Here is a 72,089-nt window from a genome sequence, read left to right on the forward strand (position 1 = left end):
GTCACTGGTTGTATACCAAGGAGTAGACAAATTTCTGCGATATAATGTTCTCCCCCATCTCTGTTTACCCCTTAAGAGACAGCTTATTAGAAAAATGCATTTATTTTTTTGCCAGGACCATGTTGACAAAAACCAAGTCTGTTGCTCTCTAATAACCGTGCTTGTGGATGTCTCACTCTTGCTAAGTAGGTTGCAATGCATTGAGAACTAAATTGTGAGTTAAGCAGGTGTGGGATGCTTTAATAGAAGTACTTTTCTTTTCCAACCTTCTCAAATGTCACATTAGTCTATGACAAGAAGCAAGCTGTAACCTTCCTCATCTTGGCTGTTACCAGCAGAAAAAAGTATTAGAAAAATTCAATGGATTTTTCATAAGAGATGTGATGACAAAGAATAACATGTTTTGGACTTTCTAGAGTACAGTCTGTGTCCTTAGATGCACTGTACCAATTTAAGAATAACCCTGTGCTTCGTTCCTTGCTGTCTCCTCCAGTCACAGATGTTCCACCTTTCTTGATCTGACTTATTGACAAGCAGCAATCATGTACTCGGTTCAGTCATTTGACTCAAATGTTTCCTTTGTCATGAAAAGGAACTTGCCTGAACTGGTTCTTAGGAAGCCTTGACAACACAGGATGGATCCTATTATATTAGAGACCAAGCAGTCCATTTGGCCCTCGAGTAAATGAAGTAGTAATCCCACTTAGACTCCTTTTTTCTTTTATTAATCCACAGAATGTTCTAGGTTTAATACTTCATCATATGGTCCAATGGTGGTTTCAGACATCATATTATCTACTGTTCTGCTCCACACTTGCCAAATAAATAAATGGAGACTACCCAAACAAATGTTGGAAATGTGCAAAGGGAAGGAGAGGAAGAAGTCCTGTTGTGCAAGTGGATGCCTGCTTATGCTATTTTGGATCTCACCCAGGACTTTTTTTTCCAGCTGGAGCTCACAGGAGCTCAGTTTTGGTACCTCTCAAGTAGGCGCCACTGCCATTCTAAGAGAACAAGGGAGAAGTTTGTGGTCACCTCTGGCACCCCTTTTTCTAGAAAAACAGCACTAATCTCACCCAGTGATTTTTGGTTCCAGCAGAAAATTTAAACACATTCTTTGAATTTGTCAGAACCATGCTGGGAGGAATTGTTTAGCTCAAGAGAGAATACAATTGATTTTGTATTTTCTGAGTGCTGGGCAAAAGGGACAGAAGGAAAAGCTTCATTATTGCTAGAAAAATGATGTGCAGATGACAATGGACTTGAAATTTGCAGGGGATTTGGCAACTTCTTCTATGCTGGTATCTGTTTCTTCTTTACTTTTTAAGTACTCAGTATTGTATATGGGAATTATGTTTGATTTCCTTGTGTGGAAAATACACGTTTGGATTTCAGAAGAGGCTGGGTTTGGAGAAGCAGTGGGTCCTGGTCAATTAATAGCCACCCCCTGCTGAGGTGATGCAGGCCGGTGTGCTTCAGGTGCAGAGGGGCAGCTCATTCTGAAGTAACAACTTGGCATTTCTATAAAGGAGCACAGGAGGAAACAAAGCAAAGCTTTTGGCTTGTGGTTCTCATTTGCATTTGCAACCTGCTACCTGGGGCAGCAGATTGCGAGGTTTGGAGAGACAGAAATCTATTTGCCAGGAACACCTTTAGACAGCTACTCCTCCCATTCCTTCTCCTCACGGTCGGAGCCAACTCATTGTTCACGCTTGCCATATGTGGGTGTAATGAGGATGCCAAACCTATATAGAATTCCCTCCCATTAAATATTTGACAGGCACTGTCTTTGTTGTCTTTTGGGCACCTACCAAAGACTGTCTTCTTCTAGTTAGCCTTTTAAGCAGAGTCTCCATCTGCACTGGAATTGTTTTTAGATGTTTCAGTTGTTTTTTTCATTTGTGTGTTTGCTGCCCTGGGCTCCTTTGAGAGCAAGGGTGTTATATAATCTTAGCAAACAAAATAGCAACAATAGAAAGCTGCCGCAGGAGAGGGATGTGAACAACAGCATGGCAGGGGCATTTCTAGGACTTAGGTGAAACTGTGAAGCACCCTCATTACCGTATTTTTGCTATTGGTTGCTGCATGTTGTTTGAGTAGTCTTGTTATATTTATAGCATGAAAACTGAATTGCATGTTATATTTGCCATTGTTTACTGTGTTCTTATGAAATTGTTACTAATGTGATTGTCTTGCTGTTATTATGAAACTGTTATATATTGTTTTACTATGTTTTTATGAAATGGTTTTTATTTAAAAGGTATTCCAGTGTCGTTGTTGTTGTTGTTACTATTTATTAAGCTACATTAATGTTTTAATGTTGTATTTTAATCTTGTTTTTAAGTTGTATTCATTCAACTTGTTTTTATTATTGGTTGTTAGCCGCCCTGAGCCTGGCCTTGGCTGGGGAGGGCGGGGTATAAATAAAATTCATTATTATTATTATTATTATTATTATTATTATTATTATTATACTATCCTTTATCTGAAATTCTCAGGGCAGTTCACAGCTGCTTCATTGATGTCCTGACTGACCCAGTGTACTGAACCAGTTCATCAGACTGGTTTTCAACACATGCTTTGGTATTGCTGCAAAAACATCAGGGTTGTCAACTATTCAGCATGCAAAAGTACATGGGTGGGTACATGGGTGGGTGGTTGCATTTGGTTTGGGGGGTTGTAGTTGTGCAGGCTTGTCCAATAGAAGCAAAACTGCCCCTATCATGACTTGGCAACATTATAAGCAAGTGTTAATTTACTCTCCCCAAATTCATTCCTAAAGTATTTAACTGAACACAGAGACTCCTTAGAGACTCAGAAATCCTGCAGTTCTAAAATAAAAAGAATGCCATACAAGCAGAAGCTCAGACAAAATCCAGTCAAATGGGGTTTCAGGCAGCTGTTCTCACTGTTCTACACAATTGTCAAATCAAATCAAAAATTCCTGCAGGCAGAAACACCAAACAAAGAACACGCAATTTATAGTTCAATAAATAATGGATCTGCAGAACAATGGAAGAGTTCTTGCCTTCTTTTCCATTTTGTAAATATGCACATGTCTTTGTGGCAGCAATGCCTTTGTTATGCCGCCCTCTTTTACACTCTTCAATAGGCTACATCTCAACTTTCTTTTTAAATACTCTGCTGAACATGTAAAGCAACAGCAGCTAAGTGATGATAACTCAGAATATTCACAACCACACAAGAGGCTCCAAGCTTCAGGCCAATAGCTGTAAAAACAAAGCTGCTCATTGAAAAAATAGTCGGAAGTCATTCCTCAGAATGCTCCCAAAGGTCTTACCGTATTTTTCGCCCTATAGGACGCACTTTTTCCCCTCCAAAAATGAAGGGGAAATGTGTGTGCGTCCTATGGGGCGAATGCAGGCTTTTGCGGAAGCCTGGAGAGCGAGAGGCGTCGGTGCGCACCAACACCTCTTGCTCTCCAGGCTCCAGAAAGCTATCCGCAAGCCTTGCGCACCCGGGGGGGAGTTCCCCTGGGCGCGCAAGGCTTGGGGGCGGCAGCCTGCAGCGCGGAGCACGGGGCGCCCTTCGGAGGACTCCCCGTGCTTCGCGCAGGTGTCCGCAGCCTGCCGCCCGGCGCATGGGGCGCCCTGAAGCAGAGCGCCCCTTGCGCCGGGCAGACATCGGCCAGCCCCACAAGCTCCGGGGACAGTGGGGAGGCGCAGCGCCGCGATCCCACTGTTCCCCAACCTGGTTTTGGGGGGGGGGGAAATAAAGGAAAAAAGTAGGTGCGTCCTATGGGACGGAGCGTCCTATGGGACGAAAAATACTGTATTTTTTTTCTTTTTCCTTTCTAATGCTGCATGTATTTATCAGTATTTTATTCCGGAGTTGGCTAAATTACATTTACTCTCAGTCTCCTCTCTTGTACTTAAAGTTTCCCCAGTGCCTCTTTCAACCTGTGTAATGTGAGGAAGAAATGTGGTAATGAAGGCCTAGGCCTCCACAGGACTCAGGGAGCTTGCTAAGGTGGCTTTGGCTGCGAGGGGGAAGGGCGTGTCCCAGCAGAGCTCTGCCTTTGTAGTGGCATCTGTGACCATGGCCACAAGAACTAGCAAAAGGAATTGGGTAAAAAGTTTTTGATAAAACCCAAATGCACACATATTTCTCTGATTTGGCCAGATAGACACTGGGTATAAAACACTGCATAAATCTGAAGCCCCAAAGAGGTAATGTTATATATATATTTAAGAAAACGTGCAGGACAATGTCACAATCTTTTTATTTAAATATTATTTCTCTCTGTCATGCTGCCTCTTACATCACCCGATTCCTTTAGTCATATTTCTAACATGACTAAGAGAACACAAACCGCAAATCAAAGGTTTGAAGTGAAGCATGAAGACCTGTTTGATTTTGAACACTGGCTCCATTAGTCATTGGCTATCATTAGATATAGACAGTAACAAGCTTGATTCGGTAGAACTGGATTTATTACTTGGCCAGCTCAGATTGGGTTTGGGTCATTAAAAGGAATATGTATGGTCTGAAGAAGAAAGCATTTCAAATTAGATCTATGCTAGCAGCTTCCTATCTATAGAGGAAGTTATAAAAAAAATTCAGGTTACTAACACATGACATTACAAATCTCTCTGAAGCTTCAGAAGGAGACAATGCTATTTATTTATTTAGAAATCTCTAAGTGGGAAAGTAATCAATGGACAGATATAAACCAAGAATTAGTCTTCAGCTATATTCCCACTAGCTGAAACTGCCTGGCATTGCCCAAAATCAAAACAAATCAAAACAAAACAAAACAAGGGGTTAGGTCTCCTCTACTTACCTTGGGACCACTGCCATCTCAGCTGCTTCCTTTCCAATACTGCTTAAATCTGCTTCACCAACACATTCCTTGTGTGCAGCTAGTAGGACTATGCCCTCTGCTTTCCACCTGGTGAGTAGAGAGTTCAGCTCCACACAGTTTGGCTATGCACATTTGCAGTCCCTTGCTGGGAGCAGGCACATACAAAGTGCAGTGGGTGCTGTTTAAAAGCCCTCTTGCAAACAGTCTTGGGCTGCTCTTTGCAGAGGCTGATTGCCTCTCCTTCATCCTGCACACCCTCTGACAGCCCTGGAGATGCTCCAGGTGGCCCAAACCAGAGTGAGCTGGGGTTGTCTTGACTTGACTCGGATTGGCTTGATTTGGTTTGGGCTTTGGTTGATTTGGTGCACAGCACTATTACTTTCATGCCAGATTTGGTGAAAAACGCTGCAGTTTTGAAAAGCTCTGCTCACAGTCTTGATTCAGAAGGGCATCTGATAGTATCCGAATATAGAGCAAAGCCCAGTCCTCCATTTCAGAGACCACTGTACAAAATTGGGCAATGTTCTCTTCAGAGGTGTGCAAATCAGTCCAGTTTTAAACAGTTCAGTGCACCATCTTGATTCAAAATGGCATCCAATGGTATCCAAACATAAACCAAAACGGTCTCCTTGCTTTTGGGAACCATCACACCATATTGGGCAGCCATATCTTCAGAGGCTTCCAAATCGGTGCAGTTTGGTATGGTTCGATCAGTTATCTTGTTTCAAAATGGTGTCCATATGATTCCATGTGTAAGTCAAACCCTGCTCCTCGATCTCAGGAACTATAATGCCAAATAGAGCAATAGTATCTTCAGAGGCATTCAAATTGGCACAGTTTGAAATGGTACAGCCTGCCACTGGGATTCAAAACATCATCCAACAGTGTCCAAATATAAGCCAGAACTTGCTCATTGATCTTGGGAACTGTCGCCCCAATTTGGATGACAATATGTCCAGAGGCATCCTAATAAGCAGTTTGATGCATTTTATCCCACCATCTTGAATTAAAAATGGTATCCAAAGGCATCCAAATATAGACCAAAACAAACTCCACCTCGGGAAGCATCATGCCAGATTGGTAGATGATAGCTCAGAAGGCATCCAAAAACATAGAGAACAGGCAAGCAGACAGATAAACCGCTCTCCAAAATATGTAGTAGATAATCATGATCTAAAAAGCTGGAAATACCATCGACTAGTGAGTTTAATTTCTTCAGGACTCTAGAGCTGTGCTGATCCCAAATGGCGCGGCACAACACCCTTGAATGCATTAGGATATCACCAGCATAATCTGCAAAATCTCCAATATTTTCAAGGCATTGTTATATCAGTGAAATTAGAATTCCAGGGAGTTTTTGGAATAGTAACATACCAGCTCCAGGCCATCAGATAATGTAAATCACTGTGGTGTTTTTTTTTGCTTCAAATAGTTTTTCTGCTATCGCCTTATCTTTGTTTTCAGCTCTGCTGGGAAGATATTTATAATAGCTTCTTCCTAGGTACAGATGTGAGATTGTATGAAAGAGCAACAGAAGCTCCATCCAGCTTGGTTAACGACTGAGAACTCCTGTTAATTAAATATACCATGTTTTGACTTTATGGTGGCTCAAATTTCTTGTCTTCTTTCCAGTTCACTGATTCCAGCTTTTTCTTCTTTTATGCTGCTCTGCTAAAGGCTAAAGTAAAAGTCATGATACAATCTGCAACATCCAATTTATGTTTCCAGCTAACCCTCTGCCTTGGGCATAATAAGATATTGAAAACAGCTGAAGAGCCTTGGTAAACATATTTTTTACTAATCAAAAGATACGTGTGCATCCTTGTGGGTGTAAATTTCACATCCCCTCTTCGATTGCTTTGGATTCAACAGAGAATAAATATACAATGATGTGAATTATGTGTACAAGAACAAACAGCTAGATAAACCCTTCTTCTCCAAATGAATATTGGCTATTTTTTGCAGCAGTAGCTACATATAAAATAACCAAGCAAAACATTTCAGCGTTTGTTGTAAGCCTTCACGTCCTGCCTTTCAATTAAAAATGTCCATGGGAGCTTAAAAGAAAAGACTGCATTTTATTGTTTTATGAATCAATAAAGCAGAAGCATGACGAAGCCCAACGTTCTAAAACACGAAGGAACTAAAAACTCGATTCATTAAAAGCCTGGGCATTTTTTTATTTTTATTTTTTAAAAAACTCTGAACCTGGTAGCTACATGCCAACTGGTTTCTGTAAATCACTCTGGAAGCTTCACTGAAAGGTAGAGCATAACTCTCTTAAATAATAGTAATAATAGTAAATAACTACCTCATTGATGATGGTGCCTGGTGAGCATCCCTAGGAAGGTTATTCTAAAATTGGAGTGCCGCCGCTGAAAACACTTTGGATTCTAATGGCTGCCCTTTGTGCAGGGCCTCCAATGATAACCTTAAGAAGTGGGAAGGCTCTTTGGACATGGTATTTTAGACCAAGGATGGGGAACCTATGGTCAGCTGCCAGACTACAGCTCCCATCATCCCTGACCATTGCCTACACTGGCCAGGGCTAATGGGAGTTGGAGTATCTGGAGGGAAGGGGGATATTTATTGATTTACTTTATTAACAAAGCCCAACTTCCACTCAAATGGTTTTCAGACCCGTAATGCTGCTACCAGAGCAAATGGGGCTCATCAACCTGGGAAGGTAGCCCATCTAGGAGAAGGAAAACTTTGAACCTAAACTTCTGGACATCTTTGGGAGGAGTAAACCCTACACAACTCTCAGGAGTGTAGTCTCTAAGATGGTTGAATGGGGTCTTGTACATCTTCTTTTGGCAACTCCTGCAGCCAAGGTGGTGTCGAACATATTACTCTGCTTTCCTTTGGACCACATCAGTGAGGCCAAGGGGGTGTGTGCTTTTTATCTGGGCAGCCCAGGGCCTCCATGCATACTGCCCAGGCTTGTACTCCAATGAGGTCACTTCAGTGCTGCCAATGTAGCAAAACAATGCAGGAGGCAGTAGTTACAAGTTACTGGTCTCTGCAGCCACAGCAGGCGCTGTGATTCTCTGGCCTTTACCGCCAGAGATACATTCCATTGTCTCTCAATACAGACGGATGCCAACAACTACTGCAACCATTTAATATAATTTATACCCTTTGCACTCTTCACTTACCAATAATCCTAGTGGCAACTGTGGGCTATAGGTGTAGTACAAAGGCAGTCAGATATAGTCACCACATTCAGCAAATATAATAATGCCTTCCTATATACATAAAAATGTAAGACTGTCATTTCACAGTCCCCATTGGAGGATTTGTATTCTCCCATTACAATCCTGCTCACTGGAAGGACAGATCCTGAAGCTGAGGCTCCAATACTTTGGCCACCTCATGAGAAGAGAAGACTCCCTGGAAAAGACCCTGATGTTGGGAAAGATGGAGGGCACAAGGAGAAGGGGATGACAGAGGATGAGATGGTTCGATAGTGTTCTTGAAGCTACCAGCATGAGTTTGACCAAACTGCGGGAGGCAGTGGAAGACAGGAGTGCCTGGTGTGCTCTGGTCCACGGGGTCACGAAGAGTCGGACACGACTAAACAACTAAACAACAACAAATTACAATCCTGGATTTGCATGAAATCATGGTGGGGTCAGGGGAGCAAAAGAGAAGGTAGGTTGCACAACACTGGTGGCTGTGGCATGAGAGCAAGGAGGACAGGACAATGACATGTGGAAAGAGGTGGTATAAAACCACAGAAGTTTGAATAAAGCAGGAATGGATAGACATAGAGGAAAATGGTGGTTTGAAACAACAGCAGTGGTTTGAGTAAAGCAGGGACATTTTCTCACTTCTTATGGTTTTCAACAGCTGCCCTAGATAAAAATCTTATTTTTGCTCATCCCATCTGAAATAATCTGATGTGGATTGTAGGGACTTTGGGTATCATTTGATTCATCATCTCATGCAGCCAACAGGAAACTATCTTTATCCAAACTGTGCATTGCAAGGCTCTGTGTAATTTAAATTTTGATTTGATGTTTCAAGCACTCCAAGAGTTTGATGTGATTTTTAAAAGAGGGTGGGGGAAGGAATTGCAAGCACAAAGTCAGATTTGCAATTGTTTTCAGGACAGATGGAAATATTATTCTCTGCTCTCTGCACTGCAAGAGCTTTCTCAGAGGAGTCGTTTTCCCATAGAATAAATTCTGTTTAATTTTACTTATTTTGTGGTCACACAGCTGAGCGATGTGATACCACCGGAAAAGAACAACTTTTAAAAGGATACAAGAGACTCTGTGTGCCGAAGCTTGGAAAGTTAGGATTCAATTTTCAATCTACAACAGATGTTTAATATGAAGAGAGACACTGAACATTGTATTAAAATTAAAACAGTGATTAGAAAAACACCCATATCGAGTTCTCTCACTATAGCGTATAACACAATTGGTTCATTAAAAAAACACACCACTAAATGTGATTTTAACAAACTTGGACTTTCTTTTTTTCTCTGAGTGCAAGCTGGTATGAACAAAAATTATTTTCCTCCTTCTTTCTTCCCCAAATGGAATGGGTTTCCCAATGTATATAATGGCAGATACACCATCTGATTGTCACAACTTCCAAAGGTGAGTTGCCTAATTGCTTTTATGAACTTGGCAGTGCCCTTCAGATGACCAAGTACAACAGCTGCTTTGTGTGAAACCTTCATTGGAGGCTGAACAAGGAACTGAGCAGAGGAGGAGTTCACAGCTAGAAGGAGTTCTATTTAGATGATTGCTGCTTTGGGGAGTGCATGACCAAGGGCATTTGTGAGGGTGTTTTGAGGCTAAGGCCCGAAATGCTGTCTTAAGGTGTATGTAGGACATGGTTTAAATAAGGCACACACACACACACACACACACACACACACACAGAGAGAGAGAGAGAGAGAGAGAGAGAGAGAGAGACCTCTGCCCTGCTTTTCTACTTACATTTGCTTCTTTCCTCACTGTCCCTTTTACAGATTCTTAACCATCTCTTCCTTCTTCTCATCTTGACTAAAAAAAGCAAACCCTCTTGGCAGCTGTGCCAGATCAACAATATGGAAGGAAAATATATCTGATGGGAATGTAATGCATGTTAACGAGTTGCTATATGCATGACTTTCTCAAAGTTCAAAGAAATTATCTCCAGACCTTCCTCAGGTCAGAAATGCTACCTAGACTCCACAAGACTCCACTGAAGATTTCACTGTCAAGAAAATGGAACATGGAACAGTGGCTGGGAAAGCATATGGAGAGATATTGTTAATTATGAGGGAATACTGTGTATTTTTAGCATGTAGTCTCCTCCGCCAAGTATAAAGTATGCATCACCAAGCTCAAGCACATTTAATGGCTCTCCAAAAATGTGATTTTACTTGACAGCGCTGCTTTTTTCTTTTAAAAAAAACTTCTCAGAACAGCTCCCTCTAGACTAAGAAGAAAATAAGCAGGTATGAGTACCGTCATCTTTAAGATTCAAAGCAAACCTGTGCATGTCTACTCAAAGGCAAGTCTCAATGAGTCCAAAGGGGGTTGCTCCCAGGTAAGTGTGTATAGGATTGCAAGCTTAATGTTGAAAGGAAATCATGAGGAAATCTAGTGATCTATATACAGTGGTACCTCGTGTTACATACGCTTCAGGTTACAGACTCCGCTAACCCAGAAATAGTGTTTCAGGTTAAGAACTTTGCTTCAAGATGAGAACAGAAATTGTGCTCTGGCAGCAGCAGGGGGCCCATTAGCTAAAGTGGTGCTTCAGGTTAAGAACAGTTTCAGGTTAAGTACGGACCTCCGGAACGAATTAAGTACTTAACCCGAGGTACCACTGTATTATTATTTTTCTTAAAAACTTTTTTTTAAGCATGTAAATGTTTGGCTCTGGGACATGAAATAACACCCGTCCATTGGCCTGCTCAATGGTTGGGGATGTTGAGAGTCCAACAGCAACTGGTGAGATTCTGAATTATCCCTGAATTAGGCAAATGATAACGGGGTATTTTGAACACAACACATTCATTTTCCTTTGCATTCCTAAGGGATTGCACTGCATATTTTGGGGGCAAGGCTGCCATTATACAAAAGAACTGGAATGGAGACCCAACAGTTAACGTAGGCTCTACTTTTTGAAAAATGAAATAGGATTGACTTTGCAATTTTATTCATTTATGTGATTTAAATCCTGCCCTTTCTCCCGAAGGAGCCCAGGGTGGCAAACTACAAAGTGATAAAACAATAAAAAACACATTTAAAAGCAGTGCTATTTTTCTAGAAAAAGAATTGCTCTGGCCTTGTTGGAAGTAGTAAGAGCTACAGGTTCATTCTTTCTACCAGGAAGAGGGGTTTACTGTTGATTTCCAGCCCCTCAGAATTCTCATTCGCCAAGGGGTATCTTTTCTCTGCAGACTTTTACGACATACTTTATAGCTTATTGACATTATCAAAGTACACAGAAGCTGATCCAGTACAGAAAATTCCCTAAGATATTGCTGTTGGTGGGCAGTAGTGTGTGTCTGTTCCCTGCCTCCCTCCCATCCAGAAACCTTTAAAATGCTCCAAGAATGTGAGAACAGCAACCAGCACATGCAGTAATTGGCGCTGGCATCTGAAGAGAAATAAAAGTTGAACTGATGCCTCAAAAGCTATTTGGTTTTGACATTACAGATTCAAAACACAAGACTGTCCCTTTCCCCTTTCCAACCTCGTGTGGCATGGGGCTTGGCTCCTATCTGTTGCAAAGTTACCAACTGCTGTTTGCTTGGTATTACTTGCACATAGCTTCATTCTTTGAAATGCTAGGTGCCATGCAGGTGATTTTCAATACCTGCATCCAGGTGGAAATATTTTTAGCATAGTGATCCTCCCAAGCCTGGTATCTGACTTAAGGCTTGTTTGATTTCCATTATCCACATTTTAATCACTGGAGGCAGATACTGAACATGAGGCATCACTTTCTGCTGCTCTGCCAAGCAGGTTATGTCTAATACCTGGCCATTTGCAGAGAACACCTCTTTGCATAAGAGCTTTGATCAGCTTGGTTCATGGGAGATGCAAAGCATTAGTCACAGGGAAGGTTACCTTTCCTTTTCTTTTCCAACAGCCCGTAAGGCTGTAGTCTTAGGCTTACTTACTCGGGCACAAAACAGCAAGCTGTTCATGGTAGGCTGGGAAGTCTCACTGGAGGAACCTGCATGAGAACACCTTGTCTGGGACCAAGAATACTGTGTGCTGGAAACATTCACAACATAGGCTCCTTGAGCACGATATGGGAGACGTATCCCCCAGGACTGCTGGAACTCACAATGTTCCACGCAGCAGGGAATAAGGGAGCTGTTTGTGTTAGGATATTTCCGTTCCACCTTAAAAGGGAGCAGGCTTTGTGAGTCACAGAGTCTGTGTATTTCCTGTTCACAGGAAGTTTATGTTTTGTCTATTGCTTTTGTTTCTCTCTCTGTTCCTGAGACACCGAAGCAGGCAGTCATGTTTTCTTTGTTCTGACCAACGCTGAATAAACTTGTAAATAATGCTCTCCTGCGTGCATCTTTCGCTGTGTGAATTCTGCTGATAGAGCGTGCATCAGCTCTGGAATGTGGCAAGCTATTTCTGGAGCTCGTGTCGCTAATTGCTGATACTGTATCTACAGGAGATCGATGTGGAGATGACGTGGAGTCATGATGGACTTTGTCTCCCTGGAAGTATCTCAACAGTTTGGGCCTCTAGATCTCCTGCCCTGCTTCTGCTAAAAAAAAACCACCTGCCAGTCGAGGGGCTATTGATAAAAGCATGGCAAAGGATGCCCAGGGAATTAATTTACACCTCTTATTAGAATCCAAAATGAACCTGCAGTGATGGTGCCCGGTTAAGGATTTGACCGAGCGTTATGAACTGGTCAAAATTCACACCCTGAACCACTACAACACCAATTGGTATTAATGCTGAAATCAACCATGGAATAATTCATTTTTGCATATGATCCATATGGACAGATATGGTTATGTAGTTTAAAGGGAGTCTCGTGTCATATCCAGAATATAAGCATTTGTTGGACTTTTGCTAGTTTCACTAGCTGAGGTTCTCTCCAAAGAATCGTGTCCACTGGTGTTTGATGAGCTGGGAGTTCTACCCTCACCTTCAGCCTCCCAGTGGGAGAAGGAATGACAGGTAAACCGGTTTAGATCGTAGTATCGACATGCATTTTGGGTTTTGCTTAATGTGAACTCTGCTTAAAAGGAATCTGAGGGTTGGTGCCATCTGGAATAGGGTTGTAATGCAAAAATAGGAAGTGGTATTCAACTAGGTTTTATTGAGAGGAGACCTACTGAAATCAATTAACCTGACTAAGTTAATTTCAGTTGGTCCACAGTAATACTGAGCTGAATTATCACCCTAAGGGTTTGCAGTGTCAGTGGACAAATATTGTTGGAGGAATGGTTAGGGATTATGGGAATTGGGTGGTATCTGCAGGGATTCTGGTTGAATAGAAAGATCTTCACTGTGCTTCATTCTTCCAAGGGCTAAATAAAACCATAATCCAAATAGGAGAATAGAGTTTATTATATATATAAAAATATTCAAAATGTGCAATATAGCGACAGCATCTGCTTACGAGGGGAAAAACATGTTTTGTAGAAATAAATAAAATATACCACACAAGTTTCTTTAAAAAACAAATAAATCAGTGCACAGTAATCATACACAGCCAGTTTCACAAAATAACATATATTTTAACTTGCCTATAATTTTGCTTCCCATCTTAAAAAAAGAGAAAACATGCCCCAGAGGCAGCGTGTCATCTCCACCATCCTTTTTCTCAACCATTATCTTCTAGCTGCTGAGGACTGGAATTTGCTGTTGTTTAATATGCCACATTCAGGCATACGTTGTTATCTCTTCTGAGTCACCAGCTACAATAATTTCCTGAATAAATACAACCTTTAAAAGTACCTTTCTAATTTTCTAGATCCTAATCAAAACGGGAAGCTGAGAAATACAACTTTAGATGAAATAGCTACGAGGTAGCCAAAGGAGGCAAATTGGTACTTCAGAAAAAGGACTTGCCTTGTGTGCAGGTTAGTATCATAGTTCCCCAAAATGTGAGTGAAGCCTCAGACAGTTGCTAAGAGAATAACCATGAAAGAAGTGGAGGAAACAGAAGGAAAGAAAAAAATTTAAAGGGAAGAAAGAAACAAATCTAATATACAGGGTGGGTGGGGTGGGGGAAGAGACAGATGATAAAGGTGAAAGATGGGGGATAGCTCAGCTGGTAGAGCACAAGACTTTTAATCTCTGGGTTGTGGGTTTGAGCCTCTCATTCGGCAAAACATTCCTGCGTGGCCCTCGGGGTCCCTTCCAACTCTAAAATTCTATGATACTGCAACTTATATTCCTTGAGCGGAGAAAAATTGCATTAGAATAATGAATTCTGGTATCTGGATAGGATACAGGGGTGTACCCAGAAGTGGATCCTGCATGCACTGGAGGGAAAACAAATGGAAAACTGGAAATAACAACTTCCACGCAGAGCAAGTAGGTTTAAAACACGTTGTCCTGCCAAATCACATGCATGTATCAAGGGATTTAGAATGTAGAAACTTCCTACCCTTTGTATAGGAGGAAACATTCTCAAGGATGATCGTTGCAATCATGGTCTGGAGTTGACAGGTGGTCGCATGGGCAAGAGGCAAGTCATGAGGAAGCGTTGCTTCCCCAGCTGAGCTGACTGTCTAGCTCAGTGGCTTGCACCTATCAAGAGGAGTGGAGGTAGTGGCAGGACACACTTACCAGTGACTGGTGGATGTGCAGAGTACTAAAGAGTGATTGTGACCAAGCAGGCTCCCTATCGGTTTCGATGCCTAGGCCAGTGGTTTACAACCAGTGTGCTGTGGCACCCTGGGGTGCTTTGAATGATGGTCAGGGGTGCCAATGGCAACATTGGCCTCTATCCTTCTTTCCTTCCCTCTCCTGATGCCCTCCTGCATCTCTGCCTCCCAAAGGCTTGCACAGCTGTTTGTTGCAGCAGCCCTGGCTACAAGCTCCCAAGGAGAGGGGAAAGGAGAAAGGAGGTTGAGGGAACACTCCACAAAGGAGGGTGTTTGAAAAAGGGTGAGAGGCTGCCAAGGGGTTACATAACTGGGCTCCTGAGTCCCAAAGGGGTGCCGCAGAAAGAATGTAGCTGGTCAAGGGAGCTGTGGGCTCAAAAGGTTGAAAACCTCTGGTTGAGGCCAAGCAATTAATTTTATGATTTCAGAGTGCCAGAGAAATAGAGGCTACCCAGAGAACAAATATCTTTTTGCACACTGGAACATTTTAACACACAATACAGTGGTACCTCAGGTTACATACGCTTCAGGTTACAGACTCCGCTAACCCAGAAATAGTGCTTCAGGTTAAAAACTTTGCTTCAGGATGAGAACAGAAATTGTGCTCCGGTGGCGCGGTGGCAGCAGGAGGCCCCATTAGCTAAAGTGGTGCTTCAGGTTAAGAACAGTTTCAGGTTAAGAACAGACCTCCGGAACAAATTAAGTACTTAACCCAAAGTACCACTGTATAAAGGATAAAGGATAAAGAAAGGCAATTTTTCTGAACTAACACAGACCTACCTTTTTCTGTCGTTTTTATATTGTGTCTTCCTTGTACCACTTAATCCGTTTACCCACTGCTGTGTATCAAAATTGACATTAAAGTTGACAGTTGCTTCTTTCCCCTCAGTTTTGACCAACTTTTCTTAAACAGAAAACCCTCTGGGCAAAAAAGCACATCATTTTTTCTGTTCTGCATAGCATATTACAAGTTGAACACTGACAGATTGTTTGTAACTATAATGGCGGCACATTCATTGCTTAGCATAAACAGTGGCACTTATTTCCTCCAGATGGAAAGTAAAGTAACAGCAGCAGTTGTGACTTTTCCTAAGTATTGCATTACAGCCTCTTTCTGGGCAAAACCAGTCCCATCTAGAACCACTTTTAAATGCAGTATGTCACACACGGAAGTAACTCTGATGTATGGAAGAGAATGCAGATTGTATGCAGACAGCGATGGAAACTTATGTTTAATTTCACTGTGTCCAAATTTGAAAGAATTATGTGGGGTTATGGGACAGACTACCCCATCACTATGTGCTTTCCAGGCAGAGAATTGGTCTCATTTGAAGGAGCCTTTCATTTGAGCTAAATAACATTTTGCATAGCTAATCTGTTTATCTCATGCTCGGCAGCACAGGCTGACAGCCTAACAGGATGCATACAAATGATTGTAGCATTAATGTGATGGAAAAGTTTCTTAAAGATCTAAAAAAGAAAAAGGGTAGCACACCTAATTGCGTTAAGTAGGGTGTTTAAAGTATATTACCTCTGCAAAAAGTTTTGCCATCATTTGTTAAACCAGCAACAGGGATCTAAAAAGTAGAAGGCAGGAGCCATGGCAGCCCCTTCAAAACACTGCTGTTTTACCTCAGAATTGTTTTAAAAGCTGAGGAAAGTAAGCCAAAATAAAAGCAGGAGTGGTTTTAATAGCTTACTATTGTAACTAACTGTCAGAAGTGTTATGATGAAATGAGTTTCACACAATTTCTATTTTGATTCTGGCAAAACAACCTAAAAAACAAACTTTTTTTTTTTTTGTAAAGCCCCTCAAATAGTTTCTGAAGTCCAAAGAGAATTTAGCTCTTTACAGAATGTTAAAACCACATGCCATTGTCTGCCAGGGTCTTGAAACAAGATTGTTACTTATTGCAAAGTCTGGCGTAACAAAGCAAACTTCTGAGGTGCCTGCCTCTGCTAAAAGACAGAAAACAACCCACAAACAGTTTAGTAGAGATGATTTGCCCTATCTATTTTTACTGGTTCCTTTTCATTTTTATAGATAGTCATAATCCTGTGTGCCAAGATCAACAAAATAAAAGCATTGCTGGTCTTTGTAACTGGTAGGAGAACAAGTGGAGACCTTTGAATTTATTTATTTTTTGCAGTTTAGGGATAAGGAAGGAAACTGTTCTTTCCACTTGCTTTCCTGACAAAAAGTACCCAGAGGAGCAGTTGCCTGCCAATCCAGTTGATTTCAGATCTCTTTAGGCTGACAGACTAAAGAGCAAGGTGACAACTGTTCCCTGTGCTTTGCCCCTACAATGAGAGGGGCGCGCACAGAGATTTCGGGTTGCACTGTGAAGGGTGCAGGTGGCCTAATCCGCTCCCAATGCCAGGATCGGTCTGGGGCCAGATTCAAAAGCGAGTGGGGCAATGAATGGAAGCACTACCCTTGTGCAGTGGGTTTATTTCTACATCCTCTCACACACCCCTCTCTATCATCCTTCCTCAAGGAGGATGCAAAGCAGGGCCATTGAGGAGTGAGGCATGTGGGGGGCTGTATTTGGACCCCGGGCCTCCGTTTCCCAAGCCTTGCCCAAGAGGCAACCCCCAAGGACTATGCTCTGCTATGACTCTGACGTCCACACCCCAACACAGCTAAATGAACTAGCAGTGCTGGTTCAACAATATTTTCTCCATAAGAGAGAATGAACGCAATACATTTTAATTCAGACAACCAGAGCAGGAGAGACAATTCTCATCTGTGAGTCAGAGATCACAAATATTTCACCATTCCCTCTTGAGGTCAGCAGGAGCTTCCGTGTGATTAAGAGTACCCTGACAGAGATTCTGAAATAACTGCAGACAGAAGGGCATGGCTAATGGCGCAGGTGCCACAACTCTATGCCAAACTGCCAATTAAATAGGTTTTGTGATTAAAACCAAAAGACAAGGCTATGGCTCTTGAACTGCTTCAGTCGTGATTCAGCAATTTCATGAAATCTACGTTAAGTATGAATGTTCATTCTGTCAGAAAACAATGTTGGTAAAGGGACTGTTTGTGTGAAAGCATCTGATAGCAGGATTTAGGTCTGTTAGAAATAGCCTGTGTCTAAAATGAAATCTCTCTCTCTTTTTTGGATCAAGCTTTTAGATCCACACAGGCCTGAAAAGAACATATTAAATTATGGATTTCATGTAAAAAAAGACATTTTTAAAAAGTATCACAGTAAATGCACATGCCTGGTTCATCTAGCCACTTAAGGTGGATAAAACCTGGAAGTCATTTGCTACAGATTGCAGCTGAAGGTCTGTTCACACATGCAAGCATCTATTTTTAATTTTATAGCATTGTGTATAGGGAAATACAGTGAGCAATGTGAAAAATCCTTTTGTGCAACAGTATTTCCCCAGCAGCAAGTATCCAGAAGTGATACTGCCTCTAATACTGGAAGTAAAATAGGAATCATGACTAGCAGCCACTGATAGCCTTATCCTCCGTGCATCTGTCCAATTCCCTTTTAAAACCGTCCAAGTTGGTATCATGATATCTCGTGGTACCGAATTCCACAGTATACTTATGGGCTGTCTGCAAGAGGAGTTCCCTGTCTCTCCCACCACTCAGCTTCATTGGATGACCTGGGGTCCTAGTCCCAATCAATCCATCTTCTCCACACTGTGCAATCTTGCACACCTCTATCAAGTCCTTTCCCCTTCTTGCCTTTCTTCTAAACTCAAAAGCCCCAAATCTTGTCACCTTTCCTATTGAGGGAGTTGCTCCAGCCCACTGATCATTTGGGTCGCCCTTTCTACACCCTTATCCAGGTCTACACTGTGAATTTTGAGGTGTGCTGACAACAACTGTACACAGTATTCCAAGTGTGGCTGCAAACAGGTTTGTATTAAAACATTATGATACTGGCTGCTTTGTTTTCAACTCCTTTTCTGATCTGCGACACATGGCTCATCCTTCTCACAGCAGCCACACATTGGGCCCCTGTCACTGCCAATCCTTCTCTTCATTCATTTGGACGAACCCAAATTCTAGGCAGGCAGTCAATATGTCTTTCTTTTGTTAGGTTTTATGAGTTTTAGCCGTATGTTAACTTTTCTGGCTACTGCTTTTCTTTTGCATATTTTTATAGTGGTTCTGCTGTTCTCTAATATTTATCCTATTAGGATTATGTTTTTATTGTCGGGAACCACCTCAAGAGCCCTTATGATGGTATATAATAAAATAAAATCTTACATCACAAAGGATTAGAGGAGCTCGCTGTAATTTAAGAAGATCTTCTAAGGCTTTAAGAAGCACTTTCGGGACAAATCACAGCTCCTTAAACTGCTCCCCTCTAATTGAAAATTATTGCCCTCTCGGTATTCCAAATATCTTTTCCATCAACAACGGTGTGCTACAGCAGCTTCTGTTTACTACTGCACTCAGTATTTTTTAATCTGCTGATCGCTTTGATGCAAAAAAATACCCTGACCTACTTAGCATAGTGCTATAAACCGTGCAGCTTGCATTCTGGGAAATGGTGTGCTACACACAGAGCACCACGTCTTTAGGACAGATGGCGTTCCCATACCAAAGAGCCAAATCACCACCTACACCGAAAGAATGAAAGAGCCAATTTCAATTCATGTTAAAATCAGATGTTGTGCAATAACGGTGATTAGACAATGGCAGAAGGTTGGAACTTTCCCTCATGGCCCTGGGCATCTCAGTAGCTTCTTGAAGAAATAACTTTGCCAGGTGGGCTCCATGGAGGTGGAGTTTCATCTTCAAGGATGACCTGGAGTTTCTTTTGCTTTGTCTGTATCATCTGGTTCATTTCTTTCTTCTCCTGTTTACAATCAAGCGCATTGAGATAGTTAGCAGCACACTGCCTGGATAAATGCTAGATTAGTTTGCAATTTGTTCTCCACAAGACAACGTTAGCTTCCTTTACAAAATTACAGATGCACCAGATGCCTGTTTCTATGTGCTTGTCTCTTAATTATTATTTAGCTTGGCAGAGCTGCATGTTTATTTACAGTGCCATACATTGTTATGAAAGTGGACTTCAATAATTAAGTTAAAATAAATCAGTCATCCCCATTTCATGCTAACAGTTCCATGCAGTCTTAATGGCTTTGTTATAGCTTCCAATATAGCACCAGGCAGCTAAAACAACCTTTTTTTTCAATAGTTCACTCATTTAACCAAAGTATCTAGTCTGTTCTGGTTATAAATATTTTCAATTTTTGGTGGAGTACGTTTATAAATTCCTGTAACTTAATGAACACCAGCAGTTGCTATGACGCTCTTTATAAAGATAGCTGCCTTTACAGCACAATCAAAAATATTTCAAATACATCCATTTAAAACCAGCACAACAATCTATTCAATGTGGCATAACAGATGCTCACAAAGCATATAATTTGGAGGGCAATTTTAGCTTATTCTTCGATTTCACTCTTTGGCTATATGCTAGTTGTACATAAACATAACTTTCTTATACAATAGGAGCACGATCAGTACTTTTGAGAGGACTCAAGGGACCCTTTAAAGTTATATATAAAGCTATGATGTACAGATTTAAAACATGCACAATGCTGAAATAACACTTAGCAGATGTACCGTTGACCTATCGACCCTAGAGATGTTAATCTTAATACATGTATTTTCAGATCACCAAGCTGATGTTTGTGCGTAGGATAAAGTCATCACTAACAAACCAAGCTTTAAATAGCCTGGAACAAACTAAAGAGATTTTTTAAAAAAATGATGTATCATTGGTACTTATCTCCTGAGAATGTATAAAGGAGTTTCAAATGTTTGCTGGAAATGCCAAGAACACGAAGGGACATTTTACCATGCTTAGTGGACATGTAAAAAGGTTAAAAAATATTGGATACAAATACAAATATTGATACAACAGATTTTAAAGGTTAATATTCAGTTGAAGCCAGGGAACTCTTTGTTTTAGGGTTAATGGACATACAACTGGAAATGGACTAAGGAAGATTATGCCAATATATTATTACAGCTGCAAGACTGCTATTTGCACAAAGATGGAAAGATATAGCCCTACCCACTATAGAGGAATTGCCGATAAAACTATTGGACTTGGCTGAGATAGCAAAGTTAATGTGCTTAATTAAAAAAAAAATCATTATTGACATTTATTTAGGACTGGAACCTTCTTATGGACTTTTTGCATGAAAGAGAAAATGAACTTGTAATATTGAGATTTGAAGATTTTATTTTATCTTGTTTTATTTGTCAATTTACAAACCACCCTTCTTCAATTATAATCCCAGAGTGGTTTACTACAATTACATTAAAACAATACGGTGTCTCATATTGAAATCCCAAGCAACAACAGTACAGCAAAGAGATTACATCATTGAGAGCTGGCATTGACACCAGGCCTGGGTAGAGGAAGATGTTTTGTTAAGTGGTGTTGGAAGCCTGATAGTGCCATTGCTTCAGAATTCCACAAACAAGGTGCCACGACAGAGGAGGCCCTGTCCTGCAGGCTACATCAACTGGGCGAACACGAAGGGCTTTCCCTGCAGACCTGAGAGCCCAGGCAGACTCTTAAGTTTAGACAAGGAGAGAGAGAGACTGGCACAAGATTACACAGAGAGCACCATGGCCAAATGGGGAGTTGAACTTGGGTCTCTGCAGTTGTACCCTAACATTGTAGCTGCTATACCATGCTAGTTCCCCTTCACTGTGCGATCCAGATTACTCATGCTAGCCACTCAACTAACTTGTATCTGGCAGAGGCAGGACTAGGCTTGTTTAGATTAAGGCAGATGCTGCAGCTCCATTCCAGACATTTTCTGCCTGCATCTCTCTTTGTCTGCCTCTTTCCTTCCTTCTGAAGTCAAGGGAGCTGGGATGTCCTCTTCCTCTGCCTGCCTGCCTGCCTCCCTCTTCCCTTAGTCTCTTCTCCCTTTTCTCTGCTGCAACAGCCATTGGAAAGACCACTGCCAGAGCCAAGCACATGTAACTGAATTAACACAAGTTAATGCATGTTTGATGTGACCACACTGTGTAACACTGACCATACTTTTCTTTTCCTGTTCCAAGAACGTGGCTCACATGATATACGCCACTGCTTCTCTTTGCATGCCAGTATTGGACGTGTTGGCTCCTGTCCACTGTGAAACTTCTTAGAGCGGTTTTTGTGCATCTGGTGCCCACCAGGTGTTCAGGCCCAGCCAGCATCTGGAGGCACCAGGTAGGTGAAGGCTGGCTCAGAGTGAAGCGACTTCTAATAGCTAAACCCCCCCATCTCCACACACATTTATGCCACAACGTCTATTTATAAGTATAAAGCATAAGTCATCACTATTCTATCAACTCTGAATAATGGAAATCCTCATCTATGAAACCATTTCCTTGCATCTACAGTCACTCACTTGGGCAGCTGCTGCTGCTGCTAGACTTTGCTGGTTCTTTGCTGGGCTGACATGGCTTTGCAGAAGCAGCGGCTCTTCCTGACAGTGAACAGGAGAAGAGAAGACTCTACTGTCACCGACTATAGCATTGGGACAAGAAACTGCTAGTAAGGCAGTGGTATACATACCAAAATCTTTGTGAGGCAGCCATCATGTTCTACAGAAACAGAAGTGTCTGGAGGGCCACAAATTAGCCATCCCAGCCATCCTTAGATTATGATATCTAAAATAAACCTTGTTACATATTCTTAATGTCAAAGGGTCACCGGACCCTGCATTGTTGAGCAGGTGTCCTCTTAAATTTAGTAGCTGCCCTCTGCACTCCACTCTCCAAGTCCCTCAAGACAAAAGCATGTCTACTGGGAAATTCAAACACGCTTCCAGGAAATCCCGCAAAGCATGCAAAATAACACTTTTCCTCTACATCATCTATGCAGCATCTTACTTTAAAGGCAGAAATCTAATGCATGTCTGCAGAATGCTAGGTATTGCACATACATCTGAGGGTTGTTTTCTAAGTTCTAGATCCAACAATCGTAGGAAGAAAGATTACACTGCCACCATCTGGCGATCTTAAAACAATGAAAGTTCAGTCCCCAAAATTTCTATACAGTGTGTCAAATCTTGGGTATTATCACAAGTGCACTTACCAGCCATTTTTCATATTCTTCTATCGCTCTTTTATCCTTTTCTTCCTTCTCAACTTCTTGTTCTATTTGTTTTCTTCTTTCTTGGGTTTTTTCTTTTTTCTTTTGCTTCAGGAATTCCTCTTTTTTCTCGTTCCTAAAGGAGAAAATATGTTAATACATAAAGGAAATGTATGCATCCTACTCAAATAACACAAAAACAACACTGTAACACAGAGACATTTACTTAGCATTGTTAGATTCAGGTGCTTGCCTGCATCATTATAATGTTGTAGAAAAACCAAATGGAGGCATATGCAGGCCTTTGCCACCAGCCAGGGTATCAAGGGCCGTGGGGAAGCTGCACCTCCTGCCTTCCAGGGAGACCATGGATGTTTTAGCTGAGATTCCTGCATTGCAGGGGGTTGGACTAGATGACCCTCAGGGTCCCTTCCAACTCTACAATTCTGTGACCTGGCCCCATACATCCACTGGTCAGAGAAGGAGAAATGACTCCAATGCTTGTTTTTTACTCCACATTCCTTTTCCCTTTTGTGTCGTGTCTATTAGACTGTGAGCCTGTGGGAAAGGACTGCTTTATCTTTTAATATATGCAGTGTTTAGAAAATGTCAGGTACTTTTAAAGTATTATATACTACTACTGCTGCTGCTGCTACCAACAATAAGTATAACAACTGTACCATTTTTCAACAGCGGATGTGCTGTCTTTCTTCTTCTCTGCAACAACCTCCTCTTCTTTCTTCTTCTTTAATCTTTCAACTCTTTTCTTCCTTTCTATTTGTTGTTTTAAATATTCAGCTTTCTTTTCTTTCCATTTCTCAAAAGCCTAAAGAAAGCAACAAGTCCATCAGGGATGTGCACCGAGGAGATCTTATCAGGGTTGTCAAGCAATTTAATACGTTCTAGTTAATTAATAATCTGCTCTAAACCAGTCAATTGATTGCTTAAATGTGCACAGTGCAAAATTAGTAGACAAGCAAACCTAACATTAAAAGAAGGAAAAGGCACCTGTGCTTTATGTATTTAATCTGAACAGTTTATTGGCTGCTTTTCAGCATGGCTCCGCGCAGTTTGCAAGATAAAATTATTAAAATACGATTAAACAAATTGCACCAATCCGGTTTCTGATCATGCCTATGAGTCAATGGCTGTTGCTCTTCATAGCCCTCTGGGGGCTGCGAAGTTCAGGCAAGGGGAAAGGGAGAGAATGAGGCACAAAGGCTCCCAATGCTTTCCAGTGGGGTCTGGGAAGTTCACTGAATCCCACAGTGTCGAACAATCCTGGGTCTGCCAATTTGGAAGGCAGAATGGGAGTGACCTGGGAGTGTGCCCCTGCCATGGACGAGCCTCTGTTACTGGCGTGATTTGTGGAAGGTTCCTCCTCAATCTGGATAATTGGCATTAATCAAGAGGTGCGCCCAAAGAATCATATGCAAATAGGCTGCAATGAATCAGCTGCCGAAAGAACTGGGACTGGGTTTTAGAAAGTATTTAAATGGTTTTCTGAAGCTTGAGAATCCTTAAAACAGCTGTGAAAGGAAAGGGAGAGGACAGGGCCTTCTCGGTAGTGGCACCTGCCCTGTGGAACGCCCTCCCATTAGATGCCAAGGAGATAAAGAACTATCTGACTTTTAAAAGACATCTGAAGGCAGTCCTGTTTAGGGAAGTTTTTAATGTTTGATGTTTTATCGTGTTTTTAATATTCTGTTGGGAGCCACCCAGAGTGACTGGGGAGGCCCGGCCAGATGGGCGGGGTATAAGTAATAAATAATTATAATTATTATTTTCAAGTAGTCTTTTTTTCCTCCTAATAAAAAAAATGTGTGTAGTTGCTACTCTGATACTTCGAAAAAGAGGGGAGGCTTTTGATTTATGCTTTACAAAGAATTTGATTAGGTTTTGCCATGCTCCCCCCCCCCACCAAAGGAGAATGGATTTTATTACCGACTGCTTCTGGATGGGGGTGTTGTTGGAGGAATGCAGTGGGGAAAAGAAAAAAATGACCTGCTGCTGGACAGTTGCTGAAGAGAGGCTGAATCTGAGAACAGGGTGCATGGGGCACATCATCCTTATTTAGTGTTTTATAGGTTAAAGCAAGCACTTTAATTATGCCTGGAAATGTATTGACAGCCAGTGTAGTAGTTCCAAAATGGCACAATATACTCTATTTGTCCATTGACCAGGCTGCTGTATTCTGCACTAACGTGCTCCCATACAGTTTTCAGGCTATCCCATGTCCTCAATGTTTTCTTTTATTCTGTATTATGGCAACGCACCAGAATCAAACCAGGTTAGAAATGAGCAAGTCCTTAATTCTCAGCATCACCCATGAGAATTGGCCCTTGCCAATTAACTCACTGAAGCTTTATCGATTAGTGTACTGATTAAAGCTTGCAGCCGGGTTTTATAGATTTTGTCCCATTACTTGGCCTCACAGATAACAAGATCCACTTGCAAAATTGTTTTGTTCATGCATATGTTGATGTCAAGAGTAAAGAAAAGGAAGGTATCCTACTGCAGGTAATTGGTTTATGTATGCAATTCATTTGCAGAATTCGACACTTATTAAGATGAATTGTAAATGTGTGGAAGTATCGTGAACATTAGCTGCAGAATCCATTTGTCTACATTAGTCCTCTCTCCTCAATCTAATGTTTGCAATATGAAATTGTCTCACTGCCTTTTGGGCCTCTTCCTTCTTCTTCTCATTCAGTTCTGCTTCCATCTTTTTCTTGGCCTCTTCTTGTCTTTTCTTCTCAGCTAGTTTCTTTGCTTCTTTTTCTTTCATGGCCTTCCAGGCTTCAAAGGATGCAAGTGCTTCTTCTTTCTTAGCAGCCGCTTCCTATGTGGGAGGCAACATTGGCAGTTAAAAAAAAGAGAGCTCATTATTATTATGTCTGGACTTAATTGGGAAAAGGTCAAGCAAACATGTGTACCACAGTAATTTGTGTGCCCTGCTAGTTACTGTTCTAGTAAGACTATATCTGCCTCGTAATGGAGGAAATTTACTACTTAGCATCCTATCGACTGGCTATGCCTTGGTTTTGTTTAAACAGAAAACCATCTTGAGGTTAATTAAAGTTATTTCAAAACTATTTGCCTCAAATGTGCAGGCGTTTACATAGATGTGTCGCTATTGTGAGAAGGGTCTGCGCCCCTCTTAATTTGCTACTGTCCACCTTGAAGAAAACTTTCCAGGGAATGTTCTTCTAGTTTCTCACAAGCCACAACCACTGTTATGCTACCTTTGTTCAATCTCATTGTCCTTTCAGATCAGCCTATGGCCCTCCAGATGTTTTGGATTACAAGAGGGGCGGATTTTGGGCTGCGTGAGCAGGGTGCACGCACTAGGCACTAAGTCGAGGAGGGAGTCTTCTCAAAGCCCTGTAAGTGAGGTGCTCACTAAATATTTCCCACAAAGACATTAGTGCTGCTGCTAGAAACAACGGGTGTGTGAGGGGCTGTGGATAGGAACAGAGAAAGCAGTAGCTCTGCTGCATCAGTGGATGCGTGGTCAAACAATGTTGAATCTCAATGTTACCATTTAGCATGTGGAAAACTATATGCTATAGCAAGTCCCTTTAAGACGAACTATTTTCAGAACAAACCTTTTCATTCTTTTCTCTCAAGTTCTCAGCTTTGTTTCTTTTTATTCTTTGTAGTTCCAAAAGAAATATTCTTTTCTTTTCCAACCAGTCCTATGGAAGGAACGAAAAAAGCAGAAAGCTGTAATAGGCAATTTTCAGACCTAACAGGATGAAATTACCTTTTAACAGAGGGATAATCTGTTTTTCTTACACAGGATATCCCAGCTGCTCTCATAATTTGATATATGCAAGAGCAGGACTTTTGTGCGGAGATTAAAAAGAATGTCCTAGGCATGCACAAGTCTTTCTTATCAGGCAATCTCCTTTCCAAATCATAACTCCTCATGCAGTGTTAAAGGCTGCTCCTTTAAGTTTCACCAATTTTCAGGAATGACTGATTAAGGCAGGAAGTGGGGTGTGTGAGATTTACATATAAATAAATGTTAATCTTGCCTCTTTTTATCTATAATGAGAGGTGGGGAAAGGAGAACAAGCTCCAGAGCCACTCCCAATCCTAGTAGAAGCCCAGGGATAATATAACATCTGAACTGGCTGCTTCAAGAAAACTTAGCAGCCAGCCCTCCTCTGTAACTTAGACCATCTGAAATACAGCATGAAATTATTCTTCAAACAACTTTTAAAAGGGCAAAACCTTTTTAAAAACTACAAATGTCTATAACTGATTTTCAGCAAGGTGAAATGCAGACTATTACATTCACATCTTTTCTGAATAAATGACACATAAATCTACAAAGGTTCCTGCCTCCCTTAAAGCAAACTGGGAAATATTCTTAATGACACAGTATTAAAACGCTCTAAAGGCTTACCTGGTAGACAGCTGCCCGTAAACTATCTGCTTTGTCAAGTTCGGCACTGAATTTTTGCAAATGCTTATTGTCCAAGACCTTTAATGTTCCCAAATATTGAGATGATGTACTGATTGGGATGGGGGAGTGCTTCCCAGTTTTCTTCAAGTAGGTAGAGCTGAAAGATCTGTAAAATAAAAATGACATACCAAATTTTGTATACAACATGTAAAAGCAGATACGTGTCCCCATTTACTGAGAAGCTATACACATTCTCAGGTGTATAATAGTCTCAAAAAGCACTTGACTGGGTCAAGTCTGAGTGCAAGACTCAGATATCCAAAGCATTATGTGCAGAGCCAATTGTGCCTTGTAGAGAGAAACTTGCTCATGAAATTATTTGGAATAATAGAAATGGCCCCCAAGTTTGTAGGGACAAAGAACTGTGACCTAACTCTGTGAGCTGGAGATTGACATTAGAATCCCTTGGCCTACACAGATGAGGGTGTTTGTTGTTTTTTAGCTAATAAGCTTTTGGTCTGGGGCTGAACTACAGGAGTCTCAAAGTTTCCTCCTTGTCTTTTATGAGGATTGGTGTAGGTGTTCTTTAAACCCACTCTTGATGTTTGGACCTTTCCCTTCAACAAACAATTTGAGCGTGTTTGTTAATGAGTCAAGAATTTCAGAAAAGGTGAAATATAAAATATCATTAGATGCGTTAAATCCTTTTAAGGAAAACTATGCTTGCTATACAAAGAATCAGAAGTTTGAAAAAACTGACTCTGATATTTGGAATGATGCTTCAGGGCCAAAAAAAGGAAAAATCAATCTGGAGGAATTTAAATGGAAAATAATCAGCACTTAAACATTCATGCCAGATAAACTTAAAAAAAATTGAGGCCATTCACATGACCTTTTAAAACACACACACACACGTGTGTGTGTGTGTGTATAAAAGTAACAAGAACAATGTGGTTTGGGGCAAAGCACTACTTAACACCTTATTTCTGTGATGGTACATTGTTTTAAACTGTTTTTACCATTGGGTCTTAATTGTTGTAACCTGTCCTGGAACCTTAGCATGAAGGGTGGGAAAATAATAATAGTAATAATAATATTTCAGAATGTGGGTTCAGAGAACCAATACTACCTCATACAGAGAATTAAGCTGGTGAAATTTGCCATTTGTGACTTAGAAAACTGGAAACATTTATGTCACCTTCCAGTGTGATCGTGTCCAATATGTAATGAAGAAAACAACCAGGCTTCTGAAGAATGTACCAAATTTCCTACCTGCTTATTGGAGATTTTGCTTTTTGTGGACCTGTCTCTTTTTCTTCACCTTCCTCCTAATAAAACCAGAAAAAGAAAACTGGTTGTACAGCCTGGAAAGTAATAGTACTACAGTGGTACCTCGGGTTACATACACTTCAGGTTGCATACGCTTCAGGTTACAGACTCCGCTAACCCAGAAATAGTGCTTCAGGTTAAGAACAGTTTCAGGTTAAGTACGGACCTCCGGAACGAATTACTTGACCAGAGGTACCACTGTACTTACGCAGCACCTATTTTGAGATATTGGGCGTGCCAAATCAAAAGCCTCTGAATACTCAGAAGGCTCACAATATAAAATTGTGGAATTCTGCCTTCATGAAATATAAACCAAATAACAAGGACTAAGAATTTCTGCATGATCCACATTTTCCTTCTATTTATAGCTTCCAAATGGCTCTAGAAATTTGGAGAACACCCCAGAGCATCTTTTGCACGTGAAGGAAGAGAGTTCAGGGACTACTAACCATGTTTGGGTGTGAGCCAATCAGCGACCTCCCTCTGAACAAGCAGAAATGTCTTCTACTTGTGCAGCAGGATCTTTGAAGCCAAGCCTGTCTGCTGGCAATATTACCATGGGGTCTTTACCCACGAGCATTGATTTTGTTTTATCAAATGTCTTTTTTGAATGGAGCAAGAGGAAACATAAGTCAACCACAACTGAAATAGACACGAAATGTCTAATACTAGAGCACAGTTTAGTTGACCACCGGTAGAAGAACATCGTTCCATAGTCATAAGCGGGTAGCAGCCAAACAGGTTTTTAAAATGTGAATATGTGTGCATATACGTATCAATTTAAGGCTACATGACAATAGTCCATGAAACACACCTTTAACGAATCCTTTGAAGTACCCAGCACAGCCTTTGAAGTACTTAGTGCTACCTTTTGTTCAAATTTATCCTCCTTCGTTGCCTCATTTGATCCATCCTCAACGGCACTGTGTTCTAATGTCTGCAGCTTTTCTTCCAGATAATCCTCAGTTGACTTGTGAAGTTTCTTATTTTTCTCATAAACTGTTGTCATCATTAGTTCTATCACAGAAGGGGATTCTCTGCCACTTTCCAGCAATTTCAGATCATTGCAGTTATCAGTTTCTTTCTGTTCATCTTCTAACATGGAACGAAAAGAAGCCTCACATGGGGTTAATGATCAGACACTGGGCAGGGCCAGGGAACGAAAGAGATAAGAGAATGTATCTGGTGTTTTGCAAGCTTTTCTCAGAATTAATTTTATATGAGACAAATGTATTTTAAAGACTAACTTGAGAGAAAGTGCTCTTTCTCTATTTCAGCATGTTAGCAATACCCCCCCCCCCAATTCCCTTTATGGTGATGGAAGATCAAGGGACAACTAAAGTAGATCATTATTAACTGTGCCTTTCAAACTTTCCCCATTAACAATAAGAAATTACTTCAAGGCAACTTGATTTGAGTTCTTGAAGGTGACTTAAGTTATAAGGAGAACTCTCTGAATTGTAATTTTCTAAAAAATATTGTGTAGTCATATTATTTACCTTTTGAAGAAGATTCTTCTGCAGATATTGCCAAATTGGAATCTCCAGTTCTCTCATCCGCTGATGAAAAATGAATAGGGAATGGGGATGAGGAGCTTGCAATCCAGGGGCCCTAAAATGCAAAATGAAAGTCGAGGCAAGCCTATCATTACTTGCGATTAATCCATATCAGATTAAAAAGATTTCTAAAAAAGAAAATCCCCCAAATGTATCTCCCAAAATAAAGACTAAAAACAATGTAAGATTTAGCCTACCTCAGGTCTACAGATATTCAGCTGCTAGAATTGAAAAACAAGTTCTTTATCGCCCCCCCCACCTGTTTCTTAGGCTGTTCTATTGAATTCAATGGGAGTTACTCTTAGGAAAGTGGAGTCACTGCCTGCACACACCACACATTTAAAGCACTCCCACACTTCTTCAAACTGTAATTTACCCCCATAGAGCTACAGTGCCTAGCACTCCTAACAAACTACAGTTACCACGATTATTTGGGGTCAGGGGATATGCTTTAAGTGTATGGTGTGTATGCAGCCTCTATGTGTAAACAGCCTTTTCTCAGAGCTGGTTTTAATATTATTTCACTGTATTCAGATCCTGAATTCTAACCTCTTGGCTGCTGAAGAATCATATACATCAGAACATCATTTTGTTGCACACTGGAGCACATTTCCACCCTGAAAATATATATGTAACCATTCCTAGCTTGTTCTTGTCAAAGTTAACATTTTCTCACTGGTGAAAAGCTATGGAATGATTGTAGAACACAAAGGGTAAAATTATCCGTATATGTTGGAACAAAATATAAACTTGTTAACTTTAGGCAGGATCCAGCCACCTATCTCAGTGATTTCAGAAGAAGAGAGTTAAATATGTGTTTAGCTCTCCATGGATAGAAATGGGACTTGTGAGAGCTTCACTCAGACTGCCTTCCACCCTTTATTCATATACAATAGATCAGAATTATTTTCTGACCTCAGGACCAGGACTTTCAGAAAGTGCTCTATTTTCAGATTTCTTCACTTGATCATTTAGCCTTGTTTCAGAAGATGGTGCAGACAGTGAAAATCTGTGGCTGTGAGATGTCCTATCCTCTGCCTTAGTTCCTTCGTAATCCTCCACATGGCTGCTTTTTCTCAAAACACTCCTAGGTTGAGAAGATGGCTTTGCATAATCATATCGCGCGGGAATGCTAATATTCTCAGCTGAGAAAAATACAAAGAAAGAAATTGTAAATTGTCATTTTAACTGGAGGGGGGGGGGGTAAATTCAAACTATGGAAGTCCCTGAACTGTAGTTTCCACTGAGTCAACTAAGGTTACCCACAGAATCCCTCATTCTCTTAAGTCGTCCCTGTAGCTCATGCGGGTACAGAAAGAACAAGGGGTAGGGCTTTTACCAGTGACACGCCCTGGCAAAATGAGGTTACAGGTATATCTATAAAGGGACTCTATCTAAGCTTCATTTTAGTCAGGTCAGGGAGCTTCCCCTAATTTGATCAGACAAGCGAGCACAGGGAATAAACAGCTGCCTTGCTCCAAAAGCTCAAGAGCTTTCCTGAGCTGTGCCCCTGGACTTGCACAAGGAATGCAGTTCCCTGTGCCATTAAAAACCAGCCTACAGGAATTCTTGTAAAGCCTTGATAGAACTACTGTATGATTATGACTTCCATAAAAACAGCAAAACACTTTCCCTTCGAATGCAACTTGCTTAGCTGCTGAAAACGTTCTGACACACAAAAAAGAAAGTTGGCTTTTAATATCCAAGCATTAAAAAATAATAATATTTGAAGCAGAATCACATGTAGGGGTGATCAATGGGGCAGGGCACGACCTTGAAGTGGCATCTCTGGTGCTTACTGGGACAGAGTGACATCAAGGTTGGGGCAGAATGGGTGCAACAGTGAAAGCTATCTGGTGCTCCCACTTGTGTGCCTGCAGTGCCCCTCCCCCTGGGGTAACAGTGATACCACTGCCTAAAGTCTGGCTCCATGGTGCTGCCCTGCCCCACTACTCATTTTGGCACCACATTAAGCCATAGTTAAGGTGTGAATGAGCAGTGTGTGAGTGGGCACTGTCCCAAAGTGCCCAATACGCCTGTCCTACATTCCTGGCTTTGCTGTGAGCTTGTCGTGCCATTTGAACCCAGGCTTGTAGTTTGCTTGCCCCCAATGAACCAAAAGCACGGGTTTGGTTCACACCACAAGCCAAAGCTTGTGGTTTGTTGCTGCTGGCATGGTGCAAAGTGGAACTTTTGAACGTTGTGCACCAGAGCAGTGCTCACTTGCATTCAACAAATAAAGCACTGGCTATGGTTTAATGTGGAGTGAGCTAATAAGGGCCTTAGAGATGCTGTGGACCATGACTCCTATCAGCTTCAGCCAGTATTGCCAACATCCAGGGATAATGGGAGTTGTAGTTCAAAACACCTGGAGGGGCAAAATATTCCTGCATTGGACTAGATGATCCTCATGCTCCTTTCCAATTCTATGATTCTGTGGCACTTCATTCACTACCCCTGATTAAATGTGACATGCAAACCAGACTTGAATTTGGAGATAGGCAAACATGGACTATGCTGCCACCAAGTGGAGGGAAAAAACCCCATTCATTTATTAAATTTCTACATCGCCCTTTATCAAAGGATCATAGGGCAGTTTACAATATAAAAACACAACAATACATAACACTGTAGCAAACAAAACAATAATTCCCCCAACTATTTAGTCAGATTGCAACCTGAAATGCTTAATGTGCAATTATTTCCCAAATGAAAAATGGATCATAGAATTCTGAGAGTAAAACACTGGTGGCTTAAGGTATGACTTCTCTCAGTATCTTAAATTGCCAGGATGTGCTGACTGTCCTTAAAGGGTCACATGCGGTTCAATCCTAAGAATCTGGTCTCATACCCAGGGCCATTTAAGAGAACAGCCACAATCCAAACTGGAATGTCCACATCAACAAGCATAACCATAGTTATAACTACTGCCAAGCACAAACCTAACATTACCATGATTATGCCACAGGTGCTGTCAGCTCTTGAAAGTGTGTGTATCCACTTACAATAATATAGTAATCATGAAAGTGCACATGAACATGCACCTTTCCTACTCACCAAGTAAGTATAACCTGCCCCACATATCTGAATTAAGGGGGCAAGGCTTTCGGACACAGTGTGTGACTTCAGACTTTAGCACAGGTGCTTAAATCATCTTGGTTTAGAAATTAAACAATGTGGTAACCTTTGTACTTCACATCATCAATGATAGAAATACAAATAGCACAACTCCCTGACTGCCAGACACACTTGATCATAAACAGGAACTCTTTTAAGAACTCATGGGATACAACAGAGCTAAAGGCAAGATCCTCATACACCAGTAGCCTCTTGGGGCTCCCTTTCTGCTATTGCCTGCAATCCAAAGAACTGCCAGACTTCTGAGCACCTAAGGTAGCCTTGGCGTTCTGCCTCTCAAAGAGCAGTTTTTCATGTCAGCAGCCAAACCTACCTAGAAACTTTCAGAAATAGCTTCTGATATATCACGAGTTTAAAATTTAACCTTGCACTAGGCACATCTAGGAATGAGTGAATCTCAATTTCAGTTTCTCATATTTTTAGCTCTCCACATTTCAACATCAGTTTGCATTTTTTAATTAAAAAAATGTCCTCATGAAAATCCAGCAGCATTTTAATGTGAATTTCTCTTAATCCATACATCTACATGCAATTTTTCAAAGCAATCCCCCCTAATATATTTTTGTATGCTACTTCCCCAATATACAGTTTAATGCACATTTTACCTTGGTCTATGCATTTCTGTACACGTTACTTGCCTTGAGAACTGAATTGTAAAATTCAAAGGATGGCTGTGTTCCAGTAAGTACAAATTAGGTCAGTTTGCCTTAAAAGTAAACTGAGTCATCTTTCTTTTCTGTACCTAGTGCATATCCAAGGTTTTGGACACATCTAAACTAGCTCTGTAGATCCTGATCACTCTTTCGACAAATCCAGAACTAGTTATGATATGTCATATGGGAACTGGCAGTAACTCTCTTATCCAACAGGTGTAATGGCCTGAAACGGATAGGTCACCAGGGTATTGTTCTAAGTTACTATAAGCTTTGTTGTAAGAGACTGCAAAATGACAACTTTTTTATTATGTATAAAACGTTATAAAATATAGCCTAAACTTATCTTGGAATATAAAGAAATACAACAACAAACAGTCCGCCAACAAGAAAAAATTAACTTGATACTGCAGATGTTTTCCCGTTAAAATACACAAATTAAAAGGAAAAAATATTCCACTAGGAAAAAATATTCCACACACACTTTCAAGAAATGGAAAATATTCCATTAAAGGGAAAAAATATTTCCCTTTAAAATACACAAATTAAAAGGAAAAAATATTCCATTGTATAATCTATACAAGGACTTTTCTTAATAATATTGTTTAAAATCTGAAAAGTGCATTATAATGCATGCAGCAGAATTTTATTATGCTTGCTTACCTGATGCTGATGCCGCCTTGGTCTTAAATTCCCTTGGCCTTGGCACTGGCTTGATTTCAGTTTTGCACTGAACTGTATCATCCCTCTCTATCTGCAGCTCAAACCCTGGTTCCTCTTCCTGCTGATCACCTTCTTCTTCAAAACCCGACCCTTCTTCAGAAACTGAGTCATCTTCTTGCCTCTCTTCAATCCGATGTTTACTCTCCATTTCTTGAAGTCTCTTCTCTTCAGCTTCTGTCAAAATCAAGTCATCAGCATGTTTTTTTTCAAAAGAGTAGTGATCTGGCAGAGATACTTCAAATGAAATGGATGTTTTTGACGCACTCCCTTCACCTGATCCAGAATGTTCAGCTTGTCTCTCGTCACTCAAAATCTCTCTCTCAAACCTGGACACGTATTGAGGTCTCTCATCTTCATCTGACGAAGACAAGTCATCTGCACTTTCTCTTTTCAAAGTGCTCATATTGCGAAGATTATATTTGGATGTTGCAAAGGAAACTGATTTCTTTGGGGTGTTTTCCACAGTTTCAGGAAACTCCTCCTCTGAACCTGAAAACAGAGTCGATTGGCATTTCGTGGATAAAGAAAGGGAATCAAGCTGGATTTGGTTAAAAGCATAATTCTGCCATGCATTTTGATCCTGACATATTTATATCGGTTTATGGTGCCAACCCAAAACTGTATGTTTCTCCTTCCAATTCCTAAATCTCCCAAAGAGATTCGTAGTGTACTGTAATGTACATTTAGAACAAGTGTCAAATTATTATTATTATACACACACACACACACACACACACATATATGGTGAGCTTAATTCTCTGAGTGTGGGTTGTGTAGCCAACACAGCAGTAACCATGCAAGCTTCAGAGAACCCCAAGCCTTGCATGATTATACCTTTTTAGGATCAGGTGGGAGGAGAAACACCAAAACCAGCCCATTTAAGAGTGAATGTGCTCTGTTGACTCAAATTAAAAACCTGGGAAGGGGGGCGGTGGTGTGACTAGAAACATAAATAAGAAAATATCAATGACAACATTTTGTTACACTCTGATTTCCCCCCCATAAACGTCAAATCTCTATAGAGAAAGAGATAGGCCATTATGTCTCGGTGTAGGAGGGAAATAAGGCTGAAATTATAATAGCCTCTGAGCTAGTGTAAAGCAAAAGATTTGATCCACATCAGCCTAGATTCAAAGAAAGCTCTGCAATAAGTTTCAGGGCCACTGTGTTTTGGCTACTAAAATAACTCTAAGGAACATATCCCATGAAACTCATTGAAACGTACAGAACAATCCTAAGGGGCTGAGATGTGAAGTGATTAATTCTTTGCTGCATCTTTAGCCTTGCTGCCTCCAGCTGGTCAGGGCAGAAGGTGCATATAAGCAGTCATTACAACAGAAGCCAGAAGACTGAGACGTCCAGTCTTAAACCAGCAGCACAGAAATCAAGGTTAGGATGGCTGCTTTACTTCTAATTAAACATGCCTAGGATCATTCTGCATGTAGTCACTGATCAATTATTTATACGACAAAAAGCACTGAAAGGGCACACGTAAATATTTCAAGGTGTCATGTTATTTAACTTACCTTCTTCATCACTTTCAAAATCTTCCGAATATTCAGAAGATTGCTGTTTTGCTGCGCGAGCAAGAAGTGCTTCTTGTAGTTCTTCCTAAAAAATTGTAAACAGGAGGAGAGTGGGAAGATAATGCATTACTATTTCAAAGGAATCAGAGTAGTTCCAATTTTACTGTAAATTGTTTTGCTTTAAAAAATATATACTTAGAGCAAACTAAAAATGTGGCAATTTAATAATCCCTAATCTTTTTACCATAAAGTGATAAAACCTGAATTTGTTTGTTTTGTCTAAGGTACAGATTCATGTATTTTTCCATTGGTTCCGTAGGAGTTCTGCCTTGAAGTGGTTAAAAAATATGTGTTTTTGATCTGTTTGGAATCTCTAAGATCTTTTCAACAGTTTCCCTGAGGATATGAAAGAGCTCTCTCAAGATGCTGAAACTATTGGCTTGAAAATAGGTTTTGTATAGCTGCTGAAACATTTAACATGCTTGTCGTAGGGTTGTGTTTTTTTTAAATAAGTAACTGGTTTTATTAGGGACTTTGTGAGTTGTTTTATAAATTGCTTAAGTAAGCTGCTTTGAACGTAAAAGAAAAAAGCAGTGCAACAAATGTTTACATAAATAAAACCATCAACACTGAAGATAAACAAATGTGTGGGGTATCTTTTTCATAAATTTTAAATCTGATTCCCCTTCTGTGATCAGCCCACCAACAATGAAAAGCTCCTATATTTCTGAAAGACCCATATATCCTTATGCATGTATGTGGTATATCCATTTTTTCCTGAACATGAAATATGCACAAGCTCTGGGCAATTATCACTCATAAACATAATGCAGAACCAAGACACAAACCATCAACTTTAAGTTTGCAAGTAACAGAATGTACAGCAATAAAATGTTATAATTTACAGATCAAAACCTTTTACCTGAAAAGTGGTTCTTTTGGAGAACTTTGGGCTTTTGGTATAGGCTAAAGTATTGATATCTTCATCAGACATGTTTCTTGATCTGAGGAAATTAATCTTATATGCTCAACTTGTGATCCAGTGAAGGCAAATCTTCATTATGGATTTAAATAAGAGAGAGAGAGAGAAGAGAGAGAGAAAGAAAAGTGACCCCTTTTTTTGGCAACACTGACATTCCCTTGAAGGAGAAATAGAAATGAACAGTAAAATTTTAATCTAGTTGCATAGCATGAAAATTTTACTGTTCATTTCTATTTCTTTCCCATTTCTTTCATTTCTGTTTCTGTTTCTTTCCCTTACAGGATATACTTCAGTTTTCTACACAAACAACTTGAAAGATACATTAGGCTGAGGTGACTTGCTCAATGCTCAATATTTATACCTGTGCAATAATTTGAACTTTGGTGTTCTACAGCTTCCTAAGCTATAGCCTCTGCACCTAATTTGTTTCCATCAAAATTTCCAGGTGAATGGAAACCAAAGAGTAACTGAGTTGCAGTCATCATTCAGAGGAGTCGCATAAAAGGAAAAATGGATCTACTTACACCAGAGAATAAATTTGTACACCTGTGTCTGAAATGACACAATTGTTCCAGTTAACAAATGAGGAACAGGGACTTTATAGAGGTCTCTAATATGGGTTATTTTTGGTCCTGCGCCTCCTCATTCAGTCCATATACCCATGCCTAGTTAAAAATTGCCAATTGTGTTGGTGGCAGTGGGGATGGGATCACAATCCCTGGCAGATAACATGCTTTGCATGAAGGTTTCAGGTTAAGTCTCTGGCACCGCCAGGTAATAACGGAAAAGACCCATTTGAAATTTTGGACAGCTGCTGCCAGTCAGTGCAGACAATATATGGACCAGGGATTGGAACTCAATTGTAAAAAAGTTTCATAGAGTTAAGTGTGACCAGGAATATTCTGTGTAGACTGCGGAGAGGCAAAATATTAAAAAGCTACTCCCTTCTCCAAAAATAGCACTCATTTTAAACTATAGATGCTCCCCCCCAAAAGCTCTAGAAACTCGTTTTTTAAAAGAATAAATAAAAACATATCCAAGCACACTCTCCAGTTTTATCGAGGAGGGTAGAGGTTGGGGGAACGAAAAAATGGGGAAGAGAAAAAATCAGCACGCTCTCCATTTGTCAACAAACTGAGATACTGGCGTCTTTAGAACATTTCCGAACGGTGGAACCACGTTTTTTTCCCCCCGCAGGGAACTTCAAGCCACACTTATAGTTAGACCCGCATACATGGGTGACCTTGCGGGGATTTTCCTGTGCCCTTTTTTGTGGTGGTGGCAATGGGGTTATTGGGTTGTCGTTTTTATTTTTATTATGTATGTGGTGGTTTTATATCTTGATTTTATTCTGTGAGCCGCCCTAAGATCCCCGGGTATAAGGTGGTATAATAATAATAATTAATAATAATATTAATAATATTATTATTAATAATAATATCATCATCCAGCCTAGGCGCGCAGCAAATGCAGCTCCCCCTACTTTGCTCAGAAGCCCCACGGAGACCCGCAGGGTTTTATCCCCCAGAAAACAGACAATTGTCTTGAGCATTGAAAACGAGCCCATAACGGCCAGCTCCTTCCAAGGTCCCGGCCGGGCCAGGCCAGGATTTCCTTGGGGAAAGAGAACGCGCCGCGCTCCGCCCTCCTGCCTCCCAGCTGGCCTCGGGCTCCGCCTGCCTCCCTCCCCGCCCGGTACCTCGCGTCGCGGGAAGGTTCTTTCTTTGCACTCGGGCGAGAGGGCTGAGCAGCGCCCACTCCGATCTTGCCCCTGCCCCGGCTACAGGTCTAGTGAACGCCAAGCGCGGCCTCAGGGCAACGTAGGCCTTTCAGCCGCGCGCGTTACCTAGCAACGCTCGCCACGCGGGCGCTGACAGCACAGACCCCGAGGAGCGTTGCCACGGGAAACGAGCCCCGCCTTCTCCCCTCCCTCCGCCGGCCTGGTTTTATCTGCGGCTGACGGGGGTGGGGCTGGAGGCGGGGCCGAGGTGTGACGAAATAAAGACTCTTCTCGCCCCGCCCCTTTCACTAGCCAGCTCTGCAAAGGGGCAAGGAAGGAAATGGGGGTATAGTTCTTGAGCTTACTAAGAGTGCAGGTTGTACCGATCGTGAGTTGGTTGCAGTAGAGTTGGGCTATAGATGGTCCTCGTGGTCCCTTCCAACTCTACCATTCCATGATATTAATTTTGTTTTTTGTGTGTGCTTCTTTGCAGTACAAACCATAGAGCCAATTCGTATTTTCTCCTTTGATGTTCAGCAGCAATGAAAAAGGTGAAATTGGGATTGTGAGGGAAAGCATCACCAACACTGGATAGGTTCACACCATAGCTGTCAAATTTCAGATTTGAAAATAAGGGATCAGCAGCCTCAAAAATAAGGGATCAGCAGCCTCACCTGTCCCCGGGGCCGTCTATGGGATATCTAACAATCCGGGAGAGCAGCGGGAAACAGCGCTGGAATAAGAGAATTTCCCACAAAAAAGGGAAGGTTGACAGCCATGGTTCACACATCATTTTTCAGTTGAACTATGGTTAAGCTTAACTATAGTTTAAAGATAAATACATACTGTGCAAAGGGTTTAAATGGTGGCAACTTCACTCTGCTCTGCTGTTGTGTCACTGTTGACAGCTAAGCTTACCCATGATCCGGCTTAGCATAACATGATTTGATTTCATTTGTGGTTCCCCCACAACATACAGACAAACCAGGTGCTATAAACTATAGTTTATTTGAAGAGAGAGAGAATGCTAGGTCAAACTATGACTTGCCTCCTATCAGGGGAGCAGTGAAGCAGCTGTGATTTTCACCCATGGGTGGGTAGCCATTCTCAGCCTGAGGGCCACAATTGCGTCTGGGCAACCTTGGAAGGGCCACATGTCAGTGCTGGGCAGGGACGGAGCAATGAATGCACATTTCACTCTTGAACAGTAAGCTAGTTTCAACACACATGCCAACATACCTCTTTACCCTCCTTTCAGACAAACAACGTATGCTCATAGTAAGTTTTCTAATTGCTATGGTCATAGCTTCAAAAATACGAATGACCTATAAAATGCCGGAACATTTGACCATCCAAATATCTGATAATCATTTTATTTTCCAACCATGCAAACCCTATTACACTGACAATGCAATGCATTTCAAAGTACCATAGTTCCATTTAGAGAGAGAGAGAAATGCTTGTCATCTCCAGAGGATGGCAGCAAAAGATTTGCTGCAAATGGAGAGAGACATTTTTGCTGTTTAATTTAGTATGTCACCATTTATAGTCAAGATCAGGAAAAGAGGCATTTTTAATGACTTTACCACAAATTAGAACAAAGCATTCACAGCAAAAATGAATTTGGAGCAGGGACTGAAATCAAATGATTGTCTGGAAACAAGTTATGATTAAAGGCTGCAGTTCTAATGCACGTTTCCCTGGGGAAAACAACAAAGAGACTTGTGACATCTTACAGAGTTTCTGTGGCATTTAAATCTTGTAGATCGGAGCCCACTACATCACATGCAGGAAGCTGAATCCTCAGTTCTCAGGAATCTATATGGGTATAGAGGGGAGAAATGTGAACAGTGGAATTAAATGACAGTGAAATACAAAAAGGACCAGGGCAAGATGGGGTGATTGCCTCAAGCGTCAGGATCCACAAGGGCAGCAAATCCCCCACATCATTCCTAATGTAGATCTTCAAGCACACCTTCTTCCCTGGCAGGGAGGGGAGCACCATTTTGCGGTTCAATTCAGGTGGCAAAATGTCTCAAGCTGGCCCTGGAAATGACAAATGTGGATTGTGTGAAGTGGACATCACTTGATGACGCACATCTGGGGCAAGCAAGATATGGGGTGGATATTCAGATACCCACATTCAAGAAACTCACAAATAAGTAGCCTTCGTGTGATTTGCTTGTGAAATTGGCAGTCCCAATTGTGTGGAAGCCTATGCATACCATGAACCCCAGAACAGTGTTGGAATTGGATTGGCAGAGTCTGATGCAGGAGGAGGAGGAGGAGGAACCAGAAGCATCCCCCTTCTGGCCCAACTTTAGGAGGCAGAGCAAGGATGCCGGCTTACAACAGCTTTCCTATGGAGTGGAGAGCCTCAGTGGAGGTTTGGGTGCGGGGGCTTTGATCAGCCAAGCAAGAAGGCAGAACAGGAGTCAGGAGCAACTGCTGTGTTGTTGCCTAAAACCGCGTGCCACCTTTGCAAATAGGAGCAGACTCACCTTCCCCAGTGGGGTGCATGCTTGCAATCCCAACATTCCCACAAGGAGAGAGTCTCGTGAGTGAGCGCATTATGCCTCATATTTAAAACCTTGGCAGGAAATATGTTGGGACATCTTTGCCACTTCCATCCAATTCTGAACTTCTTGCCCTGCTCCTGAACTCCTGAACCATGACTCCTGAGTTCTGTGTCTGCCGCTGAGCCTATACCATTACTTGCCTGAATATTTATCTTTCTTCCTGACAAGAGCCTCTGTTTATATCTGGTGAGGCAGGAGCCAGTGCACTGTGCAAGCAGCTGCTTATGTGTCTGCTTCTTTAGTGCAGACATCCTCACCTCTGCATGGATGTCTAAGCATGGGTCCAGGAGAGGGGTCCTCAGGGCAGCCCTATGATGTCTTCCTCATGAAGTTCATGACGATTCTACACAAAGCTGAAGATAAGCAAAGTGATTGTTCAAAACAGTGGTAAATGCACAATTATACCAGCATTGCCCACCCCATGTGTAGTGGGACAGAAAACCATTATCACTATTCCAACCTAAAGGGATGGAAGCAAACTTCTTGATAAATTCTAATCCAGCATTTTTATGCATTAATCTCGCTTTGAAATTCCCTTTCTGGAGAAATGGCAACTTTCAAGCTCTGAATCTGACTGGAGTTTTAGTGCCGGGGGTAGAATGTTTTAACTCTCTCCATCAGAATTCTAAAGTAAAAATGAACACAATGAGACCTCCAGTCAGGAATCTCCTGTATCACATGATTTTGTACTGTTCTTGTGTGGTGAGCCAGTGTGGTGTAGCGGTTAAGAGGGGTGGACTCGTAATCTGGTGAACCAGGTTCGCATCCCTGCTCCTCCACATGCAGCTGCTGGTTGACCTTGGGCTAGTCACACTTCTCTGAAGTCTCTCAGCCCCACTCACCTCACAGAGTGTTTGTTGTGGGGGAGGAAGAGAAAGGAGAATGTTAGGCGCTTTGAGACTCCTTCGGGTAGTGATAAAGCGGGATGTCAAATCCAAACTCTTCTTCTTCTTCTTCTTTGAGTGTGCGATTGGGGTCGTAACAAGGTTTAGCCATGAGGTGGCAATGGACTTAGTTGCATCTGAACAGACTCAGGCGTTTCCCTTGTCAGACCATAGAGAGCTTGTCCAAGTTCCTGACTGATGTGTCCTCTTTAAGTCTTCCATGGTGTTAAGCAAATAACATTTTTTGCCTTAAAAAGGGCACCGGTAACAGCAAACAAATTAGCAACTTCTTAAAAAGTGTAAATGTTTATGCTAAATAGTGCTTGCTTGTTTTCTTAAATTTTGGAAGCCTAATGGAAAATTACCTCAGAGCAGCATGATATTTTAGAGTCATGTAAATATTCACATTTGTTCCTTTGGTGCTAAACCATGAATAATTAAAGTGACAAGACGAGCAGCAGCCAAAGGCCTCGGATTTCTGACACTGAACCAGAATAATGTGTAGTCTTCTAATGTGCTGTTGTTCAGTTTCTCTCCCAAGTTCATTAATCAAGTAATATTTTGTTGTCTGTTCCTCCCAGAAGTTGTACCAGTGGACTTTTTTAAAAGCCGCAAACTAAACGATGATGGATTTTGTTGCTTTAAGATTTGCTTTAAAATAAAAAAAGGTCCCACCACCAAACTATTTAAAGATCTTGGGGAGAAAGATGCTGTAGCAAATACTGCAGAAACAACCTACAATGACATATTCATTTTGCAAGTTTAGTTACCTGAACTGTGGAGTCTTCATAATGTGCTGAACTTTTGCTGTCTTCCCCCATATCTCTGTGTACAATAGCTCTTTCCTGTTGCTGGAGCACTCCAATCTACCCCAATTGTCAGTAGCTCCTGATGCTCCATGAAATTCTGGCCATGCAGAACATTTCTTGGTGCTTCAGTGCGTCTTGAGGGCTGTCTGAAATTACTTGTGAGCTGGCTTGCAGTTTGCCACCCCAGATTTGTACACATCTGCAGCTCTTTGCACCCAAAATTCATGTGTGGGCACTCAGTGGTAAAGGAGTGGGGCTGTTTTGCTCACCAAACTCCAACATCAAGCTATTTGTACAACCCAACAATGGCCAAGTTCTGAGCATGGTTGTTTTAAGAGGAATTTGTGTGCATGACAGCTGTTCAGATAGAAACCTGCTTGGCATGCCTTGCTAAGCCTAAACTATCAGTGTGAACGTAGAGGTTCCCAGAGACCGCAACCAACTTTGCTCCTACTTGGATGGAGCCAACTAACCTTGGTTTCAGCTCATGGTTAAGTCTGAAGAGTCTTAAACCATGAGCATGGATGGCATGCTAAATCAAGCCCAGCAGTGGAATGAGGAGGAAAGAGCAAAGCTGCTATGATCTCCTCTCCTGGATCCTGCCCACTTATGCATTCATGCAAAGCCCTGGGTTGGCTTAGCACACTGTGTGAACCTAGTCAACCTGCCCTTTCTCCAACACACTTAGTGCCCTTCATGCAATATTTTGAATAAAGATTATATTGACTGATACTTTCCATTTCCAAAAAGTAGGCAGGGCTTAAAGATTAAATTTGCTGCAAAGCATGAGCAAAGCACAATACTTCTAGCCAGCCATTTTGAGTTTATTTCCATTAGGAAAGCGGTGTTCTCTCAAAGGAATGTCATGACAAAATACAGCTGGAACAAATGCATGCGAGCGGAAAGCAGATCAATATGGGATTGACTCAGAATAGCTTGCGAGCGAATCTCTCCACACAACATTGCAGAGTTTAAATATTTCCTTAAAAGTCTTGCAGCTAATTGGTTGAGCGACTATTTTGCATGTTTCATTAAAATGGCTAAATTGATTATATGCTACCCTTTGATTTAATTAAGATCTTCCTTACCCCACCATTTCTTTGCTACTGCTTCATGCAAGAAAGTCCACAAACCAGTTTGAACAAAAATTGAGCACATCAAGTAGAATTGGTGGGAGGCGGTAAAGTACTGTGTTTCCTTTCAGAAGCAATGGTAATGAGATACAAATGAATACAAATTTCATTGAAATTAAAGGAAGGCTAAACAAAGTCTGCAAGTTTACAGTCTGTTGATAATCTAGTTTGGGAAATCTGTTTTGACTTCATTGACCTTTCCCCATTTTACAGACAGGGAGCTGAGACAAAAAAACAGTGATTTGTCCAAAGCCATAACAGTGGCGCATGGAGGTAGAGCTTGGGCTCAAGTTCCATAGGTGACTAGTCCCTGCTTTGTGTACAGTGGACTGCACCAACTTATTACTACGCAGAATCAGTGCCTCAGCAAAGTCAGCAAATTTGGACAGTTTTCTTACAATCTATAGACGTGTCCACAGTTTGCTCAGTAATGCTTTCTGTGCTGTGTTTCCTGGTGCACACAAGCACTTGTGTGTATCAGTAAAACACCACCCAGAAATAATCTTGATATAATCATACAGCCAGTCACGTCTAGATTGGGGTGTGTGTGGGGGGGGGGGGAGAGAGAGAGAGAGAGAGAGAGAGACGAACGCAAAAATGCACATGAGCAATAGGAATGTTATTTAACAGAAGGACCTGAAAGTGTGATAAACCGAGTATGCATAGTGCTGTGTAAAAAAAATCAGAAATCTGTCTTTATAATATTTAATATACAGAATCCTTAAGCAGTTTACCTAAAATAATAGAAGCCAAAACTTTAAATATCACTAAACACAAAAGCACATTTCCTGACTCAAAGAATCCTGGGATGTGAACTTTGTAAAGGGTGCTGGGAATTGTAATTTTTGGGGGGAGTGCTTTATATGTATAGTGTTTGCAGTCAAAAATATCTCAATAGAATATATCAGCAAGAAGAGAGCAGTGTGATAAACCTTACAGTTTGAGCCAGGAAAAACCTGTATAATACAATGCATCTTCAGAAGGTGATTAAAACTAAAAACTCTATTGGTCTCATGAACTGCACGTGGGAGAGTGTTCCAGAGGGTGGGTGCCACCACCAATAAGTCCTGCTTTGGAGATGTCATAAGACGACATTTTAATAATCATGGCATATTCAAAAAGCCTCCTCTGTGGATCTTATCTATGGGCTGAGGGCATATAGGGGAAGTTGGTCTGCTAATTATCCTTGCCAAAAAATAAATAGAACCACAAGGGTTCCTAATGAATCAACTTTACTTCCAGAAGTAATTTGGAATTCCCAAACCTTAGAGAAATTTGACTGAAGAGAATTTCAGAAACATTCCTGATATTCTACACCCATAGTCTGTGAACCATTGCCATAGTCCAGTTGATCTCCAGATTATTTGCAGCCCAGAAGTTTTGAGCATATCAGTACACGGATAATTATAACAACAGCAGCAGCGACAACAAAACAAAGCTCCACCATCTATTGGTTCATTGCTCTGCACTTATAACAAACCAGTTCTACAAATAGTTTCCTTTAACTTTACCGCTGTTATAGATCTCAAGGGCATCAGTATAGAAGAATTTGTAGTTAAATGTTCTGCGTTAATAGTCCTGTTTATTGGAAAAGTAGAAGAGAATGTATAACAACATTGCACTGTGTGTTGTATTTAGCTTTTTAAACATCATCTATTGGGACTAGGAGTTCTTCAAGTGTGTCTGATTCAGAAGTATTTAAATTCCCTTTCTCGGTGCTCTTCTTTTCATTACTTTATGGGTATTACATGCTTAAAATGGTTAGAAATGAGTGTGTGTGTATGTGTATATATATATATATATATATATATATATATATATATATATATTTCTGAAGGACACATCGTTGGATGTCAAAGCATGGCTGTAAAAGTTTCAAAATCCCCTCAATTTTATGGGGTGTGAAAGATTTCATGGTGTGCTAAATATAGTTCTGTAGCTAATATACTTCAGTGTCACTAAATCAAGCTGGAAAATTTATGTGGTATATCATGGAAACTTTATTGAATATACAATCTTTTTGGCAGCAGTGAAGGCTTTCTTATCTTAGGATTGGTTTTAAAGCAAATTCTTCCATTTTTAAAATTGATTCTCACCAAGAGATAAACAGGTAAGAGCACTGTCAAGACTTGTAAAAGGCAAACTAGATATGATGTTAAATGCATCTTTGCATTTAACCTAAGTGCTTTCCAAAATGCAAATTCAAACATTGCAAAATGCAGGCATCCAACCCTGGTTCTTTCTGAAGGTCTCATTCAGTCTGGCCCCCTCCTCTAATACTGTACCATTTTTAGCTTCTGCCTTGAGACATAGATGTGCAGTAAGTGCAACGATTCATAGGAGGTGTTGTTCCTATGGATTCTGATGTTCTTGCAGGGATGTCACAACCCACGAAAATGACATGAATAGGTGTGCATAGCATTGTACTGTAATTAGAGCAACATACAAAAGGGGGTCCAGTATATTTATTGGGAACATAAGTTTCACATAATTACAAAGTGACACATTGTAGATTATAGCATTAATTGCATTTCAAAAATCACATTAACAGCTTTTATCCTAGTTTTCTTGCCTCTTTTGGTTTATACATTCAGTGAATTGAAAGGGAGTGCTTGGAAAAAAAATCTTACGGAAAACGTGTTGAGAAACTGAGATTCTGTTTGCATGGTCAAACAAGGGAGTGCGACAGAACTGTACACTCATCATTTTGCTCATGCCCACTTGTCTCTCTGCCTTGTTGTCACCATGACATCTACCAATAACCTTTGTTTCCCCCTAGAATGTCCTTTCAAGGAACACACACTGTGTCTAGAATGAAACAAATGTGTCAGCTTTTAATTAAATATTGACAGATCAAATGTATCTTTCATCTGGTCTGAAAAGAATCTTTAGGGGCTCAACATTTAAATGATTTTGTCCCTTTGAGAACAAAACTGTTTTTCTGTTATCCAGTTTTCTATCTGATATGCCAGGAACTTGGTATTATCATGTGGCTTTTCAGCTATTATTATACAGAAGGTAGTCAGAGCGGTCCTAGGGGGTCGGTTGAAATGACCGCTTCTGTGTCAGAGCTTACATCAGCATAGCTAGCTGTGATCGTATGATTTCCCCATGCAGCAGCATCAAGAGTTGTTGGCACCAGTCTGTCTCGTAAGACAATGAAGTGCGTCTCCAGGCGTGAAGTTAAACAGCTGCGTTGGCAGCACTGAAGTGACTTCTCCGGGGTGCAAGCCTTGGGCAGTGTGTATGGAGGTCCTGGGCTGTCCAGACCACAAGACCCCCCTCTCAGCCTCACTGATGTGGTCCAAAGGAAAGCAGAGCAATACCTTTGGCACCAGCTTGGCTGCAGGAGTTGTCAGAAGGAGACATACAAGGCACCATCCAGCCATCTTAGGGACTCCCGATTTGTGTAGGGTTTACTCCTTAGCCTTTTCTTCTCCCAAAGATATCCCGCGAAACAGTAGAGGTTTAGGGTCAGAGTTTTCCTTCTCTGAGGTGGGCTACCTTCCCAGGTTGATGAGCCCCATCTGGCCCTCACTTCCCTCTGCAGCACATGCAGAAACCACCTTCTTGACTCCTGGACCCTCTATTGCTCTCATTCCCTCAATCTGCTGAAGCCTGTCTTTGCATGCAGGGCAAGTCCCTAACTCACCAAGTGTTTGAGACCCATTGGCTACCCTCACCCGGCCAGTGAAAGCCATTTCAAGGGTTTGGCCGCTGTCGTATGCTGGCAGCTTCTAGGAGCCACAAATGAGAGCTTAGTGCATGGTGAAGCCAAAGGTGGACAAACCACCCCAGAAACAGCATGGTACTAGCCCTCCCTTAAAACCCCATGCACCCTGCAGTAATAATAACAGTAGTAATAGGAAGAGGCAGTATAGTGGTGCAGCTCATCTCACGGTGATCCCATTGCCACAACCAGTCACAGTCTGGTGACTCTCCTCATGATAACCCTACAAGAGTTATGAATGGGAGGCACAGCTATGGCAGGGACACTGATATGACATCACAGAAGCCACCCCACACATGCTGCACAACTGAGGTGCTAGGAAAGGTTCTTGCCCCAACTCCAGGCTGGCACAAGCCCTGACTATCCCCACTTCTTCACCCACCACTTCTGTATCTGTACTTCTATAGACATCTGGGGAGAGTGAGATAATGTATCTAGGTGATGTGGCGTTGCGTTTCACATTAGACTTTCCCACATCCACTCAACCTGCAGCATGGGGAGCCAGACCATGTCTGCTGGACCCACCTAACAACATCAACATGCCTAACAGGTCTGCCCCCTGACTTTCATGCATCCACTGAAAAAGGTTTGAATCAGGAGCCTACATGTGCATGATTCCTGACCACAAGTAGAAGTCTATGAGTTAGTTTGCACATAATGCAAAGCCGAACTATGGCATAGTGTGAGTGCGAAGCACATGGATTCTTAGAGAGGAGATGGAGGCTGCGTTGTCCCTTTGTAGTCTTCCTGCTTGGATTTGATATCCTGCTTAAACACTACCCCAAGGAGTCCCAAAGCAGCTAACAATCTCCTTTCCCTTCCTCCCCCACAACAAACACTCTGTGAGGCAAGTTAGACTGAGAGACTTCAGAGAAGTGTCATTAGCCAAAGGTCACCCAGCAGCTGCATGTGGAGGAGCAGAGACGCGAACCCGGTTCACCAGATTACGAGTCTAGCGCTCTTAACCACTACACCACACTGACTGAAAAATGCAGAGGGTGGTGGTGAGAATGATCCTGTGCTCTCCATTGACTCCAAATGATGTGCATTTCGTTTTGACCAGGAGTGAATGGTAGGGTGGAGTGGTAGCACTTACCTGGTCTCCCAACAGGTGACTCACTGATGCTTACTGAGGAGAGTGGGAGGGGCAAGGCACTGGGGAGGTTGGTGATGTACAAACACCCTGGCAGAGTCACTATGGCACTCCTGCCAATGTATGCCCACTGCCAACCTCTCTGCTTCCTTACCTCTCCCAAACTCCCTTGCAGCAAGCAGCAGCGACTCAGCCAGTGGCGTAGCATGGGGGGTGCAGGGGGGGCCGGCCGCACCGGGCGCAACATCGGGGGGGGGGGGCACTCGCACTCGCAGCTCTCTGCCCCTACCTGGCTCACTCACTCTCTCTCACTGCAGTGCTGGCTGTGCGAATCCGATCCGAGCCGCCGGGTCGCCGTCCACTGTGGAGGGGAGGGTGCCAGGCGTGCGGTGCGGTGCGGAGAGAGAGCGAGGGAGACTATCTGGGGGAGGGACAGTGCAGAGGGGGGCGCGCAAATTACTTGCCTTGCCCCAGGTTAGGGGGCGCAAATTACTTGCCTTGCCCCAGGTTAGGGGGCGCAAATTACTTGCCTTGCCCCGGGTGCTGACAACCCACGCTACGCCACTGGACTCAGCTGCCGAGAGATCAGGTAAGTGCCATTCCTCCATTTGCTGATGTATATTTGGAGCAGTGAGGGATGGGGGTCCAAGCCTTGGAGGAGGGTAAGACGTCAACCTGGAGCTGCATCATTACAGGGGATTTAGTAGCAACCCTGGTCTTGTTCAGCTGATGCATTTTGAGGATAGGATTGTCCTGTTTAGTTGCATAAGCTCATCTCCACTCAACAAACTCTTGATTCCTTTAGTATTTCAGTTCTTAAGAGATTGATTGCTTTAAAGCACTCCCTATATTGTTTTTGGAGATTAAGGTCACCGTGGAGGCAAAAAGGAGCAAATTCTTGAGATTGTGTGCATCAAGCCAGGCTCAGCTGCTGGCAGTCCAGAAAAACTACATGGCATAGCTACATTTTTAATTTGCTCTTGCTGTGATAGAACCTTGTTCTGGAGGCCATCATAGTCACCCACATCCACACCCTGCCTTATAAAGATCCCAAGGAACTTTATAAGGCTCTAATTTCTTGACACCCCTGATTTAGTGCATGGAAGCAAGTTTAAAACTCACTGACTTGCAAGGCTGTCAACTTTTCCCTTTTCTTGCGAGGAATCCTACTCGGAATAAGGGAATTTCCCTTTAAAAAAGGAAAACGTTGACAGCTATGCCAACTGGTAACTCTAACCACATGAAGAGTCTGTTCTCTGTCTTCTGGCCACATGATGAGCTGAAACACCTCCATTTGCACACACCAGGTTTCTAAGCTCTTTCACAATAACATTCTGACTCTGTCAGGGTTATAGAGGACCAGAGCCATAGCAGTTCTGGAAAGTGCAACCACGACAGACATTTTAATTCGTAGAGGATACTGAGAGGAGATATGATAGCTATCTTCATATATCTCAAGGGCTGTCACATGGAAGTTGGAGCAAGCTTGTTTTCTCCTGCTCTGGAGGATAGGACCCAAACCAATGGATTCAAGTTACAAGAAAGAAGATTCAGACTAAACATACACTTTGGATAAGAGCAGTTTACCCCCCACTATATTCATTAATATAAAACTTTGTGTTTTTTTAACTATGAAGGAGCAATATGTTAACCAAAATTTTGCCCATTTATTTCAAACATCACCACCACTTATCAGCCACTTATTCTCTTTACAGAGTTGCCATCGATGAAATGCAATGAAAGCGTAGCCCACACCAAGTTGTATCACCTGAGCTTGTTGCTAGAAAGCAGGATGTACACTAACTGTAAGATATAGACTAGAACTCTTCCTCCCCCAGCTCTTACTACGGTGTGGATATTAATTAAATGGAAAGAAATAAAGAAAGCAGGCAGGCAGCCACCCTCGAATGTCACTTCCATTATAGGGAACATGGCTGAGAAGATAAAAGGGGATCAAGCTGAGCACAAAATAAGCTAGAGGGGCTTAATCTCTTCATGGGCGGGGGAGCAGATACCTGCAGATGTTGTTTTGCTCCTGAGAGAACAATCTGTAGATGAAGAAACAGGCACACCCTTTCAGAATTCGGAGGTGGGCAGATATGTGTGTATTGGGCAGGGACAGATTTAGCAAGACCTAAGGCCATCCCAAGCAAAACTGCAAAAGAAAAGTGTATTTTAAATGCACTTGCTAGGTGTTATTATTACCATCATCATCATCATTATTATTTTACAATATCTTTTACAAAAGTAATGCCAGACAAATAGGCATCCCTCCCCCAATAATAGGATTGGAGCCTTTGGCATGCATACATTTGGATTCTATTTACGTCTTTATATAAAACATTTCCCAGTCACCCTTCAGCCCAGCAGTAAAAATAGAATGCAGCATAAAAATAACACTTAATAGCCTGTAACAGTAGTCATGGGAGTGTCTTCTACTTGCCTGTACCCATGCTCTGCTATTACATTTGTAAATAGAAGGAAATATTACAATAAAGAAAAGAAAACCGATAAATCTTCAAATGTTCTCTCATTTAAAGGAATCTAAATCCAAGTAGTGACATGCCTGGAATTTTTCACCTCCCGGAGAAATGGGGAACAAACAATACCTTTGTTAATATTAGGGAAAGGCAGTCTGCATTCCACCAGCTTCAGCCGGCATGATCAACAGCCAGGGATGATGGGAACTGGAGCCAGTTCTTAGATTCTAGATAATGGACTGGGAAATGAGAGAGGCCAGTGAGGCATGCTGAGAATCACCCCTCTTTATCCTTACCATGACCTCTACATGTCTTTTGAGGCCATATTGCCTGGCTCCTTACTCTGACATGTTGCAACAATGCAGAAATTGGTAACAATTGGCAAAATAAAGGATGACTGGTTCAAAACCTCTAATCAGGTAATCTTTTCACATCAGGAAATCATTTTTCTCTCTTGCCAAAGACAGAACTCAGTTATAATGTTAAATCAAACATTTGGATTGTGACATACCGGGGCAAACCTATTTATGCCAAACTTTCCAATCAAGCAGGAACTAGAATTAAAGGGGGGGACGGGACACTTTGCCTAAGGCATGATTGTAACCTTAAGCAAACCCAACTCACATTCAAATAATACATTTAAAGCTGTTTCATACCACTGGAAACAGTTGCGTATCGAGGTCCCCAAGCCACCCCCCAAATAACTCACAACGCACACTTAATTTTTGTTTAAGGTTTTTGGCATAATTTTGGCCACAACTTTATTTAAATACAAAACCGTGAGTGGTTGTTTAGGCATTGGTTAAGACTATCTGTCCCCCCGCCTGGGGACAGAACTGACTTCCGGGCACCACCGAAAGACAATGCGGGGGAAAGCAAGTCGGGGAGAAATGGAGCTGAGTCACAGACCCTCAATTCTCATCCGCATGCTCCCCGAAGGCTTGCCGGCCCTAGTCCCATTCCAGGGATTGGACAAAAAGATGGCAAGCCCCAGGATTCCTTTAACGGAATTCCCTTTCCACAGCAACCATGGAGGGGCAGGCACAGCCTATCCTAACCCCTCCTCCACCAATTTATAACCAATGCCTAACCGCAACCTTACAAGTTGTGACGATTTGCTATGCAGTAGGCAAAAACAAATGGCCCAGCCAATCAGCCAGATGGACAAAATTCCTACCAGGCCCCTGCCCCAACGGCAGATGACCCCCATGACAGGCATAGCAAGGTCAATGCAACAACCCCTTACTCAAGGGCGGGTGGGCGGGTGATCCGTTGCACGCAGCAAAGAGAAAGCTCCAGGCTGCGTGCAGAGTATTTAAACATTTTACCCCTCCCACCAAAATTGCAACATAACTTTTACCCCAGCAACCCAGTGAACCAATCACTGCCCCAGGCCATCTTTAGAGACCCTGCCTGGTAACAGAGGGGTGGCTCAGCAGACCCCACCGCAACACGTGCTCTCCATGAAGGAGAACACGCTTTATGGCTTCCCCTAAAGGATTCTGGGTGGAGCTACACATGGGGGAAAACCGCTATAAATAAGTCAAAAATTAAATCATTATAACAAAAGAAAAAAACACTATGTAAAATCATAAGGAATTTTCATTGTTCTCCAGTGCCATCTGGTGTTGCATGTTTATAACACATTCAAAGCGGGGTTTTTTGTTTTACTAATGTAGCCGAATCCCTGGAGTTTGTTACGGGTGTTGAGAGTCATTATGGGACTCTATTCCCTCACAGAACTATAATTCCCAGTGTCCCCCATGAAGTTATTGGTTGTTAAACTACTATCATTTAACCTTGGTGCACTGGAGAGGTACGTCTTTAATATCGATTCTGTTTTCTGGAGTTTCACACCAAATTGACAAGCTCCCATTTTTCTTTAGAATAACATTTCTCCTTTTCCTTCTCTCTTCTTGGAATTTATTCTTTTTTAGTTTGTGAATGTAGTAGGATATTAGGAAGAATGCGCACATGGACTTGGGTTTATATGCTGCACTGCATCGTTTAATGTGTAAATGAATGCTCATCCCTGTCAAGATGTAGCAAATCAATGTTTTAGCAGTCATCCTAAGCTTTTGGTGTGGGTGTAATTTCCTGGATTCTGAACTACCTCAGATATGTTCTCAGGGTGGTGGGCCATCGATCCACATAAGATATTTCTCTTTCTCTCAGAAGCTTGTTTAAGTGTTATATATGACACACACACACACACACACACAGATGTGTGACATCTGTTCTATCCCAATGCTGCAGCGACAGAAGAAGCATCACCTACCAACTATTTCCCTGCAAAGTTCTGTCACAAGCATAAGAGCTCCATTCAAAGAGAAGCAGTGTGGTGTAGTGGTTAGTGCTGGACAAGGGAAGAGCCATGCTGAAATACTTACATAGCCATGAAGCTCACTGGTTGTTCTACTCACAGCCGAATTTACATCACAACTATGTACATCAGCCTGAACTCTTGGAAGGAAAGTGCAGCTGTTGTTGTTGATGATGATCCCAATAATAATAATAATGCATAAAAATAATATGGCAAGAGAAGCTGACATTCTTTCCCTTCTCCATTTTTTCTCAATAATGAAAATCTGCTTTAAACTCACATATTAAATCACTATCGTCGTTATGATCATTACTGTGCAAAGACTGACTGCGAGCTGCCATTCATTGTGAGAGCTGTTTCCCATGAGTCACAGATAATTCCCCTGGCAGGGGCTGCAAACTCATTCTATGTGATTAGAAGAGATTAAAACAAAAACAGACGGCTTAATCAACATGAGTCCTACATTTAGACCAGGAAAGCACTTTGGGATCAGCAGAGGGATCCCGTGCCACCCTGCTGCTCTGCAGTTCATTTACAGAGAGTGGCGTGTCTTTGCCACTAGCCGACTATTGTGTGTCATGACTCTTGCCAGTAGCCACCATTTTTGCTCTTGATTGTAATGTCAAGTGACACCGATTGTGAATTATTCTGACATACACTCCTATGAGCCCTTTTTCTTTCAGGCAGATGTTATGTTCAGATTTAGAGGAGTGCTCCCCCCCTCCCCAAATGTGCTTGCTTTTTTGTTTGTGCTTACTATTTAAGGAGTGTTCTTCCGAATTTGCCACAGTTCTATATTTGCAAAACGTACTTTGCTCGATTCAAATAAAGGAAAGCTGCAACAGTGGCTCTGTTTATACAAGGGTTGTTGACTACTGTCTGCAGTGTAGATTCCAACCAGGCGAGGAATTTCAGGATATATAAATGCAGAGCTACACATTACAGGTCTTGGGAGAAAAGCAATGACAAACCTAGACAGCATCCTAAAAAGCAAAGACATCGCCTTGCCAACAAAGGTCCGTATAGTTAAAGCTATGGTTTTCCCAGTAGTGATGTATGGAAGTGAGAGCTGGACCAGGGTTGCTACTAATCCCCTGTAATGATGCAGCTCATTGACTATGCAAAAGCCTTTGACTGTGTGGACCACAGCAAACTATAGCAAGTTCTTAAAGAAATGGGAGTGCCTGATCACCTCATCTGTCTCCTGAGAAATCTCTATGTGGGACAAGAAGCTACAGTTAGAACTGGATATGGAACAACTGATTGGTTCAAAATTGGAAAAGGAGTACGACAAGGCTGTATTTTGTCTCCCTGCTTATTTAACTTATATGCAGAATTCATCTTGCGAAAGGCTGGGCTGGATGAATCCCTAGCCGGAATTAAGATTGCCGGAAGAAATATCAACAACCTCAGATATGCAGATGTCACAACCTTGATGGCAGAAAGTGAGGAGGAATTAAAAAACCTTTTATTGAGGGTGAAAGAGGAGAGCGCAAAATATGGTCTGAAGCTCAACATCAAAAAAACGAAGATCATGGCCACTGGTCCCATCACCTCCTGGCAAATAGAAGGGGAGGAAATGGAGGCAGTGAGAGATTTTACTTTCTTGGGCTCCATGATCACTGCAGATGGTGACAGCAGCCACGAAATTAAGAGACACCTGCTTCTTGGGAGGAAAGCAATGACAAACCTAGACAGCATTTTAAAAAGTAGAGACATCACCCTGCCAACAAAGGTCCGTATAGTAAAAGCTATGGTTTTCCCAGTACTGATGTATGGAAGTGAGAGCTGGACCATAAAGAAGGCTGATCGCCGAAGAATTGACGCTTTTGAATTATGGTGCTGGAGGAGACTCTTGAGAGTCCCATGGACTGCAAGAAGATCAAACACATCCATTCTTAAGGAAATCAGCCCTGAGTGCTCACTGGAAGGACAGATCGTGAAGCTGAGGCTCCAATACTTTGGCCACCTCATGAGAAGAGAAGATTCACTGGAAAAGACCCTGATGTTGGGAAAGATGGAGGGCACAAGGAGAAGGGGACGACAGAGGACGAGATGGTTAGACAGTGTTCTTGAAGCTACAAACATGAATCTGACCAAACTGCGGGTGGCAGTGGAAGACAGGAGTGCCTGGCGTGCTCTGGTCCATGGGGTCACGAAGAGTCGGACACGACTGAACGACTAAACAACAACAACAACAATGATGCAGCTCCAGGTTGACGTCTTACCCTTCTCCAAGGCTTGGACCCCCATCCCAAACTGCTCAAAATATACATCAGCAAATGGAGGAATGGCACTTACCTGATCTCACGGCAGCTGAGTCGCTGCTGCTTGCTGCAAGGGAATGTGGGAAGAAGAAGAAGAAGAGTTTGGATTTGATATCCCGCTTTATCACTACCCGAAGGAGTCTCAAAGCGGCTAACATTCTCCTTTCCCTTCCTCCCCCCACAACAAACACTCTGTGAGGTGAGTGGGGCTGAGAGACTTCAGAGAAGTGTGACTGGCCCAAGGTCACCCAGCAGCTGCATGTGGAGGAGTGGAGACGCGAACCCGGTTCCCCAGATTACGTGTTACCGCTCTTAACCAGTACACCACACTGGCTCATTTCCTCCGTCTAGCTGGAGGGGTGGAATAAGCATGTGCCATCTCTTCTGACCATTACTTAGTCTTCATAGGCCATCTTAGTTCCTATGGAGACATATCACCTGAATATCACAGGCTATCAACAGGGTTTTCTCAACAGGCTGGCCAGGTATTGTGTCAGGGAAATTCTTGTTGATAGATGTGTTCTCAGAAACCTGATAGGTAACCCTTTAGCAGTGTAATTCTTCCCCTGATCCCACAGTCTTGCCAAGTAGGCAGAAACTGCAGATTCTCTTTCAGCTCATTTCAGCTTCTGATTCATGACCTGAGCATGTAAGCAAATCACAGGCACACACACAAACCCCATTGCTCCATCACTGAGGAGCTGTCCACACCAAGCTCCTGAAGTGAATCAGGACACTGAGGTTCATCCAGATCAGCATTCTTACATTACCATCCGGGAGCTAAGTTACCACAATAGCCATGCATTCATTCTTTTTCTTCTGAAGTTATAGGCTTGGTGTGTTTGTTTTTAAATAAAAAATAACATTTCCCCTTGGCAAGTGCTGAATTTTCACCTTTCTATGCCTAAATCCCTGCACACCCTGATAAAACTGATGTTCTGCACCTAACAAAGAAAAATGGGACATTCCATTAAAGTGGAATTTTAATGGTTCTCTGGGCTAACAAAGAGAGCAGGATAAGGTTCCGTTACAATAAATTAGAATTGTGTTCATGATGAATGAGAACTCAGGTGAAAAATTCAGCGCTTAAAACACACACACACACACACACACACACACACACTTACTTTGGTGAGGAATTTGCTGTAGCTGAACACTGGCTGGAAAGAGAGAGAGCATGAGATAGCTGCCTGGACCAATCTCATAATCATCTTTACCCCCTTAATAAAGTGCAAGTTTACATGTGACAAATGTTTTCACATGAAACAAAGCACTTCATAGTGACAGATCATAGTCTATTGCGGTGGGCGGATGGGTGGGTGAACTGCACAATATCCTTGTTGTTTACATTAGCGGGTTTTTATTTTTATTTAATAAATTCAAATCCGATCTTCTTAAAAAGAAGAAAAGAAGGTTTTTTTTTGCAACAAGGTGGCATATAACATTTATAAATTAAGTGTATACTGTACTGTGTAGCTATTATATAAAATCCTCTAGTTAATAAAATATTGATAAATGTAATATATAAAATATCTATCAATGTGACTAGCACAGATGATGTGTGGGTGAGCTGGCATGCAACAGTTTACTTACCCACACATTTTCTTTATGGAACTAGTTGCGAGGCTGACCTATAGCTGTACATTTTGATCAGGACCATAAAGAGAAAACTCAGGAGAGAGCCAAACACAGTTTATCAACAAATAAACTGGCAGCCAGTGGAGACTAAAACACGTTGGCAGAGGAAGAAATGCGTCAATTGGTTTTATTTTAAGTATCTTCCCTTTTTGAAGTTGAGCTTTCTGCTGCTCAGGTTAGGAGTCCACGTTTGTTTATTTATTTATTTATTCCAATTCACAGCAAAGCATCCAACGTCATATCCCCATGCCACAGTTTTGTTCCTTTTGTCCCCAAATGTGGTCAGCGTGGATTCAGAATCCCACCCTTGCCTCTTAAGTGAGAAGCTTCGCCCAACAGTCACGCTGTCTATTCAAGGGGCATGATGCTGAAGGCATTTGGTCCCTTTCAGAAGTTACAAGGAACCAGGACAGATTATTAATCTACTTCCAAGAATGTATAACCCACTCTTCTATACATGGATATTGAAAGTGGTTAAATTGTGGGGTGGGGGTGGGGAGAAACAGCAGCACTACAACCACAGTATGAAAACCTCTGCATCGATACCGAGCTGGACAAGTGTATTGGCAAGGCAGCTACAGCAATGACTCTCCTCTCCAAAACGGTATGGAAGAATGTGGTCCTAAGAACCAATACCAAGATGGAGGTATGCCAGGCTTGCATGTTGAGCACGCTGCTTTATGGTAGTGAGACGTAGGCAACGTATACCTGTCAGGAGAGACAACTCAATGCTTTCCACATGTGCTGCCTCAGGAAGGTTTTGGACATTGCATGGCAGGATAGAGTCTTAAAAAAAGATGTGCTCTCCCAGGTCTACATTCCTAGCACTCCTGTCTCAGCTATGTCGATGTTGGCTTGGTCATGTACAAAGAATGGAAGATGGCAGGATCCCCAAGGATGTGCTCTATGGGAAGCCAGCTTCAGGCACCAGCCTGTTGGCAGACCAACTCTGTGTTACAAAGATGTCTGCAAACAGGACATGAAGGCTGTCAACATTAACTCCATTGTGTGGGAATCCCTTGCAGATGACTACAGTGCCTGGAGACACTCAGGTTGTATACCCACTGCAGTGACCAGAGGAGAAATGAAGCACAGAGAGAAGAAACGCCATGGTGTATCTGTAACAGTGAAACCGGACGCCTTCATCTGCCCCACCTACAAAAACCCCCATGTATTTCCCATATCAGTCTCTGAAGCCACAGCAGGTGCTATAACTCCAGTTCTTCCATTATCTCTCGAGACAGACAGATGCCAACCATGAAACTGTTGGGATACTGCCAGGGAGATGGGGGCATCAGGCAGGCACCCAGCTTGCTCCAGACAATCATCCTAACAGAAACATGACAGAAACCACAGCAAGAATAAAAACATACAAGAACACCAATGGCATAGTTCAAAACACATGTCGAACAGCATTTTCACATTAGGAGACATAAACCCCAAATGTTCAGAATAGCCATTGTTTAAGGCAAGGATGGCCTCCAGATGTTGGACCACAACTCCGAGCACCCTTGCCCATTGGCTGTGCTGGCTGGGACTGATGGGGGCTGGAGTCCAACAACATGGTACCACATTGACTACCTCTGGTTTAAGATCAAGCAGACCTCGTCCAAGAAGGCACTTCACAATGCTGACATTACAACTGAAGAGGCTCTGTCTCATGCACACATTTGCTGAAATTGCTGCTGGTGGTACTGGGACATGGAAAAGGGCACCTGCTGTTGATCTTAATGTGGTAGAAGCTGGGGCTCAAGATATCTTGGCCTCAGGCTATTTACTTCTGCAATGGTCAAAAGCAGTTCTTCAAACTGGGTTGAAAAATCAACTGGCAATCATTACCTGCAGGTTCCAAATCACTATCTAGAAGCCACATTTTGCATCAGGGACAGTTCCTGAACTGTCTTCGAATACTACAGCATGATGTCAATGTTCTGTAAAGGTAAAGGTAAAGATAAAAGGTAAAGGGACCCCTGACCATTAGGTCCAGTCGTGGCCGACTCTGGGGTTGTGGCGCTCATCTCGCTGTATTGGCCGAGGGAGCCGGCGTACAGCTTCCGGGTCATGTGGCCAGCATGACTAAGCCGCTTCTGGCGAACCAGAGCAGTGCATGGAAACACCCTTTACCTTCCTGCCAGAGCGGTACCTATTTATCTACTTGCACTTTGATGTGCTTTTGAACTCCTAGGTTGGCAGGAGCAGGGACTGAACAATGGGAGCTCACCCCGTCATGGTGATTCGAACCACCGACCTTCTGATCGGCAAGCCCTAGGCTCTGTGGTTTAACCCACAGCGCCACCCATGTCCCTTCAGTGTTCTGTACTGTAGCCTAAATTCACTGCTGCTTTAGTACAGTGTTTGCTTTTGTGTCATGCTAAAACTCAGATTGAACAGGATGGTGCAGATCAAACGGCTGTTGCAATGAATATTCCAGGTGTGGGTCGGAAATGAGAACTAACCATCCATTGTTTTGCACGGAGCAAAGACATGACCTTAACTTTAGTGACTGAACCACATTTTTTTACCACTGTGCCAAAAGGAAGGAAATGGTTTAATGAAGTACATTTGACTCAGGCCCAACTGTGCATATGTAAACAAACAAAGAAACAAACAAAAACCCACCCTAATTTCAATTCCTGCATTTTAAATACATTGTATTATCTTCCTGGCTTCAAGAGCTTATATCATATAATGCAAGGAGCATATTTTAAAGCAAACTTTTGTAAAAGAACGCAGCAGTTATCTTAATGATAAAAGCGCATACCAGACACATTGCTTCATTTTATTAATGGAGGGTGCTGGCAAGGCAAAAACAAAGGCAGATCTGTTTGGGGGGAAAGAGACAGCACCCTGGGAGGGCTCCTGCCTGCGAAGAGTGGGATCAAGCTGCTTTAATCAGCAACCCATCTCACTTGGCACGTCAACAGAAATGTCCGTTGGCTATGTCAAAAATCGTTAGGAAAAAATATCTCAGGCCAAACTATTTTTGGAAGTTTCGTGGAAAAGGAGGGCTGTCCACTTTCCCACTGAAAGGAACGTATTGACTCAGAAGATAAATAGGTCTCGTTTTTTTTTATTAAAAGGCTCTATCTAGGGATATATGAGTGGTCTGCACCAGCAAGTCAGAATCTTGCCAAAAGGAAGATGGATTTTGTGCTTGGAATACATTCTGTGATGTCAACAAATACTCATGCTCACTTAATTCTTCTGAACTTGATACATTTGCGGGCGATTGGCAGGAAGGAGATTGAGGTATAGCCAAGGCTGAAAACTCTAAGCATTCTTACTAAGAAGCAAGTTCCATTGGACTCAGTTTACTTCGGAGCAAACACGCGAAAGATAGGGGTGCGCATTTTGATTCTGGAAGAGTTGGAGCAGTGGTGGGCATGGATGAAGAACACAAAAGAAATGCCCATGCCGTTGCATGGGGAAGAGATCGCACTGGCCTATCTATTCTGAATGTTCTTATGTGATGCCTTGACTTGACAAAAGAAATGAAGGAACAGAGGAAGCTGCCATACTGTCCATTTAGCTTAGTATTGTTTACACTATAAAAGTGGCTCCCTAGGATTTCAGAGCCCAACCTAGAGCTGCTGGAAATTGAATCTGCATGCAGAGCAGATGCTCTTCCACTGTGCTATGGGATGTTAGCAAAGCTAAACAACTGAAAGCCAGCATAGTGTAGCAGTTCAAGTATTATACTAGAACTGGAGAGACCCAGGTTCAAATCCCCACTGCGACATGAAGCTCACTAAAGCTATGCCGCAGCAGGATCAGCATCAGGATTTGGCTTTGATGGGCATCTGCCAAGGCCCACACATCAGCAGGAGGCCCACTGCCAGCCCTTTGGTCTGATGCCTTGGCATGTTCACCTGCTCCCTCCAAATATGTGAAGCTTGTCAAAGCTTGGGAGAGGAGCAGCAGGCTCCAGGTGCCTTGACCTCTCCTCCTGACCAAAAGAGTAGATGGGGCCTGGAAGGAGATGGGGTTTGTTTGTTTGTTTGTATGAATTGTGCTGACAGTGGTAAGAAGGAGGGGACTGTTAAGTTGTGGGTGAAGATATCAGACGACACAGCGATTCTTCAAACAGCTCTTGTTTATTCACAGGCCAGAACAGAACTGGGCTGAAGGGTTCAGCCAACCTTCTTATATAGCGTTCAACTACAAAGCAACAGTAACAATTTTCTGTAACTATCCAATCACAGAACGTCACTTTCAATTCCTTATTTGCATATGCGGACCTGAGTGAAAACTATCTACAGTATCCCCCTGCTGGCCCAGGGTGAGAACTTCAGTACATAACAGGGACTCTACTGCCTCATCTGAATTTTTATCTCAAATGCCTGCCTCCTTCCTTCCTTTCCCTCTGCATCTGTAGTGAGAAGCCTACCAGATGGTGGGGCTAAATACAAAAAGTGGGTCTAGGTAAGAGTGAGAGCAGTTTGCTATTGTTACTAGACCTGCAAATAAAGCTGAGTTGAGGGTGGGGAGTGGATACTGCCTGCTGATGTCACAAAGACACTGATGGCTCCCTGAAGCAGGCAATTATGGTGTCATTTCTCTGTGCAGTTCTTGGGGGAAGGAAGACTTGGAAGGCCTGCTGCCAAGTGAAACGCTGCCAGTCCCTGATTCACAGTCCTTGCTTCTCCCTCAGAACCTGGCTGCACACTGTTCCTCTCCAGGCTGCTCTGACAAACTGGGTCAGGAGGGGAGGGGAAAGTGGACAGGCAGATTCATTCAGCAAACTCATGAAACTGAAGACTAGCCCAGAACATGTTGTTGTTGTTGTTTAGTCGTTTAGTCGTGTCCGACTCTTCGTGACCCCATAGACCAGAGCATGCCAGGCACTCCTGTCTTTCACTGCCTCCCGCAGTTTGGTCAAACTCATGCTGGTAGCTTCAAGAACACTGTCCAACCATCTCGTCCTCTGTCATCCCCTTCTTTTTGTGCCCTCAATCTTTCCCAACATCAGGGTCTTTTCCAGGGAGTCTTCTCTTCTCATGAGGTGGCCAAAGTATTGGAGCCTCAGCTTTAGGATCTGTCCTTCCAGTGAGCACTCAGGGTTGATTTCCTTCAGAATGGAGAGGTTTGATCTTCTTGCAGGCCATGGGACTCTCAAGAGTCTCCTCCAGCACCATAATTCAAAAGCATCAATTCTTCGGCAATCAGCCTTCTTTATGGTCCAGCTCCTTCTTTATGGTCCAGCCCAGAACATAATAGTTAATAATCATGGGATTGAAGACATTCAACTCAAAGTGGCCACAGGTGCCTCCTACTGTAACAGAAGTTCTAAGTGACCCATTGACAGCGCACAGCAGGGGCATCACATTCCATTTTGTCCCTTATGGCAAAATGGAAAATGCCACCCTGCCCTGACACCTCCGTGCTACCTGCCACCCTTCCTCTGTTACAGATGGAGAAGCTGCAGCAGTAGTGCCAATTTCACAAGATCTTGCTCAAATCTCATGAGATCTTCCATGCTCCACAATATCCACAAGATTTCGCTGGAGCACCAATTCTCTGCCAGTGGTGGAGGCACCCGCTGGGGGGGGGGGGTGACTGCTTCATGCCACCTCGTGGCTGAGCCAGGCCTGCCACACAGAGAGAATAAGACCTCTTAGAACTCTTTAAAAAACCTACAGCTCCCATAATTCTTTGGGGGAAAGCCATGACAGTTTAAAATGGTATCATAGTGCGTTAAATGAATGGGGCATTTGTCTTGTACATACAGAAAAGGATCCTTCAGTCCATGGTGGAGGAATCCTGCTAATGGAAGGGAATGATGTTTTTTCCAATTCCCCACCCCCCAAACACCACTGCCACCACCTACACTGTTCTAGAGGATTCCCCAACCATCCGGAACAGCATGGAAGCCAATGCTGGGGGCTGAGGGGAAAGGGAAAAATGAGAAAAAGTTGTCTCCTCCCTTCCACTGTTGATATTGAAGCCTGGATCCAAGCCAATGGGCTCCATTAATGCTGCACATGGCAAAAAAACCCCAATAATTGAGTTTGAAATCCTTTGCTAGAAGATAAATTAGCATGATTAAACTGGGAGACCTGAGAGCTATGATTCAGATTCTTTATTCAGGTAATTATTTAAATTGAAGAAATGCAACGAAGGAAGAGAGTGCTTTTTAATACATTGTAGAATAATCATGCCAAGAAAAATATGTGGATTCTTATGAGCCTTGATGTGCCTGTAATTTAATATAACATGAGCCTTCCTTTTAAAAAAACCCCAGCCATTGGCATCTGTATAGTTCTAGCAAAATATTGCTAAAATAGAGGATGAGAAATTTCTGACCTCTGATTATAGTATCATTACAAAAAGTTTGGGACAGTGCTAAACTTTTCATCAAAGCAAACATTCCACAATGTTAGCTGTATCAAATAATTCATACAAGAGCACTGTATTTAGACACCATCTTTCTCTGAAGAGCTTCTTTTAATCAGGCTAGAGCTAAAAATTTATACAGTTTTGTGGGCATTTGTAATTATTCTGCATTACTCTAATTATGCTGTCACTATAACCTCTAATCTTCCCATCTCTCCTTTGTATCCTCTACTGCCTATACCTGATGGGTAGGTATGCCTGCAGGTTTCACTGTGGCAGCATAGATCTTTGTGTGGCACTTCCATCATTTATATTATTAACATGGATTTTTTAAAATAAAAAAACCATTGCTTTTCTTTAGGTATATCTAGGAAAAAGGGTGTTGGGATGCACCAAGCCCCCCGCTCCTGCCACCATACTCTTGCTGTTTGCCTGATCACAGTCCCCCTCCCGCTGCTGACCTGACTACCTGCTCACTCTCTTCCCCTCACACCTTTGCCTGCCACCGCTGCCACTTTCAGAGGATCTTACAGAAATGTGGAACTTTCTCCCTTCACTCTGATTTGTTCCATTTCTCATATCCCAGACCTCTCCAGCTGCATGGTTGGAACTAAGTACATGGGTAACCTAGAGTAAAGATAAATTAGCATGATTGAGCCCCAAATTCTTAATGATGAAGGGGTCCCAGCTTATACCTTGGGTTTGATATGCTTGGAATAAAGTTCACGGAAGACTTTTGTTATTCTCTTTTATATAAGGTCTATTTTATACCAGGTTGTGGGGAACCTTTGGCCTTCCAGGTTTTGCTGAGCTTCAGCTCCCATCAGCCTCAGCAAACATGGCCAGAGGTGAGAGGTGCTGGGAGTTGTAGTTCAGCAACATCTGGAGGGTTCCCCACATCTGATTTGCACACACATATAACCATAAGTCAGAAGGACCCATGGCATTAAGAATCCCACAGATCCTGCTTCCTCATCAGGTTTCTAGCATAATTAGAAGAATTACAAATGCCCTAGCACTGGAGTCTCCCATAGTGCTAGCCAAACCTCTGTCTCTCTGGCATATTTACAAGAAGACCTACAGAGATCAACATGGGCCAAAAGGAAAAGTAGTAAAAGCGCAATGCTTTTCTAACCTTTTACAAAGGAGCCTGGTCCATTCCTATGTATTATGGTAGGCCAGACATCCATTGTCCCCAGGTATAGGTTAGCAGTAGCTACTACTGTGCATAAGTAAAAAAAAAAAGTGAAGGTGAAGGAGCAGGTGGCGCTGTGGTCTAAACCACTGAGCCTCTTGTTCTTGCTGATCAGAAGGTCAGCGGTTCAAATCCCTAGATGGGGTGAGCTCGCGTTGCTCTGTCCCAGCTTCTGCCAACCTAGCAGTTTGAAAGCACACCCTGCTGTGGTGGGGAGGTAAACGCCGTTTCCATGCTCTCTGGCTTACGTCACGGTGTTCTGTTGTGCCAGAAGCAGTTTAGTCATGCTGGCCACATGACCCAGAAAACTGTCTGTGGACAAACGCTGGCTCCCTTGGCCTGAAAGAAAGACGAGCGCCACAACCCAATAGTCTCCTTTGACTGTACTTAACCGTCCAGGGGTCCTTTACCTGTGTATAAGTAAACTGACTGGCACATGCCAATGTCAATGCACATATCTGTGGAGTTCTACGCATGCACATGAAATCCAGCTATGGTTCCCATCCCTTTGGTAGTGTGTGACTGAAGATGTCAGGTTTAGCGCGTCTCCCACACAAGACACGGAACGCTGGCAGTTTAAGTAGCTGAGGCTTAGTTCTCAATAACAGGCTTACAGCAGTCCAAGCTTCCACAACTCATCCTTCTCCATTGGAGTCAGTTGACTCGACTGGCTTCTCACTCCTCCCAAGGCCAGATATACGCCACGTCCTGCCCCGCCTCCTGCTGGCCCACCTCTGCTCTAATCACTTGCTCCGCCTCCTACTTCTTGGTGACTCAGGTGTAGCCAATTCCTCCTCCTCTGGAGAGTCCTCTCTGCTGAGTGTGTTCCTGACAGCAGATCTACACCTCCTTCTCTTGATATGAATACAAATGCATATCTTCATGTATCAACTGGGACTAACATGACAGCTCTTCCACCTCCATGCATTTCTAGACACAAGTTGCACACACCACTATCTCTGAAGCAGCTGACTTTTTAGCAAGGCTATTTCATTGTAATGATACAATTAGAAAAACCCTCCAAAATAATGTGATGAGGAAGGCCTATCTATGCCATTTCGAAAATAAAATTTCTTTTATCACCGTACCTGATTAGAACATTGAAGTACTGCTTCGGGCTAACTGTAGCACAATTCCCATTTACTTTCATTTGAATTTTTAAAATACGGTTATTCAAGAATAGATCTAATTTTCCTCTTCCCTCCTCTGCCAAATAATACATTAAAAATGATTTGCTGATTATGACCTGATTTTTTTTAAAAAAAGAAAGAAAGAAAGAAAGAAAAGAGAAAAGCTTTGATAGCTGCACATTTGAGAAAAATATAGACTGACTTTTCTCAGACAGGCCTTTGGCTTGATGTGAATGCAAATAACTCTCCCCCATCTTTTGCCTGACTTGATGGTTTGACAATGAGCTCGGAAAGAATTAAATGCATTTTCTTGCTTATTAAAATGCCTCATTGTTTGGTTGGTGGAAGGTTATTATTTCTTTGAAATGATTTAAGGAGCTGCTTCTTCTTCTTCTTCTTCTTCTTCTTCTTCTTCTTCTTCTTCTTCTTCTTCTTCTATAAAACAGAATTCATTTTCAGTATTGACATATTTAAATGTTCAACCCAAAAGGAACAATTAAAATACAAATCATGCCTGCGTAGGTCTAGAAAAGAAGTCGCTTCCAGACTGTCATTATTTTGGGTGGTGGGATTCAAGCACATAACAGCAAATTCAGGTTGTGCAATTAAAGTGGATTTCCCCCTCTTGTGCAGCAATTTCTCCCTCAAATTTACGTTTTCTGGCAAGGAGAAATGATGGAGAAATGCATTGGAAGGTTAGGAAACAATGTTTGATTCAACATTGTATAACCGCCCTATAAACAAACAAGAATGAATTCTAATGGACAGTGAATACTGTATTATTACATACCTGCAAACTTTGTGGAAACAAATCAGGACAAGTGCTTGATATAACAGGTAAAACATATCTGGACTCCATAGCTATAGTTGTCTTTTTTTTATCTCATAGGCTTTATACCTACTGTCATCACATAATCAGGTGGAGGTAAGGAACATTTTGGTCCAATTCATTGAGGCCAGTAGCATTAGCTCTGTGGAATAGCTCTGCAGGGAGTCAGCATTCACCGTCCTGAAACAGAATGGGAAAACTGTAATTTGACAGAAATAATCCTATCAAACTGCATAAATAACTACGCTTTCTGTGTTCTTAATCCCTTGCCTACAGAAGTCATTGGAAATGTCAACAAAGAAGCGAGCAGAGAATGTTTTATAACGCAAATTATTTGAGCTTCCAAAAGTGTACTACAGGGGCTGAATTATTATGAGAAATGTCCGGTGAGGCTGTGGTGGCAGAAAATATTATGAATTATATTATTCACAGCCAGGGAACTTCTCTTTATTTGATTTACTACTAGTAAAGGCAGTGTCATCGTAATTTAACTAAAATGAAAAAGGCTCCAATGGAAATTGCCAGGCGTATTTCTCTTTTCTTTTTTGCAATGAGATTAGTAGCTACGGAGGGCATCATTAGCTTTATAGGTGAAATGTTACAATACCATATACAGAGTATATTTATATAGAAAGACTTTCCCTGTCAGTGAGAATTAAGGACATGAGATACGACATCTAAGGAATTTTGATTTACTTTGGATATTCTTAGGTATGTTCCTTTCCATGGTCCCAAATGCTAAGGATTGGGCATTTATTGACCTGTTTGTTTCTTTGATCTGTTGCTATCCTGTTATTGTGCAGGTGTTTTAAAAATGCTGCCGATTTGTCAGCGCAAGGGTTAACAATTGTGTCATGCAATATTTTCTCTTTCACAGGCAGCTGGTGCAGGACCTGGTATCTGCACCCTGCCTTGGGGAGTAGATGAGCCTCTCACTTTGCCTCTCACTGCAGTCTTGATCTGCATCAAGCCCTACACACTTGTTATTTCTATGGGAGTGGGGAAGCTCTCATCAATAATTTCAGTGGGAGCCCCCCCCCCAACGTAAACAGCAGGGTTACAGTCCAGTTTGGGAATGCAGACATGGGGGTGGCGGCAAAGACTGAAAGCCCATATACAGTGGTACCTCTGGTTGCGAACGGGATCCGTTCCAGAGGCCAGTTCTCAACCTGAAAAGAATGCAACCCGTGTCTGTGCATGCGCGTGTCACTGTTCGCCACTTCTGTGCATGCGCATGACATCATTTTGTGCATCTGCGCATGCGCGAGCGGTGAAACCTGGAAGTAACCTTTTCTGGTACTTCCGGGTCGCCCTGGAACGCAACCTGAAAAAAAAGTATCATGAAGCAAACGCAACATAAGGTATGACTGTACCACCTTGCTTGGGTCCTGATTCAGACTGCACCAATTATCTGTGGAAGAAATGGAGCAAGAGGCAGGAGGAGGCCGAATTTTGGCATCTCACAGGGTGCCACTGAAATCTGAGACCCATAGGTCTGCCACTGTCAAATCTCAACATTGACATAGTCTCAGATCAGTCTTGATTTATTTGTTAAGCAATGACCGAGTTTACTTCTGCAGACGTGGTAATGTCTTAATCCAGGACAGAATCAGCTATAGCAGTGTCCTATCTATTGGCTTTATACTTTGTGGAGCTTAATGCTATCTTCCTTTCTGTTTCCCCCCCTCTGGAGCTGATGCAAAAAGACATCTTCATACAAAGCAAAACCAGTTGGTAGGTAAGGTAGGTCTTGCAAAGCCTGCACTCAAAGATCATTATTTCTATTCCTTTCAAACCACACACGTAATTAAAGCATGCACAATGCCGTTTAACATAGCAGCACTCTGCAGCGAGAGCCAAAGGTAGGAGAAATTTAAATAACAAAAACAATTCCTTTTCATGTAGTTGTGCATATTGTCATGCTAAAAATCTTTGACTTCAACCTACAATGCCATCAGGAAATGTTTTGATTCCATAATGCACAGCATCAGAGCTCTATCCAAATTATTAAAATATATATGTTCTCAGCTTGAGAGGAGGCTCAAAATGAATGGATAACATGCTAGAAGGATACTTGAGTCTGATTTCTTCCTTTACCTCAGCTGCCTATTTTGCTAAATTCTGCACATTGAGTCAATAATCAACAATGCGGTTTCCCCAAACCAAAGCTTGTGGTGTGGGCGCATTTCTTAGATGCTGTCCCATCTACTTCAGTGTCCAGTGAATAAGACTGATTCCATTCATGAGCCCCTTGAAAACCCTGGCTTTATTCTTCACATCCTCAGGAACTTTCAGTCTGTCTGCTCTACATTCAGTCATGTTCTTCTTATCCATGAAAACCTAGCTCTTGCTCCCCATCAGAACCTATTGTTCCCGACGGTGCAGTAACTAAGCACCCCTTATCTGTTCTGGAGTACAACTACAAACAAATTGGACCTCAGCTGGGCAGAAAGAGGAAGAGGGACACTCCAATAGGTGACAGCACCTGCTCAGTACAGCACATGGCATTTAAGAACCATTAGCCTAACCTTTGAGTCTCTATATCAGGATATTATGAAATCTGAGCACAGATAGCTGAATTTGCTCACATCAATCCACCTCTTGCTCCTCACTAAGTGTTGTGCTTCCCACTCCCTCTACTCATTTTTGGCATACCGTACTTTAAAATTCCCAAGGGCAGGGGATTGGCATAGGCAGGGAATTTACCCTTATCCAAACCCAGGCTTCCTCAGCCTTGGAACTCCAGATGTTTTGAGACTACAATTCCCATCATCATCCCTGACCACTGGTCCTGCTAGCTAGGGATCATGGGAGTTGTAGGCCATAAACATCTGGAGGGCCGAGGTTGAGGAAGCCTGTCCAAACCTCAGAGGCTCACATGCCAGTAATGGGTGTGGCCAAAAGTGGGTGTGACCACCAGGACACCCACACACAGTCCCCTTCCCCAGCTGGTTTTTACAGATTCTCTCCTCATTGCATGGGTCATCTTTTGGCAATTTGCCAGTGTGGTGGATTGAACAGAAACGATTAACCATGCTGCCCACCTCAGCTCTGTGTTTATTTAATCCTTTCCCTTTTTCTTGATAACATCAAAATCAGTGGGCTCTTGAGGGCACAGAAAAATTTGCTGGTGGGAGTGGCACCTCAGCTGAGGATTACCCATCCCTGAAAAATTAGGGTCAGAGAGATAATAGGTGAGCTATTTTTGTTTGTTACTATTACTCTGTAAACTGCCATATACCTTAACGCTAAGTATGAAGAAATGATGGTGGTTGTGGTGATGATAATAATGTCCCATAGGTCCACAGAGCTATTGGCAAATGAGGTACTGGGAACCAGGCAGAGGGCCTTCTCGGTACTGCTGCCTGCCCTGTGGAATGCCCTCCCATCAGATGTCAAGGAAATAACCAACTACTGACTTTTAGAAGACATCTGAAGGCAGCCCTGTTTAGGGAAGTTTTTAATGTTTGAAGTTTTATTGTATTTTTAATATGATGTTGGGAGCCACCCAGAGTGGCTGGGGAAAGCTAGCCAGGTGGGTGGGGTATGTATGTATGTATGTATGTATGTATGTATAAATAAATAAAATTATTATAATCCATAAAATACAAGTTAATAGCTACAAAAGGTAAATACTGGTTTCATGGCTACTATAATTGGGTTAAGACTGAAGTTAGTCATCACGACTAATTTTTCACATTTGATTTGATACATAACTAACTTGCTCTGGATTAATCCCATTGATTCCATTAAGTATTTTACATTCATAGGTATGATGGTTTCTATCTGGCCTTTGTGTAAATGATAAAAATAAAACATCAGAGGAAGAACACACCTAATATTTATTTCTCTTTATAATGCCTTTTGTGTAGGCAGGTTTAGTTTTGTGAAATGTTCGTTTCCATGTGAAGTGCTTTATCAAAGCACATCTTTGGGAGGAAAGGAAAGGGTTATTGTAGCTTTTAACCAACATTACATAAAATCCAGAGGGGAAGAGAATATGTCACATTGGTTTCTGTGCATTTTCAAAAGTTAATGCATTAGATGCACTCACCGGTCATAACCTGCCTCATCTCAGAATATATCACAAGCTTGTAATTTCCCTTTCAGTATCACATTTGGGCCCAGGGCACATAGAACCCCTGGCATGTCAAGGCCAATACGTCAAAGAGAAGTCTAATGAATTCTTGGCATGCTTCCTGCAGCCACAGTGGCCCTGTAATTTGCAAACACAGGCACTACATCAACATCATTTGTGGGGCTGGACAAATAAAATACGTGGAACGAGCAGTTCAGCCTAGCCTGCCAGCTTGTTGGAAAGCTTTCATAATGCAATGTCTTCCACTATGGCGATCTGTTTAAATTTAGTTCCTGATAAAATAATGAAGTGTAGCAGGTGAAATGCAACATGTGTTAGCTTGAAGTTGCATTGATTGGTTATTACTTTTGGGACGCAATTTCCAAATGAATGCTCACTGCCCAGTTTAATTATCCATTGTTCATGGCTGTCTTTGATTTGAGCTTTTGCCCTGTAGAAAATTAAGGAGAATGTGTGTGTTTTTAATAAAAGGGGGGGAAAGAGAGAAAAGCATAAGCAAAGAAGCCAAGTCTTTGGGTTTTGTGGTAGAAGAACATAGAAGAACTATGGGTAAAAAAAAAAAAAAAAGGTAAAAGGTAAAGGATCCCTGGATGGTTAATTTCAGTCAAAGGCAACTATGGGGTGTGGTGCTCACCTCTGCTTTCAGGCCGAGGGAGCCACAGTTTGTCCACAGACAGCTTTCCGGGTCATGTCACCACCAGGACTAAACTGCTTCTGGCGCAATGGAACACCATGACAGAAGCCAGAGTGCATGGAAACACCATTTATCTTCCTGCCACAGCGGTACCTGTTTA

The 72,089-nt window shown here is 42.2% G+C and overlaps 1 protein-coding gene and 1 long non-coding RNA gene across 6 annotated transcripts; both read right to left on the reverse strand.

Moving 5' to 3' along the window:
• Window positions 1–19,252: 19,252 nt before the first annotated feature.
• MAP9 (microtubule associated protein 9) lies at window positions 19,253–38,944 on the reverse strand. 5 transcript variants are annotated; one of them, XM_083457298.1, is made up of 16 exons: window positions 38,753–38,944; window positions 36,994–37,125; window positions 36,072–36,156; window positions 34,819–35,034; window positions 34,486–34,716; window positions 30,947–31,176; window positions 29,975–30,086; window positions 29,290–29,570; window positions 28,419–28,474; window positions 27,147–27,312; window positions 26,341–26,430; window positions 25,410–25,574; window positions 23,413–23,558; window positions 22,736–22,868; window positions 22,047–22,124; window positions 19,253–19,477 (listed from the first exon to the last, which is right to left on the reverse strand). In XM_083457298.1, the coding sequence occupies exons 2-16, from the start codon at window positions 37,063–37,065 to the stop codon at window positions 19,355–19,357; spliced, it is 2,184 nt and encodes a 727-aa protein (XP_083313424.1). In that variant the 5' UTR covers window positions 37,066–37,125; window positions 38,753–38,944; the 3' UTR covers window positions 19,253–19,354. The 5 variants fall into 5 exon arrangements, with proteins under 5 accessions (XP_083313424.1, XP_083313423.1, XP_083313421.1 ...); XM_083457297.1 differs by having other exon boundaries at window positions 34,486–34,719; XM_083457295.1 differs by having other exon boundaries at window positions 25,413–25,574; window positions 34,486–35,034.
• Window positions 38,945–40,497: 1,553 nt separating this feature from the next.
• LOC310685458 lies at window positions 40,498–51,833 on the reverse strand. The gene is made up of 3 exons (XR_014515289.1): window positions 51,611–51,833; window positions 41,493–41,705; window positions 40,498–40,591 (listed from the first exon to the last, which is right to left on the reverse strand). It is a non-coding gene; the product is annotated as an uncharacterized lncRNA (long non-coding RNA).
• Between the last annotated feature and the right edge of the window lie 20,256 nt (window positions 51,834–72,089).

The sequence above is a fragment of the Podarcis tiliguerta genome, assembly GCF_965153285.1.
Source record: "Podarcis tiliguerta genome assembly, chromosome: 9".
In the NCBI taxonomy this organism is placed as follows: Eukaryota; Metazoa; Chordata; class Lepidosauria; order Squamata; family Lacertidae; genus Podarcis; species Podarcis tiliguerta.

What these genes read in the sequence shown, in the direction of transcription:
- MAP9 (XM_083457294.1), bottom strand. Translation starts at nt 37,065, where the DNA reads ATGTCTGATGAAGATATCAATACTTTAGCCTATACCAAAAGCCCAAAG. An exon ending in CCAAAAGAACCACTTTTCAG is followed by an intron (nt 36,157 to 36,993) that starts GTAAAAGGTTTT and finishes ACAATTTTTTAG; the next exon opens with GAAGAACTACAAGAAGCACT. An exon ending in AAGAATATGAAAAATGGCTG is followed by an intron (nt 22,125 to 22,735) that starts GTAAGTGCACTT and finishes GTTCACTGTCAG; the next exon opens with GAAGAGCCGCTGCTTCTGCA.